This window comes from Cervus elaphus, chromosome 20 (assembly GCF_910594005.1).
Source record: "Cervus elaphus chromosome 20, mCerEla1.1, whole genome shotgun sequence".
NCBI lineage: Eukaryota > Metazoa > Chordata > Mammalia > Artiodactyla > Cervidae > Cervus > Cervus elaphus.
The window spans coordinates 29,863,326-29,935,414 of NC_057834.1; the positions used below are offsets into that span (position 1 = coordinate 29,863,326).

At 40.8% G+C, this 72,089-nt stretch overlaps 2 protein-coding genes across 4 annotated transcripts in view; one reads left to right on the forward strand and one right to left on the reverse strand.

Moving 5' to 3' along the window:
- Positions 1 to 3,334: 3,334 nt before the first annotated feature.
- On the forward strand, positions 3,335 to 20,726 carry CCDC190 (coiled-coil domain containing 190). Of its 2 annotated transcripts, XM_043876643.1 has the most exons (4): positions 3,335 to 3,481; positions 5,134 to 5,339; positions 9,832 to 9,955; positions 10,465 to 14,362. In XM_043876643.1, the coding sequence occupies exons 2-4, from the start codon at positions 5,144 to 5,146 to the stop codon at positions 11,042 to 11,044; spliced, it is 900 nt and encodes a 299-aa protein (XP_043732578.1). In that variant the 5' UTR covers positions 3,335 to 3,481; positions 5,134 to 5,143; the 3' UTR covers positions 11,045 to 14,362. The 2 variants fall into 2 exon arrangements, 1 of the variants encoding a protein (XP_043732578.1); XR_006335682.1 differs by lacking the exons at positions 3,335 to 3,481; positions 9,832 to 9,955; positions 10,465 to 14,362 and adding an exon at positions 20,107 to 20,726 and having other exon boundaries at positions 5,202 to 5,339.
- A 35,887-nt stretch (positions 20,727 to 56,613) lies between these two features.
- Positions 56,614 to 72,089, reverse strand: part of HSD17B7 (hydroxysteroid 17-beta dehydrogenase 7) — a 27,313-nt gene continuing 11,837 nt past the window's right edge. Inside the window, exons 5-9 of one of the 2 annotated variants that reach the window (XM_043876641.1) lie at positions 71,623 to 71,817; positions 68,171 to 68,275; positions 67,373 to 67,429; positions 61,693 to 61,791; positions 56,614 to 57,934 (exon numbers count right to left, since the gene is read on the reverse strand). In XM_043876641.1, coding sequence (XP_043732576.1) covers positions 57,833 to 57,934; positions 61,693 to 61,791; positions 67,373 to 67,429; positions 68,171 to 68,275; positions 71,623 to 71,817 — 558 coding nt within the window. In that variant the 3' untranslated portion in view covers positions 56,614 to 57,832. The remainder of the gene's footprint in view (positions 57,935 to 61,692; positions 61,792 to 67,372; positions 67,430 to 68,170; positions 68,276 to 71,622; positions 71,818 to 72,089) is intronic. The other variant, XM_043876642.1, reaches the window with a different exon arrangement.

The window sequence follows — 72,089 nt, forward strand, 5'->3', positions numbered from 1 at the left end:
AGCATCATCCCACTGCCTCACATCCTGTGTTAAAAATAAACCACATTATTTCATAAATTTTGTCTGATTTTTCAAATTGTTTCATATGGAAGAGTAATCTACTCCCTGTTGCTCCATCTCTGCTAGAAACTGGGACTAATGTTTATTGAACATATACTATGTACCAAACACTTTGTGTTCATTCTTTCATTAAATTCTACCAGAATCCCTATGATGAAGATATTATAACCCTTCATAGCTAAGGAGAGTAAGGGATATGGCAGAATTAATGAAAAAAGTCATATAACTTATTAAATGACAGAATGATTATTTGATCTCAGATGTATTTGACTACAAAAGAATGATGCTTCCATATAATACAGAGACAGATAAGTATATGAATGTGAATAAATAACATCCATTCTGTAAAATTCATTTTAAGGAGCAATTTAAACTTCTTTTACCTAGTAATGACATCAGGGACATGATATGGGAATTAGAGCTTTATATTTCAAATCATTATCTTTTTTATTTGTTCTTGTCCTTTAATAATATCAGAGGCAGATCCTACACTTTCCTGGCCATGTTGGTAGTAAAAAAAAAATTCCAGTCCACGTTGAAGTTCCAATCTTAAATAAAGTTCCCTTTCTTTGATCCTTTAAATCCTTTAAACCCTTTGCTCAGTGGACTCCAAGGGACTTGGAGAAGGGGAACAATATAGGTCTTGTATAACTCATACTTTTGTAGGGCTGAGGCATTACTGGTCTTTCCTCGATCAGTCATAATCCATGTGCTCCTGCTGCTCTTTGCTCTCAAGATATGTTCTTTTTGTCAACTTGAAAATATTCACAACCTAAAAGTTGACAGTTATGTTTTACTCAATGAGAACTTTTAGGACTTCAAACCCAGGAGACAGCATCTCAAGTGAGCCTGAGAGATCTGCTCCGAGGAGGCAAGGGGAAGAACCAGGTTACACAGATGTTTTGTAAGAAGGGGCAGGTGGTCTGAACATCACAAGATTATTGCTAATTAAAGAAAACCAGATATCCCAAGGTAAGGAATTCAGCACTTTCCTGTGTGGGGGAAGATGCGAGAGTCTGGGCTCACTGAACTCATTCCTTCTCGGCTCCCCTGGGCCAGGATCCTGTGTCCTTTCACGTCCTGAGTTCCCCCGGGCCTCACTGTGGGGATTGGCCGCGGTCTGACGGCTGTGAGATTGTAGTTACTTTTCTCGTTTCCCAGAGCCCCAAGGCCCCAAGGCCCACACTGGAGAGCTGCAATCACTGATGACTGCGACGTCCTTATTCACTGATATGAGCAAAACATCACCGTTAACGAGATTCCTGCTGCCGCCACTCCTCCTTGCCCTGCTCTGAGTAGAGGACTACCGTATCTGACCTAGAGTCTTCCAAGGGCAATGCCGTGGTTTCTGCTCCCTTACATAATCTCTGTGCTCCTTCACACCAAGCAAGGAAACTGCTAGAGTCCGCTTTGACACACTCGAAGGGCCAACAGGTACTAGGGTGGGTCTGGCCACCATTCCTTTCCCAGGCTCACACACTAATGTTCGTTCTTGAATTGTTTCTGCATGCCTTCCCTTTTCATCTCTTTCTCTCAAGATGACATGAAGTAACCAAGGTTTTCTAAGAATCTCTCACTATCAGCTCTGGTGGCAACAGATGGTTGGAGTGGGGGTTGACCTGTGGTTCTGCAATTCACCAAGTTTCCAGCTGGGGAAGGAGGTGTCAGTCTCTTCTTGTGTTCAGTTCAGTTCAGTCACTCAGACACGTCCAACTTTTTGCGACCCCATGGACTGCAGCACCTCAGGCCTCCCTGTCCATCACCAACTCCCGGAGCTTGCCCAAACTCATGTCCATTGAGTCGGTGATGCCATCCAACCATCTCATCCTCTGTTGTCCCCTTCTCCCACCTTCAATCTTTCCCAGCATCAGGATCTTTTCAAGTGAGTCAGTTCTTTGCATCAGGTGGCCAAAGTATTGGAGTTTCAGCTTCAGCATCAGTCCTTCCAATGAATATTCAGGATTTATCTCCTTTAGGGTGAACTGGTTGGATCTCCCTGCAGTCCAAGAGACTCTCAAGAGTCTTCTCCAACACCATAGTTCAAAAGCATCAATTCTTTAGTGCTCAGCTTTCTTTATAGCTCAACTCTCACATCCATACATGACTACTGGAAAAACCACAGCTTTGACTAGACAGACCTTTGTTGGCAAAGTAATGTCTCTGCTTTTTAATAAGCTGTCTAGGTTAGTCATAACTTTTCTTCCAAGGAGCAAGCATCTTTTAACTTCATGGCTGCAGTTACCATCTGCAGTAATTTTGGAGCCCAAAAAAATAAAATCTGTCACTATTTCCACTGTTTCCCCATCTATTTGCCATGAAGTATAGGCACAACATTTTCTGAAACCCCATCCTCTGGAACCCCATTCCCATTCATTTAAATTCTGGAGGTGAGAGAATTACCTCATGGGAAGAAATGGGAAAGGCATTACCTCCTACAGAGAGAATAATAGATTTCCCTCTCCATTTTGTCAATAATCTCCTTATAATAGCTTGTTTGCTAGGTGATGACTGTGGGTAATAGGGTCTATTTAGCTGCCTCTCAGTAAGCTCTGGGGGAATTAATAGGTCCTGGTGTTGACAGTTCTCTTTAGACTGTGGCACATTAATGCCTCTCATTTTCAGATGAAGCCTTAAGGCAACAGTAAGAATCTTAATATCAACAGTAAAACTTAATATCTTGTTCCACAATCAATAGTTCAGCTGGCCTTCTATCACAGAGTCCAATATATGATAACAAAAGTTGATTTAAGTTTCACTTTGCTTGTCTGTTGTGACAACTCTCAAAACCTTAAATAAGTACAGAGGTACATACTTGGTTAAAAGTCTGGAGAAAGTCAGTACAGAATGTGATAATACAAAACAAACAAATTACTCTCCTGCACAAAATGTGTACAATCTGACCAAAAAAAAAAAAAAAAAGAGTATCTTCTTTTAGAACCTGATCTGGTTTCCAAGAAGTAGGACTGACACTGTGAGGGAGGTGGGGAACAATACAGCCAGAGAAGAAGGACAGAGTGGAAGGGGGCGGGGAGAGAGAGAGACTCTGAGAACACAGTAAGACACTCCTTGGTTTCATTCTTGGCTCCCATGGATACTGCCGAGAAGGAGCACTGTGGGCCCATCAAGGGGAGGGCTGGAGGCTGGCAGGCTCCCTTAACTCATGGAGCTACTTCAAGCTCCGGGATTGGTGCCCGCATTCAGGGACTTAGCATTCCTGATGAGGGAGGTGGCATGGAAGAGTGCTTTCAAGTGTGTTCAACATTCTCCCCACAACCCTCTCCAAAGTTCCCACTCACCTCCCCACCTCCCCAACACCAAGCTCCTACATTTATTGAAGAAAAACAGCCTCATTTTCAAAACTCAGCCGGGCATAGCAAAAGAAGCAGACAGCATTCTCACAGGGAGAACCCTGGATCTGTAGGTAAGTACTGCTCATTGTGTTCTTTAATAGAAGTTTAGTCTACATTTTAGACTAAAACCGAGCTGTCTTAAAATTTCCCCTCCTGTGTCCTGACCTTATCTTCCCTGTTAATGCTAAGCTTTTTCCTGTGTTATTATCACCAAAGCTTTATTAAGAGTAATCCATTTGTATCCTGGGCACATATTGCGCATTTAGCTCTGAGACGCACATTGAGAAGGAAGCAAAGAGGAGGAAAGATGTGTCCCTGCCTATTAGCGCAACACAGCCAGAGGAGGAAGATAAGCTCCTTCCAGCTGCCCAGACTACTTGTTCTGGATGCCCGTACTGTTCTGTAACCAACAGATCCCACTCTCCTCACCTTTGGAAATGTTGATTGTTCAGATTTGACATGCACCGTTTGACTCCAAATGACTCAGTGGTAAAGAATCTGCCTGCCATTGCAGGAGACACAAGAGATGCAGGTTTGATCCCTGGGTCAGGAAGATCCCCTGAAATAAGGAAACGGCGACCCACCCCAGTATTCTTGCCTGGAGAATCCCATGGACAGAGGAGCCTGGCAGGTTACAGTCCATGGTGTCACAGAGTCGGACATGACTTAGCGGCTATACAACAACATTAGACTCCAGAGTTGTAAATCTAAAAGTTCTTTGAAAGCAGGAATTGTGTCTCATTCAGCACCACCCTCAGCCCTCAGCATAGCACCTGACACATGATAGTATTACAGGCCGCATGATGGCTTACATCTGTAAAGTGTTTTTATAATTTTTACCCTAAAATGTATTCATGTACTTTTCACTTGATCTTTGTAGCAACCTGATTGGGGGTTATATACAAAGCTTATAATCTATCACTCTTTTATTGGCAAGGAGACTAAGGCTCAGAGAAATGACTTTGCCCTAGATACTTCCATGTCACTCTGGCAAATCATGTTACTGTAGGGCTGATAAAGGAAATATTATCTGCCATATCAGTAAACAAAGATTGCCACAGTTATCGGAAATTGCAGTCACCGACACTAGTGAGCTGGTTAGCCCTGAGGGAACTCAGGAAGGAAAAAATATCTGCTATCTAGCAGCTATCAGATTGCAGTCACTCCACAGAGTGAGCCCTAGGGAAACTCAGAACATGAAAACACAGGATACTAGCCCCAGATAGCTGAGGTGCATAGTAAAGGAATGATTTCAGTGAGTCCAGAGTCTTGAATCTTCCCATACAAAGAAAAGCACTAAATTCTTTAACTTGAGAAATCTGGTTTTCTTTTGTTAACAGTCGCCTTTTGTTCCCACCACCTGCCCTTTGTTGCAATCTCCTGTCTACCCTAACTATATATTAGGATATATGTATATGTATATGTATATATCACCTCCTCTTCGAAGCAGTTTTCTCAGGGTTACTTGAAATGCTGCCTCCCAGGCTTGAAGTTCTAAAAATTCCCGCTGAATAAAACATAACTCTCAGCTTTAAGGCTGTGAATAATTTTTTAGTTGACAGGGAAAAGTTTTCTAATAGTGTACCTTCATCTGACTAGGCAGCTATGTATTCAGAAATACTCAAGATTCAAACACTGATCTTCCAGTTAAAAGCCAGGGTCCGGGTCCCCACTTTGCTTTATCAGGTCTGACACAGTGCCTGAGAGAATCTTGTTCTATAGCCCTCTAGATCATGAAGAGGATGGAGAGGCATATGGTCAGGGGACCCCTGCATAAGCACTTCGATCTGGAGAGGAAAAGCGCGAAGCAGGCTGAAGCCAGACTCAGCCAAAGCCTGCAGAGACTAGAAGACATCTGCCTGTACCACGTGAAGTCCCTGACCAGGGAGCAGAGACAGCTCCAGAAAGAACTGCAGAGGCTGCAGCAAGGTACGGCTTCGGGGACCAACAGGCAGAGCAGGCCACCTGGCCATCACTTGGCTGAGGCCAGAGTGGTACCCGCTACTGGGTGATGAGGGCCCTTTCAGGGACTGGACACTCAGTAAGAGAACTCTTGATCTCAGCTTGGATTTTAGGCTGCCCACCTTTCTCTCCCTCAATGATACAGCTCCCTGGAGCCGTGCACATGCAAACCTTCTTGAGCTAACCCTTCTCAGGCTCCCAGTCTTTCAAATGAGCTCTCTCTGGCTTAAAGCTTTGGTGTTCTACTTTCTTATATCTGGGTTGATTTGGTTTCACTTCTTTTCTATGCCTGGTCAGCAAACATTCACTGAATAACTATTAATGTGCAAGTCATCTTATGAAAAGGAAGTTAAAAAAAAAAAAAACTCCCTGGGGTTAGTGACCGGAGAGCAGTGTGTAACAATGGCTGACCTCTGCTAGGGCTAAGCAAAGAGCACTTGGCTATTTTCAACACACCAGTCTGACAGTCGGGTCTTCCTTTCTTCTGCAGAAAGTGAATTTCTCAACTTATCCTTCTTGTACTCCAAAGTGTATTGACACTAGAACTTGCAGATTTTGCTTAGATAAGAAAATTTTGCAAAAGTAATTGCTGTGTATTGGTACTATGATTTCATTGTCTTCTTAAGCCAAAGAGCAAGTATTTCTGTCATTTCCCCAAAGAGGTGTCTTTACCCAGAAGCTGCGAGTTCACATTCTTTATAATAATTCCCTCCCATAAAACCTTCTGTTGCCAATGAATAATCCTTTCCAAATGTACACATTACTTAGAAGACTATCCAATGAACATAGACTATACAGTTTAGTAATTATAATAAGACTAACGCTACTAACCTCAAATGCCAATTTCTGGTTAGTAAGCTATTGATCTTCACAGAAGGAAGGGCTATACAATGGAATCCAGAATCTCAGATCTTCCAAAGCTGTCTACTCCATTCAGTAAAAAAAATAAGGAAATAAAACTGCCTGCTCAGTGATTGCATCTTTGTCCATTAAACTATGGTGGCTGAGAATACAGACTTTGGACCCGGACTGTCAGGGTTGAAATCCTGACTCTATCACTTACCAGCAGTGAGGCCTTGAGAAGCTCACTGGACCTGCCTCTGCCTCAGTTTTCTCCAACATAAAATGTAATTGATGTTTGTTACCTCATGGAGTCATCTGAGGATTCAGTGAGCATTTGAAACAGTACCTAAATACAAAATAAGTGCCATGTAACTGTGTGCTGTTATCAGTCAATCAGTAAAAGATTGTTACAGGATTAAAATGCTTTGACAGTTTTGTTGAAGGTTGCCATAGTTATACAATTTATAGAAACTATTTTCATTTTTCCCATAGTAAAATAATCATATTTTAATATACAGCATAGAATGGATCTATCTATCTCAGCTCTTCAAACTATAATCCCTTCTTACTTAAGGCAGGGGCAGGAGCCCTGAAAATGATGTAGCATGTTCTACAGGAAAGTCAGTTATCACAATTCAATGTAAAATCATTTAGGTCTCCACAGCTAATATATGGACACAAGGGCCAAGAGTAATATCCAGAGGTCTAGCCTACGATTTATTTCTAGCCTCCAGCTCTGGGTTTTAAAGAGGAGTAAGTGAGCAACTAACTGAACTTCTCTAGTTTCAACTTCCCTGTCTGTAACAAATGGTTAAACCAAACCAAGAAGGAGAGCTCACAGAAGGGAAAAGAGTCTTAGAAGCCATTTGGCTGAATCCCACTTCATTTCTAAAAAAGGATCCTGCAGACCAGATACCTATTCTCAAAGTGGTGTTCAAAAGATCGTGTTTGAGAGGTGGCTGTCTTTGTTGACTAGAGAGATTGCCTGACAGACGAGGGGTATGAAAAGAGTCTAGGCAGAAGGCAGAAAGCTTTGATTCAGGGGTCTCTGTCTCTATGTACTTTAGAAAGTCACATCCTCTCTGTGCCTCAGACTCCTTGACAGTAAGACTAGAGAAGAAGGAAGAAAACAATATGAATTAAGTCTCATTATTTATCAGGCACTGTATTAGGCAATACATTCCCATGATTCACTTAATGACCTTTTTACTGAGTTTCAGCTAGATGCTAGTTGGTGGATTGCTTCAAATACATATTCCCAGTCCTCATCTAGAGAGATTTGCATCAGTAGGTTAGGAATCAGGCTCAAAGTCCACATTTTTAACTGAGTTGACACGAAGGCAGATTACTCTGGGACAGGTGATTCATGGGCCAAACGTTACAAAACACTTTCACAGCAACTCCAATAGAGGCAAGAATACAAATATGAAAAGCATGGTCTGTGCCCTCAAGATGCTCACATTTGGACTAGAAGGTAACTGCTCACAAAAAATTATAACAGAAAATGCTAATTGCTAAATTCATTGTTTACAAAGTAGAACAGAAGCGTGGGAAGGTTCCCATGTCTAGCAAAGGGGCTCAGGCGAGATGTCCCAACAGAGGCAGGGTATGAACAGAATCTTAGAGGAGTAAGAGAATGAAGATGAGTGGAGGAGGGGTGGTGGGCGGTTTGTCATGAGAACACATGGAATGTTTCTACACACGGTAAGAACAGTGTGTACAAACGTGCATACATGAGAATGACATGCTACAAGTTGCTCAGTGCTGGAGGGGTGTAAGGGGTGATAGGAAGGGACAGGTGTAATATTTAGAGGTAAAGCAGAGCAGGCAGGGTCTCCAATCATGAATAGCTTCACAGATCTTGCAAAAGAGTTTAGATTTCACCCTACGGGGTTTGGAAATGGGGAGATTACATCTCCAAGTGAGATAAGGATCACTCTGGCAGCAAACTTTAAGGTAGACCAGATAGAAGGATTCCAGAGTTCAGACCAGGGTTTAAAGGCCTAAACTAGGGCATTAGTCAGGTAGGGAAAAAAATGAGTATATTAAGATATTTGGAAAGTGAGATTGCATCTTAAGGGGGCCGGCATTTTGAGATGTTTAGAGTACAGAATTGTCAGAGATTTATGATTAATTATATGTCCAGGGTGAAGAAAACCAGAGTGAAGAATATACTCCCTGGCACAAAGTAGGCACCCAAACATCCCTGTTAAATTAGATAACTAGATGGGGACACACACACACAGACACACACACTCAAGACAATAGAAGAGAGACCCTCAAAGGACTATCTCTTGCCTTGACTACCTCACCAAGAAGTTATTAGATGAAAGAATATTAAGAGTTTAATATAAATTAGAGGCCCTTTATCTGGTCATATTTCCTTTGCCTGGTGCCTACGAACCCCAGTGTTGGTTTAGGGAACTCATTTTGCTTAGAGCAAACCAGTGCAAGACTTTCAACTCCAAGTGACCAGCTCTTGAGATGTCTTGAAAACAAACCACGTCCTCTATAGCAGCTATGACTGCAAGATTCTGAAACATTAAGTCAAAGAGAGAAAAACCCACTTACTCACGGCCAGAAGGTGCAGCTCTTGGCGCAGGTGGGTAGGAGGTCACACAATCAAGGCGGATGTAACAACAGGACCCCGGCTCTGGGTATAGCTCACACCTAGGCATTTTGTTTTGAGAACATCATGCTTGCCAAGTAAAACATTCAGACAAAACCTCCACGGTCCCAGCCAGTTTAAACCTCTGACCTCAGTGTTTCTGAATCCTCTATAACATACTCTAGGTAAACACTGGAGAGCTGCCTTAGGTTTTTCTGTTTCCATTCCTCAGGCCAGATCAGCCGAGTGTGTAATGTAATCCAGCGGTATTCACACACGGTTTCTCTGCCCAGAGAACCAGGTTCTGGCATTCTTTTCCTTCTTCTCTTACTGTGTTAGTTTTTAGGGCTACCCTACCAAGTTGCCATTAACTAGCTGGCTTAAACAACAGGCATGTCTTTGCAGAGTTCTGGAGGTCTGCAGTCCAAAATTAGGGTCCTGGCAGAGTGGTGCCTTTGAAGGTTGGAAAAGAAGGCTCTGTTCCAGGCCTCTCTCTTTGGTTTGTATGTGGCCATCTTCTCCCTGTGTCTCTTCCCTTCACCTTCCCTCAATCTGTGTCTCTATATCCTAATTTCTCCTTATTATAATGACACCAGTCATAATGGTCAACAGCTCACCTTAATGGCCTCATCTTAACTTAATCATCTCTGTAAAGGCCCTGTCTCCAAATAAGGTTTCATTCTGAGGTGCTGGGCATTCGGGCTTCTACATATGACATTTGGGAAGGATACAGTTCAACTTGTGTATGTGTGTGCTAAGTCGCTTCAGCCATGCCCGACTCTTTGCGACCCTATGGACTGTAGCCCGCCAGGCTCCTCTGTCCATGGGGTTCTCCAGGCAGGAATACTGGAGTGGGTTGCCATGCCCTTCTCCAGGGAATCTTCCTGACCTAGGGATCAAATCTGTGTCTCTTATGTCTCCTGCATTGGCAGGCAAGTTCTTTACCACTAGCACAACCTGGGAAACCCACATTTCAACTCATAGCACCTATTAATTAACTCAAAGCAGATATCATCAAGAAAAAGCTCTGCTCTTACTTTGGGAATGGAAGTCAGAAGAGACCAGAAGATGTTCTCACACTCTCATCACAGGGAGGACAGAAGCACAGAGTTCTGCAGGCTAACAAAGCTAGGTAAGAAGATGCTTACTAAGCTAATGCATATGCCATTGAGTCCTTCTTTCAGCTGACCTCTTTAAATCATCCTCCCCCTGAGAAAGTGCTGTCTTTTCCTTCTTAAGAAAAATGCTGCATTTAAAACATAACCAACAAAGACCTCCTGTATAGCACAGGGAATTCTGCTCAATGTTATATGGCAGGCTGGAAGGGAGTGGAGTTTGGGGGAGACTGGATACATGTGTATGTATGGCCAAGTGGCTTTGCTGCGCATCTGAAGCCATCACAACATTGTTAAATGGCTATACTCCAATCTCCAATACAAAAGTAAAAAGTTTACAAGAAAAAGAAAAATCATTTCCCCACATTGTTACCATCCATTCTCACCCTTCATCCTCTGTTCACCCACGTTATTACCTCAGTTAATATCTCACAAAAAGGAGCCAGGGTCTAATAATTTGAAAATGATAAATATTAGCTCTTCATCAGTTTTGAGAGAATGTTTTTCTTCTTATCTTCTTTCCCAGCGCACTGACAACAAATACAACTCAAGAAATATCCAAAACCAAGTCCCAGATGCCTCCTTTCCATCACATTGGTCCCAAGGACCCCATGAAAAGCAAAAGGCAGCCACTATCTCAAAATAACAGAACTTCCCACTTCATAGAAGAGAAGCTGCAAGCCCAAGGGAAAGATTCTATAAACCCACCAAAAGGAAAAGGCTCCAACGAGAGCATCTCTCTTCTCTGTCAAAATCAAGACGTCTCCATCCGCACTGTAGACGGAGGCCCCAGTTCCAGCCCAGCTGGTGGTAGTGAGCCAGTGCACGGTGATGAGACCAGATCAAATGATGCCAACGCAAAGCCAGACCACACCACTGCAAAGCAAATCCCCCTGGATCCCGTGGGAGGTGGAGGAGACTTCAAAGATAAGCCTCAAACATCAACCTACTTGGAGGTGTTTGAAAAGGCCAGAAAAGCTCACTACCTCCGGCACCGGATCCCCCCTGAGTCTGAGAGATTGCTCAGCATTGGGGAGATCTTCGGGCACAAGGAATCCTCACAGTCCAGAGCAGAAAAGGGATGTGAGAACAGGGTGAACACCTAAGTTACTTCATCTTTAATCATCCACTGTATCCACACAGTCACATGTGTCATAATCACTTTAGCAACTGTAGCAAACAATACAAATATATAGATATAGATTTTGTTTTAAACCTTAGTCTTTTTTCCCTTTTATGGGAGTATAATGTTTCACTAAATGAGCAATGCTAGGATGAAAAATGGAGAGATGAATCTTCTGAAGCCATTTAAAGCAATATACACATATTGCTAACGTTACCAAAAATATGAGTCTACATGGATGCCTAGACTTTTCCTGAAAGGTAAAATATTAAGGGTCCTGCTTACATTTGCCACCCTTTTCTTATAGGAGGTTCTTACGGTGCCACCTGCTGGCAAAACGGTGTGGCTCTTCTGTTTGTTTTAGTTTCACATGTAAAGGTAAGGATAGGAGCTCAACTGAAAATATGTACATAATACAGTCTATAAATCAAACTTTCTCTCCCATACAGTTCTCTGTTCTTTTTTGCAGCACTTTCCTTACTTTTTTTGTATCCAAATAGTTCCATTTTGGTTTTCTCATTCCCACTTTCAACCTGCTCTTATCAACCTTTTTGGATCCTAATTAAAAAAAAAAATTAACAACTTATAAGAAATGTGCCCCCTCTAACATTTTCTTCCAAGTAGGAAAACAATGAGGGAAGGCAGGGCCGGAGCAACAGAACTGACTGATGAATACCTGGTTTATTTACACCGGTCATGACTGGGCTGCCAGGGTTAGGAACACCAGACGTGGCGAAACTCCTGTGCAAACTTCCAAGCCCTTTATTGTGTTCTTTCTCCTTGTCTATCTCCATTACAAGCACCCTCCACAGGGGTGGAGTTCTCAAAATGATTAATCCCGCTTCTGAAAGGCTCTTTTCTCTGTGCTGACCATAACTTCAGGACAGGGCCATTACCAAGGCAGCAAGGACTTAGCCAGAGCCCAGCCCTCTCCGCCACCCCTGTTCCAAGTAAACCTCAGTCTCATGACTTTGAGAAATAAGCATTTTGCATGTTCTTCCTGGTTACCCTGCTTGTAAATCTTCATATATCTGATGGACCTAGATCTGCTGGTAGATCTACCTCCAAAATTTTTTACATTCTATTTCAATTTAGATTTCATGAATTGCAACAAAATTGTGCAATTACAAATCTTCTGCTCAGTTGCTTCGGTTGTATCCAACTCTTCGCAACCCCATGGACTGCAGCCCCCTAGGCTCCTCCGTCCATTTCCTGGGATTTCCCAGGAAAGAATACTGGAGTGGGTTGCCTTTTCCTTCTCCAAGGGATTTTTTCCTTACCCAGGGATCAAACCCACATCTTCTTCGTCTCCTGTATTGCAGGTGGACTGTTTACCACTAGCACCACCAAATCTTCTACATACATTGATTTTATTCTTATCATTTCACCGGCCTAATATATTTTCCTTCTTCAGAGTGAAGGATACAATACTTTTATTGATAAAAGTCAACACAACCACAGGGAAGCAGCTGCAGAGGACCTTGTTGTCTAACCCATTAAATTCTATGAAAGTGAAAGTGAGGTCGCTCCGTCGTGTCGGACTCTTTGCAACCCCATGGACAGTAGCCTGCACCAGGCTCCTCCGTCCATGGGATTTTCTAGGCAAGAGTACTGGAGTGGGTTGCCATTTCCTTCTCCAGGGAATCTTCCTGACCCAGGGATCGAACCCAGGTCTCCTGCATTGTAATTGTAGACAGACGCTTTACCGTCTGAGCCACTGGAGAAGTCAGAGTAAATCCTTACTCTTTTCAAACCATTCTGAGCCCCAGGATGGCTCTCACCCAATCAGCTTAAAGTCATTCATTCATTCATACCAGAGGTCTCACCTAGTGATAGATGGGCTCCCAAAAGACATCTGAAAATATCTAGAGATACTTTGGGGGTTGTCACAATCCAAATGAGGGGGTGTTCAAAGACCCCAACCCACATACCGCTGCATTAAATCTTTGTAAAACCCTCTCAGGTAGGAAGTCAATGAGATAATTTCTCCCTTTCTACAGACAAAAAAAACCTGAGGCTCACAATAACTAAAGTGACTATCTCTATACCTGAATGTGCATGAGGAACAAAGGCCAGAATACTGCTCTCCTGTACTATCCTTCTCTCTCAAAGAGAAGGGGGCATAAACACAGTGCCCAAAGGCTTACGCCCTCATTTTCAGCTGCAAAATATGCTTCAAACCTGTGAACTACAATGTTTAACAATAAAAATTAGAAAGAGATGGTAAGGAAAATTCATGCTTCCATTTTAAGGGAACATGACTTTTTTTTTTTTTACATACATTCATTTATTCAGAGATGTATTGAGGAAAGATAATGTCTTCTCCCTTTACTCCCCCATGAGGAAGTCTATCTGCTGCTGCTAAGTCACTTCGATCGTCTCCAGCTCTTCTGTGACCCCAAGGACTATATAGCCTGTCAGGCTTTTCTGTCCATGGGATTCTCCAGGCAAGAATACTGGAGTGGGTTGCCATGCCCTCCTCCAGGAGATCTTCCCAACCCAGGGGTCGAACCTGAGTCTTATGTCTCCTGCATTGACTGTCAGGCTGTTTGCCACTAGCACCACCTGGGAAGCCCAAGGAAGTCTAAAAATGGTTTATAAAATGGGCTTTCACATCGCTACCTGAATCCATCCAGTGGAGAGGGAATTCACTTTTCACCTGGGAGCTGAGGCATCCAAGAACTCTCAGAGGTGGTGTCTCAGCCTCTCATCCAGGGTCCCAAGGTTCTGAAGGCAGCTGATGGGGAGGGACTCTGAAGGTTCCCACGATCCTCAGTGTGGGGTACAATAGGGTAAGTTGCAACCAGTAACACTGGAGGGACTAGCTCCTCTGAAGGAGAGACAGCCCTGAAGGCAAAGCCCAGGGAGTCATATTTGAGAGAGTTTTGCCTCGGCACCAAAAGCACTAGGGCAATGGAAGCCGAGGTCCAGTCTAAACAGAAGCCAACAACCCTGCCTCACCAACAACAGCCAGCACAGCAAGGAACCACTGCCCTAAAGAGGGCAGTCCCAGATGTGTGGACTGTTCCCAGAGCCAACGCTTTCCCTCACCCCATCCTCACGGGGCAGAATTGAGAGAGGGGAGCCTGAGGCAAGCTGCAGTGGAGCAGGAGCTCCACAGGGGTGGAGAAGGAAGGCTTTAGACCACGCAGAGGTTATAAATAATAATACCTGAATGTGGTGGAAAGTGTGTCTACCAGAGGAATCGGGTGGAGAGGGAGGTGGGAGGGGGGATCGGGATGGGGAATACGTGTAACTCTATGGCTGATTCATATCAATGTATGACAAAACCCACTGAAATGTTGTGAAGTAATTAGCCTCCAACTAATAAAAAAAAAAAATTAAACTGAAAGGACTGGATGTAATTGGAGCAGACTGAGATGGTATTAAACAAAGTTGGTAGCAGTTACTGGGAGAAAAATAGTACCCACCCCATGTTTTATCCCTCACCAGGTTGAGAGTTCTCAGTTTTATCTGCATGGAGAGGCATTGCCCCAAGAAACATTTACAGTAAGCTCTTACGCACAAACTTTGAAGTTGCAAGCTTTCAAAGATGTAGGTGTGAATGTGCATCTCATTCCAGCAAGGAACCAGAACCTCTGCCATCAGCGTCAGGCAGGAGTGATATTACGGCTTGCCCTCCATCTCCTATTGCTGACGATCCTTCAGCTCTACCATCTCCCACCTCTTCATCCTCCTCCAGTCAGTAACTCTTCCGGCCTGTTCACTCGATGCCAGCCCCTGTATGCCAGCTATTGTACTGTACTACTGCACTTTTCAGGGTATCGGGATGTAATACTAAAAATGTTTGTTTGTGTGTGTGTGTGTGTGTGTGTGTTCATATATTATTTCTGTGAAAAGCATTATAAGCCTATTACAGGATAGCACTATATAGCTGATGTATTCATGGGTACCTAGGCTAACTCTGTTAGGCTTACAAATAAATTGGACTTACAAATGTGCTCTCAGAATGGGACTCATTCACATGTAGGGGACTTACTCTACTAGAGTCCCACCTCAGAGATATTTCAGTTTTGGTTTCAAGCTACCACAATAAATCAAATATCAAAATAAAGTGAGTCACATACATTTTTTGGTTTCCTAGTACATATAAAAGTTACATTTATACTATTTACAGTCTATTAAGAGAATCCCATGGACAGAGGAGCCTGGTGGGCTACAGTCCATGGAGTCGCAAACAGTCAGACGCAACTGAGCAACTTCATTTTCATGTTCAAGAGTACAATAGCATTCTGTCTTTAAAACAGTACATGCCTTAATCTTAAAATATTTTATTGTTAAAAAATATCAAGACTATTGCAATAGCAATGTCAAAGATCACTGATAACAGACTACCATAACCAGTACAATAATAATGGAAAAGTTTGAAATATTATGAGAGTTGACAACATTTGTCACAGACAGGAAGTAAGCAAATGACTTGCTCAACGCAGGGTTGACACAAACTTCAGTTTGTACAAGTGCAATGTCTGTAAAGCACGGTACAATGAAGCGCAATAAAATGAGGCAGTATCTGTACAAAGAACACAGGCATTCATCACATGGTCCTCATCTCAAATGTGGCTTGAGATACGGCCTACTTGAGATTTATAGAAGGAAAGATTTTACCTAATTATATGTGATATGAACTATACCCCAGTTTTCCCAGCTTCCCACTGTTTGTTGTTGTCCATGTGTTGCTGCTCTGTGTCCTAATAATAGGCATTAATCAATTAGAAACTGTAGATGATTGTTTGAAGTGTTCAATTAGGGCAATTACTTTGAAGTGTTCAAGCTTAATTCCATTAAAAAGGTACCATGAAACCGGTAATAAAGAAACATTTTTGGTAAAAGAAAACTACATAATAAATATACACAGACTTCAAACAATTTAATACATGTTGTTTGGAGTCAGAACCAATACCGGCATGAACTTGCTCAACTCAAAATTATTAGTAGTAAAATATTATTCCAAAAGTTTGTGATAAGGAGAAAATATGCAAACTATATAAGTAAAAGTCACTCACTCATGTCCGACTCTTTGCAACACCATGGACTGTAGCCTGTCAGGCTCCTCTATCCATGGGATTCTCCAGGCAAGAACAGTGGAGTGGGTTGCCATTGCCTTCTCTGGGGATCTTCCTGACCCAGGGATCAAACCCAGGTCTCCCACATTGCAGGTGGATTCTTAACCGTCTGAGCCCCCAGGGAAGCCTATTTAATTATGCAATTCATGACTGGGAGATTTTGCTCAGGACTATTTGTTCATATCAAGGCAAAAGGAATGAGACAAAGGTCATGGACAATGTGTTCAAAAGCAAAGCCCAAAACCTAGAACTGCCAAACTGACTGAAATGTCTTACAGTGGGGGGGAGAGCAGCAGAAGCGGACGAATATGTGCCTGCAGAGCCATCGTTGAGTCCTCAGCCTAGTTCCTTCTTAGCTTGAGCTCCAGCAAACAGGATAGCATAAACAGAATGATTAATGATTCCAATAATTATTTTAATCTTTTTGCATAGATAATTTTTTCTAATTGAAGTATCGTTAATGTATAGTGTTATGCTAGTTTGAAGTGTGCAACAAAGTGATTCATTTATACACACACACACATATATTTATACATACATATATTCTTTTTCAGATTCTTTGCCATCATAGATTACAAGAGATTGAGTATACTTCTCTGTGCTATAGAGTAGGTCTTTGTTATTTACCTATTTTATTTATAGTAGTAAGTTTATATTAATTCCAAACTCCTATTTTATCCCCCACTTTTCCCTTTGGTAATCATAAATTTGTTTTCTATGTGAATCTATTTCTAGTTTGTATTGGGTTGGCCAAAGAATTCGTTCGTTTTCTTGTACAATGGTACTGAACAGCCCAAACAAACTTTTTGGCCAACCCAATAAACAAGTTCCTTTGTATCATTTTATCTTTAGATTCCACAAAACAAATGATATCATATGATATTTGTCTTTCTCTGACTTATTTCACTTAGTATGATAGTCTCTAGGCCCATCTGTGTTGCTGCAAGTGGCATTATTTCATTCTTTTCTTTTCTTTAAAATTGTTGAATTGAAGGATAATTGCTTTACAGAATTTTGTGATTTTCTGTCATACATCAATAAGAATCAGCCATAGGTACATACATGTCCCCTCCCTCCCATCTCCCTCCCCCTTCACCCTTCAGCCTGTCACAGAGCCCCTGTTTGTGTTCCCTGAGTAAATTCCCATTGGTTATGTAGTTTACATATGGAAACTACTCAAAAACTGTGTGAGTTTGTACCCTCTAAAGAAAAGGAGGGAAACCCTTTAAGAAAAATATCTTTCCTATATGAATGTTTATACATATTTTATAAACGTCTATTGGATCTTTTATTTAATAATACTAAAATAATATAATCCTGCAATTCCACTCCTGGGCATATATCCAGAGAAAATGCTACTTCAAAAAGATACATGTAACATGGATATTTCATTCTTTTTTAATGGCTGAATAGTGGCTCAGCTGGTAAAGAACCTGCCTGCAATGCGGGAGACCTGGGTTCGATCCCTGGGTTGGGAAGATCCCCTGGAGAAGGGAAAAGCTACCCACTCCAGTATTCTGGTCTAGAGAATTCCATGGACTATATAGTCCATGGGGTCGTAAAGAGTCAGACACGACTGAGAGACTTTCACTTTCCACTTTCACACACTATCCCATTGTGTATATAAACTACATCTTCTTTATCCATTCATCTGTCACTGAACACAGGCTGCTTCCATGTCTTGGCTATTGTAAATAGCTGCTGCTATGAGCATTACATGTATCTATCTTTTTGAAGTAGAATTTTCTCTGGATATATGCCCAGGAGTAGAATTGCAGTAGACTTCTGTAAAATATGTATAAGCATTCATATAGGAATATTTTTCTTAAAGGGTTTCCCTCCTTTTCTTTAAAGAGTACAAACTCACACAGTTTTTGAGTAGTTTCCTCAAAAACTAGCTATGAAAGAAAGGTGCCCTTATGGTCTCTGATGGTGGCTCACCGCCAGTGCTTACATCCATAATATAGCAACTCCCAGGATGTGAGTGGGGGATGATAATGTTTCAGGGAGCTCCATTTCCAGCTTAGATTTGAATGGTTGCTGTAATACGTTTTTCAAGTTCCAGCAAATTTGGTACAATTTTTCAGCAGTGTATTCATCCAGGTCCATCTGAAAATAAAAGGAAAACTAAATATAATTTGGGTCTTAAAATTAAAGGAATATTAGATTTTTTAAATATAGGTAAAGAGGCATTTAACGTATAGAAGAAGACAAAAAGTTAATGAAGGAAAGAGACTAGCAAGATAGTGTCCGACTCTTCACAACCCTATGGACTACAGCATGCCAGGCTTTCCTATCCCTCACTATCTTCCAGAATTTGCCCAAGTTCATGTCCATTGAATCAGTGATGCCATCTAACCACCTCATCCTCTGCCACCCTCTTCTCCTTCGACCTTCAATCTTTCCCAACCTCAGGATCTTTTCCAATAAGTCTGCTCTTCACATCATGTGGCCAAAGGATTGGAGCTTCAGCTGCAGCCTCAGTCCTTCCAATGAGTGTTCAAGGTTGATTTCCTTTAAGATTGACTGGTGTGATAGCCTTGCTGTCCAAGGGACTCAAGAATCTTCTTCAGCACCACAGTTGGAAAGCATCAGTTCTTCAGTGCTCTGCCTTCTTTATGGTCCAGCTCTCACAAAAAAGTCCCTGCATTAAAAACAGAACACAGACTTCAATTCTTTTTCTTTTTGGCTGCACTGTGCCACATGTGGGATCTTAGTTCCCTGCCCAGGGATGGAACCTGTGACCCTTGTAATGAAAGTGTGGAGTCTTAACTACTGGACTGCCAGGGAAGTCCAGGAAACTCGTTCTAAAATTAAGACTTATAATTATTTCAGCAGTAATAAAACGAGTGGCTTTTTTCTTCTATTGTAACAACCAATTCCCTACCGATATTCCTTCATTATAGAAAACAAAGAATGATTATTTATCCATACCTAACCTTATTCATATTCAGGAGTAATTCATATTCAGGAGAATTTCCTCTCTGAAATCTGGTTCAGAGTATTCAGAATATCTAGGTTGAAGAGTTCTATCATGCATTCCTTCTTTACCATTTCATCCTAAATATCTCTAAAAATATATAAAAAGCCTGGTTATCTTGTTTATCTTAGTCATCTTGGAGTTTTTCTGTAGGATATTGAAGATGTAAAGGCTTTAGGGATTAACCAGTTCAACCTTAGCCAGAGTTCTTCAAAACATGAGAAAATGACTGCACTTATTTTCAGGGACTTCCCACCATTGATGCTGGTTTAGAGTTGAAAAGCTTGTTCACCCTGTTGTAAACCAATGACCCTTCCTAGTGGCCAAGATAGCAGGTCCTATCAAGTCACCTTGAGAGCAGAGATAAGTTATGCGCTTATTTCCCAAAGGGTATTCCAAGAGATGTTGCTAAGGTGCTATAGGGGAAAAAAAAAAACAAATCTGAGCTCAAAACAAATTTGGAGAAATTTGGGTTGAAAATGAAAATAAATTTCTCTACTATGGGACCTCTCTATGTCTTGAATATGCTAAGGTTATAAAGAATGTCTACAGGGAAATGGTCATGCTGAATTTTCCTAAATGAGATGATCATGAAAACTTTGTCCATAATCATCTTCAGGGAGTATGATGATTCACTAAGCACCTCTCAGAGACAATCTCTTGGAATAAAAATTAGAATAAGATGAACTTTTTATCTCATAAAGTTCAAGTAGTCAGCTAAAATCTTACAAAGTCCAGAAGGCAATATCAGGAATGTCATTTTTCTTAGAGGGCATTTTCCTCACAAGTTGCCAAAGTACTCATATACACACACTCACACATGTGCATACATAAACACACAAATGTAGCTACAGCCTTACAAAAGTTCATGGGTTAAAATGACAGACATAAGAAGTGAGGAAATATTTGTGGTTGTTCAGTTGCTTTATATGTATTGTATGTGTTATTAAAGGGTAATATTTGCTTCATTTAACACAGGAGAAATCTGAAGTTTAGAGATCTGAATGCATCTGGATCCTGCATGGAAAAGTACAAAGTGGGAGACTGAGGCTACTACTATCAAGCTCCAAAACCCCTGTTTTCCCCACTACATTATAGTACCTTCCTTACTTCCATCCAAAAGTCCAATAACAATGACAGTAATACAAGTTACTAATGCCAAGCACTATTCTAGGAGCTCCAGTACAGTCCCTGGCCTTGAGGAGTTTTTGTCTGGTGGAATTAAATAGACCCAAAGACAAATTCAATTAAAATTGATGTTGCAGTCACAATTGTTGTCTATTCCCTAACACCTATTCTACCACCACAAACCAAACAAAACCAATGAAGGCAATTTTATTCTGCTTGCCAATGACTCACTCAGGAAAGGACATGTGACTCAATGCTTGCCAATTCACATGAAGAGAAGTCAACCATGGCTTCTGGGAAAAGTATTCTTATTCTCAAGAAATCAACACAGAGAAAAGAATTGCTTTCATCCTCTATGCACTGTCATATCTGGATGTGGTTTCTTGAATTGCTTGCCATCATCTTGTTGCATGCAGAGGGAGAGATGAGCAGGAGATGGAGCTGGAGAAGTACATAGCAATCGGATTTTCATAAAGGGCTTGATAGTTATGGTGACTATATAATTTAACATCCAAATTGGAATACTTTTGAGAGTAAAAAGGGATGCTACTCATAAATAAGCCAGGATAACAGGCATAAACAAATCGACTTACATATCATGCTAAGGAGTGTGGATTTTTCTGGGTCTGGCTACTTTGTGAGTTTTAAAGAAAGACTGTAGCCATCTGTATTTTAGATATATCTTTCTGGCCACAATGGAAAGAAGGAATTCGTGGGGACAGGACTAGAATCACTGGATAAAAACAGATGGCATGGTCAATTTGAGGGATTAAATAAGGGAAGATAGTGAAGATATGCAGATGACACCACCCTTATGGCAGAAAGTGAAGAAAAACTAAAGAGCCTCTTGTTGAAAGTGAAAGAGGAGAGTGAAAATGTTGGCTTAAAGCTCAACATTCAGAAAACTAAGATCATGGCATCCAGTCCCATCACTTCACGGGAAATAGATGAGGAAACAATGGAAACAGTGGCTGATTTTATTTTGGGGACTCCAAAATCACTGCAAATGGTGATTGCAGTCATGAAATTAAAAGGTGCTTACTCCTTGGAAGGAAAACTATGACCAACCTAGACAGCATATTAAAAAGCAGAGACATTACTTTGCCAACAAAGGTCCATCTAGTCAAGGCTATGGTTTTTCCAATAGTCATGTATGGATGTGAGATTTGGTCAATAAAGAAAGCTGAGCACTGAAGAACTGATGCTTTTGAACTGTGGTGTTGGAGAATACTCTTGAGAGTCCCTTGGACTGCAAGCAGATCCAGCCAGTCCATCCTAAAGGAGATCAGTCCTGTGTGTTCATTGGAAGGACTGATGCTGAAGCTGAAACTCCAATATTTGGGCCACCTGATGTGAAGAACTGACTCACTGGAAAAGACCCTGATGCTGGGAAACGTTGAGGGCAGGAGGAGAAGGGGACGACAGAGGATGAGATGGTTGGATGGCATCACCGAGTCAATGGACATGAGTTTGGGTGGACTCTGGGAGTTGGTGATGGACAGGGAGGCCTGGCGTGCTGCAGTTCATGGGGTCGCAAAGAGTCAGACATGACTGAGTAACTGAACTGACTGACTGACTGAGTGAAGATAAAGTAAAGGGGTATATTTGAAAACTGCTAAAGAGGTAAAGAATTTTAAGAGGACCTGGTGACCGATTAGGTCTGAAGGGAGAAGGTAAGATGGGATCTGAGAGGGATTCAGGTTCCTGGGTTGCACATCTGTCAGAAAGATGGTGCCATTTCCCAGGACTGGGATGCACAGAGAGCATAGTCTTCACCTCATCCTGGGAACATTGAGGCCACTGAAAATCTAAGACTGGGGGAGGCTAGGCTTAGCAGGCTTGTGCATGAGATGCCGTCTTGATGGGGATCATGGTGAGTTGGAGGTGCAGGAGATTGTTAGCTCTCCTCTCAATCTCTAGCAAAGATTAAGAATAAGAGAAAAATTTGAGGGAGAGTCAGTTAGTGGACACAGGTCCAGTAGAGATTGTCTGTCAACAAGAAGGAAGTGAGGGCCACATATAATAATGTTTCTGAGCACAGAACCTGTTAAGAGGCAAAACCTCACCCTTGTCAGTGGGAGCCCCTTCATGCCTAGGTTCTAGATCACAGCCATGCTGTAGCTCTAGTCCAATCATTCCCTTTCTGCCAATCATTTCTCTCTCCCTCATTTTATCACCTTACTAATATTTTATCAGTTTTAATATAATTAAGGGGACTGATTTTTATTGAGCATTTCAGTTACACAGCTAAGATAATATTTGTGATGTGGTGATTGCAAGCCAGGGAATAAAACATCCACTGTCCTATTGTTTGTGAATTCATTCATCCATCCAACAAACATCTTAATTGACCACAATTAAGTGACAGGCATTGTCCTTTTTGTTCCAGAGAACAGAAAGCAAGGCATGGATGGCCAACTTCCTGGCTATTTATTCATGCCTGTGAATTGAATCCAATTAAGGGCATCTGATAGTCTAATTTGTCAAGAAAACACAGCCACTTTCTATACCCTCCCACTTGCCCTCAATGACTTCATCATATACCTCTACAAGAGCCAAAAGAACTAAAAATGAGAAAGCATACCTGAAGCAAGCTCTGTGACCAAGTTAAAATAACAATACTTTCTGTAGGTTAAAAATGAGTTTTTTCTTGTTATAAGCATTTTTTGCAGAAGAGTGTCCTTAGTCTTAGATTTTTTTCTGTGCTGCATCCTCAGTGCCTTCAAAACAGTGGTATTTATTACACACTTATAGCTTGTAATGATCTAAGTGAGTGGCTTTAGGATGAAAAATATTTAATTCTTAAAAAGTAGTTAATCTCTTAAGGGAAAGCGACTTTTGGTTAACACAGAGCTCGCCTTTATTTGGTCATTCATTCAATGCATATTTATTGTGTACTCTATCCAAAGTCCCTGTCCCAGGTGTTGGGAACATGGAAAATGTACATATAAAACTTTCCCTCTTGGAGCATTTACTCTGTCAGGGGATCCCAACAACAAGAAAGTAATTGTTCTATTAATTTGTAATCACAGCTATGACGACGTTAGAAAGAAGCAGAGGTGCCTAGAAGAGAGAGCAGGGCCTCATCTGGAGAGTCGAGGACGGCTTCTGGAGGACAGACGGGAAGGAGAAAGCATCCAGGGAAAATGAAGCGAGTGATATAGAGAGTTTCCAGAAGGAAGATGAACCTGAGCAAAGGCCCTTTGAAGAGAAGTTGCATGGGGTGATGTAGACCCTAAAGAAGAGCCGTATAGCTGGAGCTTAGAGGGGGAAAGGACAGAGCTGGGAATGAGCCAAAAAGCTTTGTAGAGAAGGAGGGACCTCGCTGCTGAAAGTTTCCAGCTAAGCAACATTAAAATAACGTACTTTGGGAGAGTTGCGTAACTATATACAAGGCTTGTGATAGCACAGATATTTGGGGAGTGGATCCGGAGACTGAGACTTTTACCGGAACAGCCATACTAGAAAGAAAGTGGGAATATGCTTGACTCACACCAACTCAAGCCAAGAAGGTTCTGGCACTGTTTACCGGCAACTTACATGGAACAAAACTTACAAATCCTGTGTTCATCTGTTATTTCTTCAGGACTATACACACCTGGAAAGTAAGCCAGAGGAAGGGACTGGGATAGACTGATGAGCAGTGTCCCTCAAATTATTTAAAGGAAAAGAACTCCATGATAGCTGTTTCCTTCCCTCAAGCTCAGTGGAGTTTAAAGTAACATATCCTGTGTCTACACAAGTAAGGATCACTAATCTCCTGGGACATTGAAAACGGAATGGTAACAAACCCCTCAACCATAACTAATTCAACAAGTATTGCAGACATCATTTGGCATAGAATTATTATTATCAGTCTAGTTTCCCACATGGAATTGAAGAACAGACACATCCAAACCCAGGGTAGGCAGACAGTGAAGGGCTAAATCTTCTGCCTGCTAGAGCAGCTCATCCTATCCAAATTACTGAATAGGACAATGAACCAAATCTCTGTTACAAACTCAAACACTGATGTGAGTACAGATATACATATGCACAAGTATGCACATTTATATATGTATGAATAGAATAGAACATAAATATGCATTTCCATGGGACTTCCCAGGCAGTGGAGTGATCAAGAACCCACCTGCCAGTGCAGGAGAGGCAGGTTTGATCCCTGGGTTGGGAATATTTCCTGGAGAAGGAAATGGCAACCCACTCCAGTATTCTTGCCTGGGAAATCCCATGGAAAGAGGAGCCCACAGTCCATGGGGTTTTAAAGAGTCAGATGCGACTTAGCAACCAAACAAAAACAACACTTTGTGCTAACTCTAGATTTTTGAAAGTACAAAACATGTTGCAGGAAGCTAAAAATTATATCCATGGGCAATACAGTTCATACTTCAGCATATTTCTTTCCAATGTTTTTCCTATGAGCTTCCCCTGGGGGAAAAAGAGTGAGTCACTCAGTTGTATCTGATGATTCTTTGTGACCCCATGGACTCTAGCCCACCAGGGTCCTCGGTCCATGGAATTCTCCAGGCAAGAATACTGGAGTGGGTTGCTAGTTCCTTCTCCAATGGATCTTCCCAATCCAGGGATCAAACCCAGGTCTCCTGCATTGTAGCCAGATTCTTTACCATCCGAACTAACTGGGAGGCCCTTGGTCTTCCCCTAAGCATGGTCAAAAAGAAGGAACATTTCAACAACAGTATGATAAAGAGAAGCCTTCATCTTCTGGTTTTTGTTAGGGATGCAGAACTGTTCCCAAAGCGTATTCATAGAGCACTTTTACCACAAGATGCTCTCAAAAAGTTGTCCAAGTTTAAATAAATTTGGGATACAGTGCAGCCTGCTCCCCATCCCAGAGTTGGGTGAGGGGCAGTGGTAACATGGTATTCGTGCAACCAAGCTGGACCCGATTGTGCCTTCCCAGGACAGACCCCACACCTCACGTCCTCTGTCTGCCTCTTATCTGTAGAAAGACTTTAGCCTCCTAGGCCTTCCCTGAGCTCCAAAGAATACGTTTAGAGAAGTGAGAAAATGTAGAAACAAAGTATAATAGGATAGCCACTAAGCAAAGTTAAGGGCTTCTAGTTCCTGCTCAAGAACTATAGATTATATTCTGAGCCACGTTTTTTGAGCTGTTCTGGAGATTCTGAAACACCCACCATGTGGAAGAAGTTAACTGTATGCTGACTTACAAGTATGAAGATCTCAGACCAGTTGAAATCAGAAGGTTGGTGATGTTGACTTCCAATGACCTCACCACCAAACAATCAGAAGAATGTCCGTGAACTGATCACATACCCCACAACCCTCTCCCTCAGCCTGTCTTTAACCAGGTCTTTTAAGGACTATCTACCTGGACTCCTTGCTCAGTTCCTTGTAGTAAATGCTGTGTTTTCCTTCACCACAACCTGGTGTCAGTAGATTGGCTTCACTGCACTCAGGTGAGCAGACCCAAGTTTGGTTCAGTAACACTAGAATAGCAAAGATTTTGAGAATTTCCACAGCAAAGAAACATATTCCCATAGAAACTTCTCTTTTTTCTTTATTTTGTTCCTTCTTTTCTCTCTCTCCCTCTCCTTTTTCCTCTCATTCCTTCCTTTCCTGCTTACGTGCTTGGGTTACCAACTAACACCTCTCAGCAGCATTACATTCGTGCAGAGTATTTTAGGAAACACTTTCTCAGTTGATGTCCCCCAGGTCCCAAATCTGTATGCTTCCCAGGGTCAAGTGACCATGGTGAGGGGAGTGGGCCTACCTCAAGCTAGATGGTAAGTGCTAGGAGGCTCACATTGTACCTGGTAGTACTTGCTGAGATATATCCCCTTGGAAAATACTGTGTGAGCCGAACAAGATTGCCAAATAAAACCCTACCAGGCTGCACCCACTGGAATTGATTGGAAAAAGTTAAAGTAAAAACTCTTAACCTTTGAAAACTCTTAAAACTTTCAGTTTACATAGAGATCTGCTATCCTCATTTCCCAAACCTAAATTGCTTTTCTATGATCCAAAGTGAATGCAGTCTTATAATTAAGACATATTTCTTATCCACCAATTGAATGATGGGCATCAGCAGCCTCCAGGTTGAAGGAGACAGAATTCCAATTGTCAGTTTGGTCATCATTGCTCCTGGGCACTCCAAAATGGAACTCAGGCCTTAAGGATACAGACAGAGGCATTGTGAGGACCTTAAGTCATCAGATTTATCCTAAGTTGTTATCATCTGCAAGATACCATCCTAAGCAAATGTTCTTTTTCAAACTGGATATCTGTTTGGTTTAATAACCATGTATATGTGTCCATTATATGAAAGGACCTTGGGGGTATAAAAGAAAGCTTCCGTTTCCAGAAACTTCTGGTATAAAACCCTGACAGCTATCCATGCCTTTACCCGAGAAATGGATGTGGGTGGGCAGTGGTCCCAGTGGTATAACATTCATCATTTCTAGCTTGATGTAGGAGCTTTCAACACCAGAGAAGCCTCAAAATAAAACACTTAGCCAGGCTTTCCTCACACTACTAAATTCTGCCCCTATAATAAAAATCTGAGTCTGTACAGAATTTGAGTTGGCTTTTAGCTATTTCATGCCATATAAAGACACAACTTGATTTTTAGTGATTTATTATCCATAGCAGAATTGCTTCATTATTTCATCTAGTTTAATTTTTGGTGATTAATTTTATTATTGATCATTTATTTTTAAAACATACCTATTATTTGTAATCTTAATTACTTAGATTATCTTAATTTATTTTAATAATAGTTTTAATAATTATATGTCACTGTTATATAATTAATGTGATATAATTCTTATAGTAATATGTTATATAATTATCCTGTATTTTAATAACAAATTATTTTAATCTTAATTCTTAATCTTATTTTTATTAATTTAAATGAGGAATAGAAAATGCCAATGTGAGACGGTCCATGTTCGGCTTTTGTCCCAAATAAAAAACATCTGTGGAGGACTTGCCCCCCAGTCAGCAGTATCGAAGTCAGCTAGCCCCTAAAGAAGATCTTCTGTTGAGTTTCTTATGTGGTTAAGTAAGAAGTTCATAATATCCACCAGAGAAAGTCAGATGAATAGCCTTAGACTCAACATCACAGCCTCTGGCAACTCATTATTTATTTATTTTTAATTTATTTTAATAAACACTAATACAGAAGTAGATACTATAGCCCGTATACTGTTCTAAGCATTTTACATATTGGCTCAGAACTTTCCCCACAAAGAGTAATGAGTCCTATCCCAAGGAGAGCTGAGAGATCTGTGCTTCTACCTTATTTTTAGAACTAACACTCTATCCTTAGTTGAGGAACTTCATGAACTAAAACTCAGAGACTCTAACATATGAATTAATATTAGACGAGAAAAGAGTAGCCAAGAAGTCACAGACTAGTGGGTTCAAACCCACCATGGGTTTAATTCAAGAAAAAAGGCAGATGATCTTGAGATTTTTTGTAAGAGGTGTGTGAACTTTTAAAATCTGCGACTCCCTTCTATGAAGCCTGACAACTAGCAATAGCATAATTCTTCAAAAGGAATTATAATATTGTATGTCACTAGAATTCAACTTTTTTAAAAAAGAAATTCTCTAGTTTAGTTCTTTCCCAGGTCCTTCCTCATCAAGAAAGCCAACAGACTCTTCAGAAAGGAATATTCTATCATTAACTTACTCTCACTTGACATGTGGGCCCAGAGGGGGAAGGGAGGATGGGACAAATTCTGAGAGTATCATTGACATATATACACTACCGTTTGTAAAAGAGATGGCTTGTGGGGAGCTGCTGGGAAGCCCAGGGAGCTCAGCTCAGCACTCTGTGATGACCTGGAGGGGTGGGAGGGAGACTCAACAGCGTCAGGATGTATGTATACATAAACCTGTATGCAGGTCAAGAAGCAAAGTTAGAACTAGACATGGAACAACAGACTGGTTCCAAATAGGGAAGGGAGTATGTCAAGGTTATATATTGTTACCCTGCTTGTTTAACTTATATGCAGAGTACATCATGAGAAATGCTGGGCTGGATGAAACACAAGCTGGAATCAAGGTTGTCAGGGAAAAATATCAGTAACCTCAGATATGCAGATGACACCACCCTTACGGCAGAAAGTGAAGAAGAACTAAAGAGCCTCTTGATGAAAGTGAAAGAGGAGAAAAAGTTGGCTTAAAACTCAAAATTCAGAAAACTAAGATCATGGCATCCAGTCCCATCACTTCATGGCAAATAGATGGGCAAACAATGGAAAGAGTGACAGACTTTATTTTCTGGGCTCCAAAATCACTGCAGATGGTGATTGCAGCCATGAAATTAAAGGATGCTTGCTCCTTGAAAGAAAAGGTATGACCAAGCTAGACAGCATATTAAAAAGCAGAGACATTACCTTGCCAGCAAAGGTCCGTCTAGTCAAGGCTATAGTTTTTCCAGTAGTCGTATGGATGTGAGAGTTGGACTATAAAGAAAGCTGAGCACTGAAAAATTGATGCTTTTGAACTGTGATGTTGGAGAAGACTCTTGAGAGTCTCTTGGACTGCAAGGAGATCGAACCAGTCCGTCCTAAAGGAAATCAGTCCTGAATATTCATTGGAAGGACTGATGCTGAAGCTGAAACTCCCAATATTTTGGCCACCTGATGTGAAGAACTAACTCATTGGGAAAAAACCTTGATGCTGGGAAAGATTGAAGGCAGGAGAGGAAGGGGATGACAGAGGTTGAGATAGTTGGATGGCATCACCGACTCTATGGACGTGAATCTGAGTAAACTCCAGGTGTTGGTGATGGACAGGGAGGCCTGGCATGCTGCGATTCATGGGGTTGCAAAGAGTCAAACTTGACTGAGCGACTGAACTGAAAGCTGATTCATGTTGTTGTATAGCAGAAACTAATACAACATTGTTTAAAAAAAAAAAAAAGTATTCCCCCTTGTAGATCACTGAATCTCAAACCTCCCTTGGCAACTGTGGCTTAAGTAATAGTCCAGATCCCCTCCAAAACAGAGTGGATAACATACTCTGATCTTGCCCAGCACCAGCCCAGTTTGTACAGGCTAAGCAAGCGTGATTTGTATACTAAAAAACTGACCAAGGAAGAGAGAGAAACTGAAATGAAAATGACACCACCACCACCCAACGTCCCTTCAAGCTATAGAGTCTATTATACATGCTTTTAGGAGAATGAAACCTTAAAGACTGTGGAGAAGCTGTGCTAGATAATTAGTAATACACAATATGGAGATAGATCTGAAAGGAAGATAGTCATAAAAAAAATTAAAGCAGCAATAGGAAAATTTTAAGGTGACAATAACTGGAGGTGGGGATACTATTACAGTGTGTACCTTGAAGGGATATGCCTAGTAAAGTACACGGAAGATGAAATGCAATGAAGAGGAAGCCAACAGATTGGTCCAGGGCTGATGAGTTTCTGGAAAGGCCCAGCTCAGAGACATGAGGGTGGAAAGATTAGTCGGAATAGGTAAGTAGCTTGTGGCAGACCCAGTACTCCTGCTTTTATATCTCTCACTGGAAGGAACATCATGAGACAAAATCTAGAGAAGCATGTTAGGAAAACAAATATCTGGGCCCGAAAGCAAACATAAAATAGGGCACTAAGATCCTACAAATAGTGTTAATTCTACAAGTGGTGAAGGAAAGGGACAAAATCAATAAATGGGCTAAAATGTTAAAAGCTCAGTAGAGCTGCCTAAGAACAATAAAACCTCAAAGTAAATATAACACTACTATCATAAGTAATTCAAAGCTGATAACATGCAAACAAGGAGAAAGGGTAAAGTTTGGGAAATTCTTGGCAGAACAAGTGTTAGTTTTCACTGGGTTCCCTGAAACCAGAGTCTGGAAGTACTAAAAGCAGTTTCAGTTCAGGTATATGTCAAGGATGGTTTTCTAGCTGACGTAAATCTCTGACAAGGGGGAGACTGTACCTAGGATGACATTTACATGTATGTTGTGTGCTCAGTCATGTCCAACTCTTTGAGATCCCATGCACTGTAGCCCACCAAGTTTCTCTGTCCATGGACTTTTGCAGACAAGGATACTGGAGTAGGTTGCCATTTCCCACTCTAGGGCATCTTCCCAACCCAGGGATCGAACCTGAGTCTTTTAAGTCTCCTGCATTGGCAGACGGATTGTTAAATATTGTGCCACCTGGAACATTTACATAGACCTAAAGAAATTCCTGAGTGAGAGACAAATTCAAAGGCCACAGTGGCATCAGGCTAAAAATGTCTTTAGCCTTTTTGAGGTGGAGAAACCCTAAGAAAGAGCAAGATATCGGGACTTGGAGAAGGCCAGACTATAAGTTGTGTGCTCGGGATACACCTGCTACAAACATGTCAGTAGACAGAGCCAAGTGTGACAATGGGGATGTAAGGTGAGTGCAGAGCAAAAGAAAGTGAGCTGGTCAGTCAGGCAAGAAAAGGGGAATCTATTAGAGGGAAGAGAGAGGGTGACTGGCCCTTAAGGAGAACCAGCATCCTCCCTTTCTGACGGAGTCCTTCTTATGCCCCATAAGTGAAATTTTCTCTGAAGGGATGGTCGTGTAGCCAGAGGTCTGGAATCTGGTGGTCTCACAGCTTTGAGAAGATAGGCACCAATGAGATAACAGGATGCCATCTGGGCAGTTTGATCAGTCTCACAGATCACTGTGATTTTATTCTTCATTTTCAAGGTCAACATAACGAGCCATCTTATCAATGAGACCCCATGTGGACCCTATCAGGGGACACAGCACTTAAAGGGGGAAAGAAGTGAAAAGGTCTTACAAAAGCACAGAAGGAAAAGAGGGAATTTCAAGCAAAGACCAGGTAGGTGCCTGGCCACTGTCGTAAACTTTTTAATTTGCAAGAAGAAATGCTTCAAATGCTACTCTCTGATAAAATGCTTAGGTGCATTTCCATCCAAAAATGGTCAAATGTCTTTAATGAACTTCATGACAGGCAATTTCTTCCGGAGTTTAAGTTCCAGATAGCTGAAAGAAAGCCCAGCATCTGGTGAAGTTGAAAACCAGATTTTCTCTCTACTTTCATTTTTTTACTGTCTCTCCTCTTCTCCCCAGTTACCATCAAGTCCTCTGCTACAGTCTTTGGTGGGAAGAGCACTGTGGGCCCTGACGTTGGTTTAGGATGCCTGCTATAGGGGCCCAGGGTTTGTTTGTAGTTTCTAAAGGGTTTCAATAGGATGGAAATGATCAACCATGTCGAAACTGCTACTGTTGGGTCCAATGAGAGGAAGATCATTGCAAGCAGCCATGAAGACCATGGTTGTCAGTGATAAGAACTGTTTTGGTAGAGTGTGAAAGTGAAAGTCTGACTGGTGTGGATTTAAGAGCGGAAGAGAGGTGAGGTACTAGAGACAGAGACTAAAAGCAGGTCCAAGTTCTGCTACAAAGAAAAGCAAACAAATGGAATAGTAAGTCACTTGGGGAAATGAGGAAACAGATTTTTTTGTCTGATAGATCTTTTTTTATAAAGAAAGAAGAAACTGAAACATTCGTTCATTCCAGGGATTCCTAATTTCCTATTCCAGCCTGAAAAATATTCCAATTTTCGTAGTGCCCTTGAGACTTTGAAACCCATTTAAACAACCATGCCTAACAGCATTTCTCATAATAGAAATTGTCTTTTTATGATATTATGGCCATACCTATTCCTACTCTTCAACATCCCCACACATTTATCACCACTATTTCATAAATCAAGGACAAAACTATGCTGAAAAATAAAGACTTTCCCTCCAGTGCATATGTCTAGAATACAGAAGTCGCTCAGTCGTGTCTGACTCTTTGCTACCCCATGGAGTGTAGTCCATCAGGCTCCTCTGTCCATGGGATTCTCCAGGCAAGAATACTGGAGTGGGTTGCCATTTCCTTCTCCAGGGGATCTTCACAACCCAGGGATCAAACCCAGGTCTCCCACATGGCAGGCAGATGCTTTAACCTCTGAGCCACCAGGGAAGCCCCTAGAATACAGAAGTTATCCTGAAAAGAGGTCAGAGAAAAATGCTTTCATGTTCATCTGAAGATTAAATATGATTCTGGCATTTAATGCACAGTCTAACCTCTGAAAACTGTAAGTGCAACATAAACACGGTATTGTTAGTTATTGCTAGAAAGTCATACAAGGTTATGACCACAAGAGGGGGGGAGCAGCATTGTGCATTTCAAAGCAAGATAGCCAAGGGAATTGAATACAATCTCATCAGATTGTAGTAGGGAAGAAGCTTTGTATTCCATCACAAGTTGATCACTAAAGGCATGTTGCCTATAAACTTAAATTATATATAATGGCCCATCTCTGGGAGCCCTGCCTCCCAGGGGATGAGCATTAAGCTAAAATAGTTTAGTTTATCTCACAGGAAGCCTCCTGGCCAGGCCCACCTGTGAAAGGTTGCAGAAGGACAAAATTAACACATCCCCTCCTGGCAGGAACCAGGATTTTAGCCTCTCCCCTTTGAGTACAAATGAAGCCTGACTTCTAATTTAGGGAAGGTGGTTCTGTGACACTAACATTCTCTCAGGCTGCAGGTTTTCCGAATAAAATCGCTCTTTTTTGCCCTGTTCATCTCTCAGTTTATTAGCCTGTTGAGCAGAGAGCAGTATGATCTTGGACTCTCTAACAAATTTGGCAAAGCCAGCCAAAGGAATCACAGCTCGTGGCTAGCCAGCCCCCATCAGGGAATTTTCAGGTAAGGCCCTAGCAGCTGTTGGGACCACTTTCTTGAGGATCTTTCTTTCAGAGTTCCCTGAAGCAGCCCTGGCTGTGCCAGCTCTTGGAGCTGGAGCAAAGATTTAACGTTTGGGAGTCGACCAGCTCCATGTAATAGGGCAAGTCGTTCTGGTGTGCAGAGCCAGAAACATTATTCCTCTCTGTTTGGAGCTTTTTTCTTTAGAATGAGCCGGCTTGTTTTGAATTTGAGTGAGGTATCCCATTGGGAGAAGAAATAATTGCTGTACTTTTACCTGATTTGTGACTAGAATTCATGTGCTCCATTTATGTTTTGTTTTGTATTTCTGTCTTTGAAAAATGAAGGTTTCAGCTACCCCAAAAGAAATCCTGCTGAGGTGCATTTGAGATAAGTGGCCTGATGACCTAGCTATGAACACATGACTGAGAGGAAAACGAAGTGTCTGGATCTCCACAAAGGGTTTAGGCAGGGTTATTCTGGGACCCCATACACCATGTTGCTATGTTAATTGTGGTCTCCTGAGTTTGGGGTATATGTAAAACTCCAAGACTAAACTTGAGGGTTCATTTACGGTTTTCTCTTTTATCCTTTGGGCATTTCATTTCATTTTGTTTTGGTACCATTTCTCCAGTTATAGCCAAGTCAGTTTTGTGATTTTTGAAACTTTTATTGATGTCAAACGGGGGAAAGGAACAGAAAAAAAAAATGTTTTTGTCTGAGAGTGGGACTTTCCCAGGGAGAAAAGTCCCACTTAGTTCCTAAAGGGACCAAAAGCCCAGCCCAGAATTCAGCACAGTTGATGCCAAGGCAGATGATTAATCAGTTTCTGCTGCTGCTGCTAAGTCACTTCAGTCGTGTCCGACTCTGTGCGACCCCATAGACGGCAGCCCACCAGGCTCCCCAGTCCCTGGGATTCTCCAGGCAAGGATAATGGAGTGGGTTGCCATTTCCTTCTCCAATGCGTGAAAGTGAAAAGTGAAAGTGAAGTCACTCAGTCGTGTCAGACTCTTAGCAACCCCATGGACTGCAGCCCACCAGGCTCCTCCGTCCATGGGATTTTCCAGGCAAGAGCACTGGAGTGGGGTGCCATTGCCTTCTCCACAATGAGTTTCTACTTAGGGTTTATAAGAAAGCACTGAGGAATGGTGTATTTTGAATGACTCTATGCAATCCTGCAGTTAGAGCTAGTTTGTGAAAAAAGAAAAAGAAAGCAGATAAGACTGATAAAAGTCCACTATGTGGAAGCATTTGTGCTGGTACATCAGGGACTTAAGAAAAGGAAGGGAACAAGGGTGAAGATACGTTGCTTCAAACATGATCTCCTAACGCTGAGCTGACGGTTAGGCCAGTATATCCACCCCTTCCACCCCCTCCAGTTCCTATTTAGCCCCAATTCCCAACACTGGGGCTCAGGAAGTGGTCACTCACCCTCCTTGTAAGGAGCAATGAGACTATCCTGTTAGATCCTGGGGCACAGCTGATCTGTATCACTATGAAGACCAAACAGGGCACCCCACTGGTGCCAGGAGCCACTCCTGGGGCAGGGCAATCTCCCTGATGCCCTTGTCCTGTAGGAAGCTTAAATGTAAGCGGCCAGCCAGCTGGAGTCTATCGATCCATACTTCTTTCTCCACCTCAGACTTATTTAGTTGGAAAGATCACAAGGCCTGCCAAGGTCCTCATCTGAGGGCCTACTCTGCCACCAGCCCCTAAGTATCAGGCCCTGCCACAGGCTCCACCAAGGAAGTAGGTGCTGGATCCCCAGTTTAATGAGATTATTGGGTCAGACTGAGGGAGCCAGCTCAATACTGAATGTAGAAAGTCAAAGGCAGCTCACGCCGCACAGCTGCCGCTGACTAATCTTCCAGCATAAGTCTGGTGAGAACTGGTCTCCAACATGGAGAAGGGCAGCCGACTCTGAACCTTGCAAACCTCTTCGATACAGCCACACACAGACCCCCCCCTGAAAATCAGGGCCAGCTGGACACGACCTGCTCTGAGGAATCGTGGGCCCAGGCGAACTCCTAGGCAGACCCAAGGCTCGTGTCCTCAGCCCAGTTGCCAGGTGGATGATGTGCTCACCATCTCCACACACAACAAACCGCCCATTAGGATTGCCTTTTTCCTGGGGGTGGCATTAGATTGCTGGAAGGCAAGTGGCATGAAGAGGGAAGCCACTGCTGAGGAGGGAATGATGTACTTACTGTAAGGAGGAAGGGCATTGGAGAAAAGAATCCCCTAGACTTCATAAGAAAGAAAACAAAAGAACGATGGGAGCCTCTCAGATGGTAGGAAAAGAGGAATGCGCTGATGATAAGTGAAGAAGCCCAGAGGCTCCCTTGGACTTAAGGCACCCAATTCCAAATTCCCCACAGGAGCCCCAGGTAAAATTGACAGTGGGAATTGAGCTGATTGGCTGATCAACATGGGTGCAGCATACTCCATGTTAGAAACCACAGTGGCCCAGGAAACATCTCAAATCATCTCCATCATGAGAATCTCTGGAGGAGTATTATACAAAATTGTTTGTTCTTAAAGAGGACCAAATAGTAGGGTTTCACTCTTTTTTTAAATTTTTAATTGAGATATAATTCACATACCATAAATTTTTCCTTTTTAAACTGTATACTTCAAAGGTTTTGAATGTACTCATAAAAGTCACTATTTAGAATATTTTTGTTACCCCACAAAGAAAACCTATACCCATTAGCAGTCATTTTCTCTTCCTCCATCCCAACAAGCTCTGGAAACCAGTATTCTACTTTCTGTCTCAATAGATTTGCCTATTTTGAACATTCCATGTAAATGGAACCATAAATATGTGGCCTTTTAAAGGCTCATCCATGTTAACAGCATGAATCAGAACTTCATTCCTTTTTTATTGAAGTATAGCTGATTTACAATGCTATGTTAGATTCCGGTGTACAGCAAAGTGATTCAGTTATATACATAAATTTTTCCACTAGAATTTATTACAAGATATTGAATATGGTTCCCTCTGCTATACAGTATATCTTTGTTGTTGTTTATTTTATATATTGTAGTATGTAACTGCTAATCTCAAGTTCCTAGTTCATCCCCACTTTCTCCCTTTGGTAACTATGAGTTGGTTTTCCATGTTTGTCTGTCTGTTTCTGTTATGTAAATAAGTTCATTTGTATCCTATTTGAGATTCCACTGTTTCCACTGTTTTTCCATCTGTTTGCCATGAAGTGATGGGACTGGATGCCATGATCTTAGTTTTCTCAATGTTGAGCTTTAAACCAACTTTTTCATTCTCCTCTTTCACTTTCATCAAGAGGCTCTTTTGTTCCTCTTCACTTTCTGCCATAAGGGTGGTGTCATCTGCATATCTGAGGTTATTGATAATTCTCCTGGCAATCTTGATTCCAGTTTGTGCTTCCTCCAGCCCAGCGTTTCTCATGATGTACTCTGCATATAAGTTAAATAAGCAGGGTGACAATATACAGCCTTGACATACTCCTTTCCCTATTTGGAACTAGTCTGTTGTTTCATGTCCAGTTTGAACTGTTGCTTCCTGACCTGCGTACAGATTTCTCAAGAGGCAGGTCAGGTGGTCTGGTATGCCCATCTCTTTCAGAATTTTCCACAGTTTATTGTGATCCACACAGTCAAAGGCTTTGACATAGTCAATAAAGCAGAAATAGATGGAACTCTCTGAAACTCTCTCGCTTTTTTGATGATCCAGTGGATATTGGCAATTTGATCTCTGGTTCCTCTGGCTTTTCTAAATCCAGCTTGAACATCTGAAAGTTTACAGTTCACATATTGTTGAAGCCTGCCGTGGAGAATTTTGAGCATTACTTTACTAGCGTGTGAGATGAGTGCAATTGTGCAGTAGTTTGAGCATTCTTTGGCATTGCCTTTCTTAGGGATTGGAATGAAAACTGACCTTTTCCAGCCCTGTAGTCACTGCTGAGTTTTCCAAATTTGCTGGCATATTGCATGCAGCACTTTTACAGCATCATCTTTTAGGATTTGAAATAGCTCAACTGGAATTCCATCACCTCCACTAGCTTTGTTCGTAGCAGTGCTTCCTAAGGCCCACCTGACTTCACATTCCAGGATGTCTGGCTCTAGGTGAACGATCACACCATCGTGATTATCTGGGTCATGAAGCTCTTTTTTGTATAGTTCTTCTGTGTATTTTTGCCTTCTCTTACCATTTCTGTCCTTTATTGAGCCCATCTTAGCATGAAATGGTCCCTTGGTATCTCTAATTTTCTTAAAGAGATCTCTAGTCTTTCCCACTCTATTGTTTTCCTCTATTTCTTTGCACTGATCACTGAGGAAGGCTTTCTTATCTCTCCTTGCTATTCTTTGGAACTCTGCATTCAAATGGGTATATCTTTCCTTTTCTCCTTTGCTTTTGGCTTCTCTTCTTTTCACAGACAGTCATTTTGCTTTTTTGCATTTCTTTTTCTTGGGAATGGTCTTGATCCCTGTCTCCTGTATAATGTCACAAACCTCCATCCATAATTCATCAGGCACTCTGTCTGCCAGATCTAGTCCCTTAAATCTATTTCTCACTTGTACTGTAAAATGTAAGGGATTTGATTTAGGTCATACCTGAATGGTCTAGTGGTTTTCCCTACTTTCTTCCATTTCAGTCTGAATTTGGCAATAAGGAGTTCATGATCTGAGCATGTCAGCTCCTGGTCTTGTTTTTGCTGACTGTATAGAGTTTCTCCATCTTTGGATGCAAAGAATATAATCAATCTGATTTCGGTGTTGACCATCTGGTGATGTCCATAGGTAGAGTCTTCTCTTGTGTTGTTGGAAGAGGGTGTTTGCTATGACAATAAACAGTGGAAACAGTGGCAGACTTTATTTTCTTGGGCTCCAAAATCACTGCAGATGGTGACTGTAGCCATGAAATAAAAAGACACTTGTTCCTTGGAAGAAAAGTTATGACCAACCTAGACAGCTGCCAACAAAGGTCCACCTAGTCAAGGCTATGGTTTTTCCAGTAGTCATGTATGGATGTGAGAGTTGGACAAAAAGAAAGCTGACCACCAAAGAATTGATGCTTTTGAACTGTGGTGTTGGAGAAGACTCTTGAGAGTCTCTTCAACTGCAAGGAGATCCAACCAGTCAATCCTAAAGGAAATCATTCCTGAATATTCATTGGGAGGACTGATGTTGAAGCTGAAACTCCAATACTTTGGCCACCTGATGTGAAGAACTGACTCACTGGAAAAGACCTGTTGCTGGGAAAGATTGAAGGCAGGAGGAGAAGGGGACGACAAAGGATGAGATGGTTGGATGGCATCACTGACTCAATGGACATGAGTTTGAGGAAACTCCGGGAGTTGGTGATAGACAGGGAGGCTGGCGTGCTGCGGTCCATGGGGTCACAAAGAGTTGGATATGACTGAGTGACTGAACTGAACTGAGATTCCACACATGAATAATATTATATGATGTTTGTCTTTCTGTGTCTGACTTGATATATAATATCTAGGACTATCCATGTTGATGTAAATGGCATTATTTCATATTTTATAGCTGAATAATACTTTGTATATATACCACATCTTTTTTACCCATTCATTTTTCAGTGGACATTCAGGTTGCTTCAATGTCTTGGCTATTGTAAATAGTGCTACTATAAAAATGGGGATGCGTGGAACTTTTCAAATTAGTGATTTTTTTCTGAATTTATGTCAGGGAGTGGGCTTGCTGGATTGTATGTAACTCTATATTTAGTTTTCTAAGGAACCTCCATACTGTTTTCCATACTGGAGTGGGTTGCCATTCCCTTTTCCATGGGATCTTCCTGACCAAGGGATAGAACCTGGGTCTCTTGCATTGCAGGCAGATTCTTTACTGTCTCAGCCACCAGGGAAGCCCGTTAAGCTCCAGTATTTTGGTTATCTGATGTAAACAGATGACTCATTGGGAAAGTTCCTGATGCTGGGAAGGATTGAGGGCAGAAGGAGAAGAGGGCGTCAGAGGATGGGATGACTGGACAGTGTCACCAATGCAATGAACATAACTTGGGCAAATTCCAGGAGATGGTGAGGGACAGGGCGACCTGGCATGCAACAGTCCGAGGGGTCGCAAAGAGTTGGATATGACTGGGCAACTGAACAACAACAAAATACTCTTTTCCATAGTGGTGGCACTGATTTACATTCCCAACAACAATGTGGGGGGTGGGGGCTCCCCTTCCTCCACACCTTCTCCAGCATTTATCTGTAGCGTTTTAATAATTGCTATTCTGATCAGTGTGAAGTGATACTTCATTGTAGTTTTAATTTACATTTCTCTAATAACCAGTGATGTTGAACATCTTTTCAAGTGCCTATTGGCCATCTATATGGCTTTGGAGAAATATCTGTTGAGCTCTTGAGCCCATTTTTAAAATTAGGTTGGCTTTTTTTGTTGTTACTGAGTTGTATGAGCTATGTGTATATTTTGGAAATTAACCCCTTGCTGGTCACATCATTTGCAAATATTTTCTTCCAATCCATAGGTCAGTTTTACACTTTGTTTATGGTTTCCTTTGCTGTGTAAAAGCTTATAAATTTGATTAGGTTCCATTTGTCTATTTTTGCTTTATTTCTATTGCCTTAAGAGACTGACCTAAGAAAACATTACTGTGATTTATGTCACAGAATGTTTTGCCCATGTTGTCTTCTAGGAGCTTATGATGTCATATATATTATTATTTCAGTCTTTAAACCATTTTGAGTTCATTTTTGTGTATGGTAAGAAGGAGTATTCTAACTTCACTGATTTACATATGGCTGTCCTGCTTTCCCAACACCACTTGTTGAAAAACCAACTCTTCTCCATTGTATATTCTTGCCTCCTTTGTCAAAGATTGATTGACCATAAGTGTCTGGGATCTATTTCTGAATTCTCTATTCTGTTCCGTCTCTGGGACGCTACCATGCTGTTTTGATTACTGTAGCTTTGTAGTATTGTCTGAAATCTGGGAGAGTCATGCCTCCCAGCTTTGTTCTTTGTCCTCAGGATTTCTTTGGCAATTCTGGGTCTTCTATAGTTCCATATAAATGTTAGAATGATTTGTTTTAGTTCTGTGAGAGATGTCATGGGTAATTTGGTACAGATTGCATTAAATCTATAGACTGCTTTGGGTAGTATGGCCATTTTAACAATATTCTTCCAGTCTAAGAGTGTGGGCTATCTTTCTATTTTTTTGACATATCTTCAATTTCCTTTATTAATATTTTATAGTTCACAGCATATAAGTCTTTCACTTGCTTATTCAGGTTTATTCCTAAGTATTTTTGATGCAATTTTAAAAGGGATTATTTTGCTTTCCCTCTCTATTGTTAATATAAAGAAATCCAACTGATTTCTGTACGGTAATCTTGTATCCTGCTGAAAAGTGAAACTGAAAGTCACTCAGTCGTGTCCAACTCTGTGACCCCATGGATATACTCCATGGAATTCTCCAGGCAAGAATACTGGAGTGGGTTGCCATGCCCTTCTCCAGAGGATCTTCCCAACCTGGGGATCAAACCCAGGTCTCCTGCATTACAGGTAGATTCTTTACCAGCTGAGCCACCATCCTACTACCTCGCTGAATTTGTTTATCAATTCTAGTAAGTTTTGTGTGGAGTCTTTAGGATGCTCTCTACATGGTGTGTCGTTTGCATATAATGACAGATTTACCTTTTCCCTATCAATTCAAATACCTTTTATTTCTTTTTATGGTCTGATTTCTGTGGCTAGAACTTCCAATACTATTTTGAATAGAAGTGGTGAGAGTGGGCGTTCTTGTGCTTTAGATTTTAGGGGAAAGGCTATCAACTTTTCACCATCAAGTATTATGCTGGCTGTGGGTTTGTCATAAATAGCTTCTTATATTGAGATGTGTTCCCTCTATATCCACTTTGGTAAGAGGTTTTTTTTTTGTTTTTTGTATCATGAATGGATATTGAATTTTATCAAATGCTTGGGGAAAAATGCTCTACATTCATCAATCAACTAGAAACCGTGACTACATGCATCAGGACCACCGACTGAGTGGAGTCAGGGACAGCTGGTTGCTCCTGCCGATCACACTTGGATCCATGTGATAAATCAATAGGATCCAGTTCCGAGAGTCTAGTTTGATTCAGATGCACATTCCCTGAGCTCCCCAGGGCTGGGCACAGTGAGGGAAGGGGAGTTGACTGTGGTGGGATCTCAGCCCTACCAGGTGATGTAACCACTGGACACAGGATCCCCCAACCTCACTGATGCACCCTTCGAGGTCCAGAAGGTGCTCACCTCCTCCCTAACGACCACAAACACCTTCCTCATTGGTGTGGTGGTTGTGAAAACTGAGCACCCAGCAGCAGGCCCACAGACCACGGTTTACTAAATAGTACTTATTTCTTCCCCCTGACTGATTCGGTGGCCCTACCCACAGCTCAGCCCTTCATCCTTCAGGTCGCACCTGAACCCACAGGGCAGGTAACATGGTCTGCAGGCTGCTCTCCTCCTGCTGCCGGTTGCATCACTTCATCCTCATGCTTACTGTGCAGCCCCTGGCCCAGCGGCTGCTCTCGCAGAGACCCCAGCTTGCTGTGAGGCAGGGCACGGCCCAGGACCTGCCATTTGTCACCCTGGACTCACGTGGCTCCACACAGCTGTCCTATCACTTCCGCACACATCCTCCATCACAGGCTTGACCTATTTCTAAAGCTTTTCCCTAATATTGAATCATTGTTCCACTTGTTCTTTGAACATAAAAATCAAGCCACTCTGTCATTTGAGTTCACATTCCAATTCTTCATCTTCTTTCCCTCTGTTGCCATTACAGTTCTAGTCACATCGTCTTAGAGAATACTCCTTATTTGTCTTGATTTCATTATTTATAGGCAAAACACAAAATCTGGATTTTGATAAGGAACTGTATGTACTATCACAATAGTAATTTCAGGGTGTGGAAGAGGTCATCCACTTCAACTGCCTACACTTAAAATTGAAACTCCATAAAATATTTCAACTGATTTCTCTTTTTATCTGCTTCTTGGGGCCATCTGGCCAAATATCCACCATCAGAAGAAGTGACATCTTCAGTGAAGAGGTCTGGAAAAAGAACTAAATATAAACAAATCATTTAATATCCTAGAGGTTTTTCTTCTGGAGCAATACATACTGGCAAATAAAATATATATTTAAACTACTAATTCAGTACAAGGGGAATGCATTCAAAATCCTATGTACCACTTTTCTTGCCTAATCTTCCCAGAACAGTCAGTTACTGTCACAAAATCCAGGTTTCCTCTAGATCGTTCCAGAGATAGTATGTGTGTGTGTGAGCAAATGAAAGCAAAATATACATATTTCACAGCATCTGTTTTTATTTACTTTAATAACATCAATCCATAAATACCAACTTATATTCTTTTTACTTCATTCTTTTCAATACTTCTATTACATTGAATACTTACTACATTTTATGGATATAATTATCTAGGACCCTGACGACTAAATAAAGTTGAGCTGAGTATAAGTTTTTTCTTCTCTTTTGCTATTACAGGTAAAGAAACATGCTGCAATGAATATTCTTGTCTAAAATCCCTCATCTGCAATCCCAAAGCCCAAACAGCTTAAAAAAAACTGAGTCTTCAAATTACTAGCACATTCATTTGGCACCTAAATTAACATGAGGCTATCTACACTCTATACTACTTAATGTGACTTCATAAATCTTTTTCAAACACATTACTAGGTTTGATTATAGGTAGATATTTCAGCTCCCACTAGAGTTGTTACAAAAACTACTGTACTGTGTTCAGCTCAGTTCAGTCGCTCAGTCGTGTCCGACTCTTTGCGACCCCATGAATCACAGCACGCCAGGCCTCCCTGTCCATCACCAACTGCTGGAGTTTACTCAAACTCACGCCCATCGAGTCAGTGATGCCATCCAGCCATCTCATCCTCTGTCGTCCCCTTCTCCTCCTGCCCTCAATCTTTCCCAGCATCAGGGTCTTTTCCAGTGAGTCAGCTCTTTGCATCAGGTGGCCAAAGTATTGGAGTTTCAGCTTCAACATCAGTCCTTCCAATGAACATCCAGGACTGATCTCCTTTAGGATGGACTGGTGTGGATCTCCTTGCAGTCCAAGGGACTCTCAAGAGTCTGCTCCAACACCACAGTTCAAAAGCATCAATTCTTCAGCGCTCAGCTTTCTTCACAGTCCAACTCTCACATCCAAACATGACTACTGGAAAAACCATAGCCTTGATTAGATGGACCTTTGTTGGCAAAGTAATGTCTCTGCTTTTTAATATGCTATCTAGGTTGGTCGTAACTTTACTTCCAAGGAGTAAGCGTCTTTTAATTTCATGGCTGCAGTCACCATCTGCAGTGATTTTGGAGCCCAAAAAAATAAAGTCTGTCACAGTTTCCACTGTCTCCCCATCTATTTCCCATGAGATGATGGGACCAGATGCCATAATCTTAGTTTTCTCAATGTTGAGCTTTAAGCCAACTTTTTCACTCTCCTCTTTCACTTTCATCAAGAGGCTTTTCAGTTCCTCTTCACTCTCTGCCATAAGGGTGCTGTCATCTGCATATCTGAGATTATTGATATTTCTGCCGGCAATCTTGATTCCAGCTTGTGCTTCCTCCAGCCCAGCATTTCTCATGATATACTCTGCATATAACTTAAATAAGCAGGGTGACAATATACAGTTTTGACATACCCCTTTCCCTATTTGGAACCAGTCTGTTGTTCCACGTCCAGTTCTAACTGTTGCTTCCTGACCTGCATACAGATTTCTCAAGAGGCAGGTCAGGTGGTCTGGTATGCCCATCTCTTTCAGAATTTTCCACAGTTTATTGTGATCCACACAGTCAAAGGCTTTGACATAGTCAATAAAACAGAAATAAATGTTTTTATGGAACTCTCTTGCTTTTTTGATGATCCAGTGGATGTTGGCAATTTGATTTCTGGTTCCTCTGCCTTTTCTAAATCCAGCTTGAACATCTGGAAGTTCACAGTTTACGTATTGCTGAAGCCTGGCTTGGAGAATTTTAAGTATTACTTTGCTAGTGTGTGAGATGAGTGCAATTGTGTGGTAGTTTGAGCATTCTTTGGCATTGCCTTTCTTTGGGATTGGAATGAAAACTGACCTTTTCCAGTCCTGTGGCTATTGCTGAGTTTTCCAAATTTGCTGGCATATTGAGTGCAGCACTTTCACGGCATTGTCTTTCAGGATTTGAAATAGCTCAACTGGAATTCCGTCACTTGCATTAGCTTTGTTCATAGTGATGCTTCCTAAGGCCCACTTGACTTCACATTCCAGGATGTCTGGCTCTAGGTGAGTGATCACACCATCGTGATTATCACATTGTGTGCACTTATTTATTTCTAAAATCCAAGCAATTTTACATACTGAAGTACATTCAGCCCTAAGGTTTTAGATAAGTTACAGTGGCCCTGCACGGATAACTCTGTACATATTTTTGAGTTGTATCTTTAGGATAAATCTTCAAAGGTGCAATTGCTAAAGATATGTGCATTTTTAATTTTGATAGATGTTGTCAATTAGTTCTTCAAAGGAGTACATAATGTATATCACAAATAATATTACATGAAAGCACCTGTTCTTTCACATGCTGAAAAAAACCTATTTATGTTTGCTAATATGATCAGTGAAAGATGACAACTCATATTCTTTCAATTAAAGCTCAAATTCATTTATATGGGTGAGATTAAGCATCTTTAAAATGTACTATTGATTTACATACTGCATTCTTTAGCAGTTAGGTTAGTTACCCCAGTGGCTTTCCATATGTGTTATAAATACTTTCCCAAATTGTTTGTGCTTTGATTTTATTTATGATAATTGTATAGAAAGTGTTAATTCTTTTGTAATTATGTTCTTCATCATTGATCTACCTGGAATTTGATGTAAGGAATTATTTGTAACAAATTGTCACAAAAATAGCAGTATAAAACAATAAAAATGCAGTATCTCCCAGTTTCGTAGGTCGGAAGTCCAGCATAGCTCATGTGGATTCTCTGCTCATAGGATCACAGGACTAAAATCGAGACATTAGCTGGATAAATCTTTCTCTGGAGGCTCTGGGTAGAATCCAAATCCAAATTCACTTAGGCCCTTGGCATAATTTAGCTCCTTGCATGGTGGATCCAAAGTCTCAGATTCCTAGTTGTCAGGTAGGGGGCCAACCTTGGCTGGTAAAGGCCACCCATCATCTCTTGTCACATGGCCCTTTCTACAATATTGTAACTTCCTCCTTCAGAGTCCACAGGAAAGCATCTCTTGCAGCTTCATATCTCCATGACTAGATGAAAAACTAAGAGCTCCAAGAAGGCCTGAAGGCTTTGGATCAAGGTCAGTTCTCTCTCCCTCCCATCATTCTTCCAACCAAACCAAGTAAGAAACCCCTAGTTGTTAATACTTGCAGAGACTTGGCACCTTTTTACTAGATAAGCTAATTTCAAGCTGCTGCAACCTTTGAACAACTGGCTGAACTGCTGAAAGTGACAGAGAAGTCAGGAGAATAGAAATTGAGATATCTAAAGAAATCATTTATTTAAGCTGTTAAGTTGTTATGTATAGGACGGTTGTTACAGTACTACTGTTTTATTCATATCTCTATGCTTTCATTAACTCCAATGTCTTCATCTTGATTTTTATTTTGTTTATGTAGATATTTTGATTTCTGAACACCCAGAAGAACAATCTGGGCATCATAGTTCTATCCCTATACGTACAATCATTGATCCATTCTCCTAATAATAATCTACCAGCAATCTCTGACTGGTTGTGCTTGCCTACCTGCAATGCAGGAGACACAAGAGACACAGGTTCGATTGCTGGGTCAGGAAGATCCACTGGAGAAGGAAATGACAACCCACTCCAGTATTCTGGTCTGGGAAATCCCATGGACAGAGGAGCCTGGTGGGCTCCAATCCATGGCGTCGCAATAGTTGGACATGACTTAGCAACTAAACCACCACCACCATCTCTGACTGGTCACTTGATATTTTCTCATCCATTTCTACCCTGAAGTTTAAAATCTAGCTTTGATGCCCTTCATGTGACTGAACTATGTTGTAGATGGCCAAAAATAAAGTGAGTTAACGTTGTGTTTTGTCACTAAAACGTGTTCGAATCTTTGCGACTCTATGGACTGTAGCTCACCAGGTTCCTCTGTCCGTGGGATTTTCCAGGCAAGAATACTGGAGTGAGTTGCCATTTCCTTCTCCATGGGATCTTGTCAACCCAGGGGTCAAACCTTTATCTCCTGTGTTATCAGGTGAATTCTTTACCACTGAGTCACCTGGCAAACCTCAAAGTTACAGTCCACCACTGGAAAGCTCGATGAGGATGGGATTCAAACTCGCATGTGCAGAGCACGATGGGTTAGCAGTCTGTCACCTTAACCACTTGGCCACCTCATCAGCCCTTTATAAAAGAGAACTTCCACATCTTGAAATCATATATTAGCCTCTGTGTCCCTGTCTTTTGAAGAAAAAGGCTTTGACTTGAGTTTCACAGGCTCCCTCTGAGTCTCAAAAGGCTGGCTCAGGAGTTAATGAGTAGGAAATGTGAAAAGGTAGAAATAAGGATAGCTGTTAGGCTGGCAAACTGGTAACAATTTAGACTATAAACCAGTCGCATAGCAGAATCACTGAACTCCCAGTTCCCTCAAAGACATAAAGTCCTGACATACATTCCTAAGTTGTTTTATGGGAAGTAGACCCCCACCAGATGAAAACTGCTGACTGTAGGCACATAATTGTGACTTCAGACCAGTTGAAGCCAGAAAGTTGATGGTGCTTGAAAATTCATCTTTTTACCAACCAATCCAAGAATTATGCACAAGCTGATTATGTGTACACTGCAGCCACGTCCCTCATACTGCCTTTAAGACTCCTTTCCTGAAAGCCTTTGGGGAGTCTGGGTGTTTTCAGCATGAGATGTCCATTCTGCTTGCTTGGTGCCCTGCAATAAATGTTGTACTGTCCTTCACCACAACCTAGTGTCAGCAGATTGGCCTTCCTGCACACAGATGGTTGGACCCAAGTTTGGTTCAGCGGTTTTTGGTGATCATGAAGGGACCTCTGTCCCAGGGGAGCACTTCACATGTGACACATCAGCCCCCAGTTGGGGGCAGCTTTCTGATTCTGTCCAGAATTTTTGTCTTAGGAGATGTCCCGAGTGCTGGCCACCGACTGGGCATCATTGGCCCAGGGCTTGCTCAGTTCTGTGGTAAAGGAAATGAGCTCCTGGTCTTGGTCTGGTCTGATCTGTAAGATATCTCTGGTAAATGGTACCTTGAGTGTGCTGATACAATGGTATACCTTCCTTCTAGTATACCACAATTGGAGATTTTCCTTTGTGGAGTGAAAGGTGTAGAATGTACTCATTTGGGTTTGAGGAGAATGCTGTGTTAACTGGATTGCCCACTCTGGGCTGAGAACTTCCTTGGCCATCTGGTACACCCTGAGCAGAGACTGGGAAAAGCTCCTTAAGACTGAGGGTCATCTGGACCCTAGGCTGGTACAGTAGGTAGGATCACTTCCCTGTCACATTAGGGAACCGCAACCCTGAGGCCACTGAACACAGTTTATCCAGCCCTGGTTTGTTACTGGTAAATAGTACATTCCTAGACAGAGAAAGGTTTTTATTTAATACTGCATGAACACAATGTTCTTTAAACTCCAAATAAAAATGGCAAACCTGGACCTCATTTCCTTCAATACTTTATTGAAGTATAGTTGATTTACAATGCTGTGTTAGTTTCTAAGGTATAGCAAAGTGAGTCAGTTAAATATAAATTATATATATATAAAACTATATATATTCTTCTTTTTTTTAGACACATAAAACAATTTTGTTTTATTTTTATTATTTTTTTTTCATTTATTTTTATTAGTTGGAGGCTAATTACTCTACAATATTGCAGTGGTTTCTGTCATACATTGACATGAATCAGCCATGGATTTACATGTATTCCCCATCTCGATCCCCCCTCCCACCTCCCTCTCTACCCAATCCCTCTGGTTCTTCCCAGTGCACCAGGCCCGAGCACTTGTCTCATGCATCCAACCTGGGCTGGTGATCTGTTTCACCATAGATAATATACATGTTTTGATGCTTTTCTCTCGAAACATCCCACCCTTGCCTTCTCCCACAGAGTCTATTCTTTTCCATTATATTACCAGATATTGAATATAGTTCCCCATGCCATACAGTAGGACCTTTTTATATATCTATTTTATATATAGTAGTTTGTATCTCTGGGTCAGGAAGGTCCCCTGGAGAGGGAAATGGCAACCCACTCCAGTATTCTTGCCTGAGAAATCCTATGGACTGAGGAGACTGGCAGGCTACAGTCCATGGGGTCGCAAAGAGCCAGACATGCCTGAATGACTAAACAACAACAAAGTTTGTGTTAGCTAACCCAAATCTCCTAATTTATCCTGTCCTGGCCCTTTCCCTTCAGTAAACAGAAATTTGTTTTCTATGTCTGTGTGGCTGTTTGTTTTATAAATAAATTCATTCGTATCAAAAGAGCTAATGGTTAGGGAGGCCAGGGTCCCCTAAGCAGGAGGAGGAAATAAACTGCAAGTGGCAGACTTTTTTTTTTTCTCTCTTCTCTGCTGCTGCTAAGTCACTTCAGTCGTGTCCAACTCTGTGCGACCCCATAGACGGCAGTCCACCAGGCTCCCTTATCCTTGGGATTCTCCAGGCAGGAACACTGGAGTGGGTTGCCATTTCCTTCTCCATCTCTCTTCTCTACACAGGATTGAAGTGGGCTCCTTTGATCCTGTGTTACCATGACAACAGCTGGGTTCACCTGAAACTATTTCACAAACCCTGAGTTGCTAGTGGCTCAGCAAACAATACATCTTACTCAGGGAAATGTTCTTAAGCTATGTTAATGAAACCATGTATTTGCTTGGGAATCTGCCTTTCTTGAAGACTCATGTCAATTGTTTTATGGCCAGAGATGACTCCCCTTCTGCCGATTCCATCTCAGAATGCATGTGGTATGAGAGGAGCCTGGTGCAACTCTCAGTCTGAGGGGTTTGTTTTTATCTATGATTCAGTTCAGTTCAGTCACTCAGTCGTGCCCGACTCTTTGTGACCCCATGAATCACAGCACGCCAGGCCTCCCTGTCCATCTCACCAACTCCCAGAGTTTACTCAAACTCATGCCCATCGAGTCGATTAGTAGCTTGCTAACAAGTACATAATGCTTTACTAAAAACTAGCAAGGGGGCACTCTTTCTGTCCCCTTCTGATGTCTATGTCAGATTTCTCTATCGCTTTACACTTTAATAAAACTTTGCTACACAAAAGTTTTATGTGTAGCATACTACTACTCAAGGCTGAGTGATCAAGCCTTGTCTCTGGTCCCAGATCAAAATCCTCTCCTCTGGAGGCCATTCACAGTTCATGGAAGTAACCTTTCAGTATCATATTTTATATTGCACATATAAGTGATATATATGATATTTGTCTTTTTCTGACTTCTATGATAACCTCTAGGTCCATATATGTCACTGAAAATGTCATTACTTTATCCTTGTTTTAATGGATAAACAGTGTGCCATTGTGTGTGTGTGTGTGTCTGTATGTATATTTGTGTGTATACGGTACCTTTATCCATTCATTTAACAATGGACATTTAGGGGGTTTCTGTATCCTGGCCTTTGTAAATAGTACTGCAGTGAAGATTAGGGTACATGTATCTTTTTAAATGAGATTTTTTGGTCTTTTCCAGATACACAGCCAGGCATGGGATTGCTGAATCATATGGTAATTGTATCATTAGTTCTTTAAGGAACCTCCATACTGTTTTCCATAGTGGCTGCACCAATTTATTGATAAATTTTCACCAACAGTATAGGAGGGTTCCCTTTTCTTCATACCCTCCCCAGCAATTATAATTTGTAGGCTTTTAATGATGGCCATTCTGACTAGGGCTTCCCTGGTAGCTCAGCTGGTAAAGAATTTGCCTGTAATGCAGGGGACCTGGTTTGATCCCTAGGTGGGGAAGATCCCCTGGAGGAGGGCATGGCAACCCACTCCAGTATTCTTGCCTGGAGAATCCCCATGGACAGAGGAGCCTGGCAGGCTCCAGTCCATGGGGTCACAAAGAGTCAGACATGACTGAGTGACTAAGCACACAATCTGACTAGCAGGAATTGGTACATCATTGTAGTTTTGATTTTCATTTCTGTAATAATTACCAATGATGATCATCTTTTCATGTGCCTATTCTTCCCTGGTGGTTCAGTGGTAAAGAATCTGCCTGCCAATTCAAGAGATGCAGGTTTGATCCCCGGGTCTGGAAGATCCCCTGGCGAAGGAAATTGCAACCCACTCCAGTATTCTTGCCTGGAAAATCCCATGGACAGAGGAACCTGGCAGGCTACAGTCCATGGGGTCACAAAGAGTTGGATAGGACTGAGCAACTAAACAACAAATTCATCATCTGTATGTTTTCTTTGGAGAAATATCTACTTGGGTCTTCTCCCCATTTTTTTTTTTTTTTAATTAGGCTGTTTGTATTTTCTTCTAACTGAGTTGTCTGAGCTTTTTATATTTTGGAAATTAAGCCTTTGTCAGATGCATCATTTACTAATATTTTCTCCCAGAGTGTAGGTTATCTTTTCATTTTGTTTATGGTTTCCTTTTCTGTGCAAAAGGTTATGTTTTACTAGGTCCCATGTGTCAATTTTTGCTTTCCACTACTTTGGGAGATGAGCGGAAGAAAATATTGCTACAATTTATGCGGAAGAAAATATTGCTACAATTTATGTCAGAAACTGTTTTGTCTATGTTCTCTTCTAGGAGTTTTATGGTGTTATGATATCTTACACACACAGTGCCACAGGGCAGTAAGTGAGTTTCATTCATTAATATGTAGAAATTTCTTTGTCGTTTAGTTTCAGATATTTTCTAATTTTCAATATTCCTTGACCAAGGAGTTTAAAAGTGGTAAAAGAGGTTTATTAATTTGTTTTCCTTTGTCTTGGTTACCTTCTTGTAAATAATCTATGGCATGGTTTGAATAATACACATTCTTTAATACCTGTTGAGACTTACTTTGACGTCTAGTTTTCTATAGGTTCATGAATTGTTATATATTAATTTGAATATATATGGTTATCCAACTAGTAAGTTATAGATGCATATTCATCAGGTCAAGCTTATTAACTCTTATCTTCCATATGCTTACTATTTTTTGCATTATTAATAAAATAAGTGATGTCTATTAAAATTATCTATTAAACTTGTGGAATTTATCAATTTATCCCTGAAATTTATACTTCTGTAAACTGCTTTTTATATTTTAAGCATTAAATGTACACATGAATTTATAGATATATAAATTCATATGTATGAATTTATATATATATATATATATATATTTATATATATAAAACCTGACAGTGTTTTAACCTTGTCATTTAGCCCTTAAAAATGCTTTTGTATTTTATCTGGTATTAATATAACTAAACAAGCTTACTAACTTTTATTAATATTTGCCAAGCATATATTTTCTCATCCTTTTACTTTTGACCTTTACATAAATCATCATGTTATAGTAGTTGGCCGTGTTAAAAAAAATACTTAGCCAGCTCTAGTAATTGCTTAATTAACTAGCTTATTTATTCCATTTATATTAATCTTGATCTATCTGAATATATGCATTTTTTTAATATTCTGGTTGTTTTTTTAAAAGTTGAGGTTATAGATGTATAGTAGTTTCTGGTGTACAACATAGTGATTCATAACCTTTAAAGGCTATATTTCATTTATAGTGATTATTAAATATTGTGATAGTCTTGTACCTTATTTTATACACAGTAAAAGCCTCTCTGAATCCCCTGGCCCTACCATGCCGCTCCCGCTTGTTTTCCCTCCTTGGTGACTACTGGCTTGTTCTCTGTATCTGTGAGCCTCTTTCACTACAGTGACTATTGATTTTAAGTCCACATAATAGTGATATCATATAGTATCTGTCTTTCTGACTTAGCAAAATACCCCCTCAGAGTCCATCCATGTTGTTACAAAGACAAAATTTCATTTTTTGAAGACAATATTATTCCATTGTATATATAACCACATCTTCTTTATCCATTCATCTATTGATGGACACAGGTTACTTCAGTATTTTGGCAACTGTAAATAATGCAGCTATGAACATTAGAGATGAATGTATCTTTTTGAATTAGTGTTATGGGTTTGTTTTTTAGATATTTACTCAGGAATAGAAACCCTGCATCATATGATAGCTCTCTCTTTAGATTTTTGAGAGCATTTGAATACATTTTAAAACTAATTTGGGATTTTCATTCATCTTGTTTTTTCTTAGTACCATAATCAGCTTCTCCCCCTTTCTAATTTATTATATTTTTGGATGGCTTGGGTATTCCCTTTCTTTGTGCCTCTGTTGGTATGGAAATTGCATATTTTATTTCTGTATAGTAACATTACCATTAAAAATGTAGTAAGTACATCAGATAGTTAACGTCTAAAGGGGCTATGATTTGTTTTCCATTTTAGGGAAACTGGATGAAATGACTTAGAAAATATGTAGAACTAACCTAGTGACATATCATAAATGACTTGAAATCAGAATTTAGTTCATGTTTAAAATCTCCCTTTGGGTACTTAGTGTGGAACAGAACTAAACAATAGGTTATATTGACAGCACATATGTTACAATACATTATGATGTGTGCACACATATATTAGGATATAATCTCACAATTTGGCAAGGTAAGCATCAAATATTTCTTAAAATTAAATTGAGGTATAAATTGAAGCAATTTGCCCAAAGTCATGAATTTGACTCAATGTCTGCCCAGTCCCAGAGCCCATGCTCCTCCCTCCAGACCCTCCCACTTGGCCTGATGTTGCTCCAATGTGATGACTCAACAATTCCGAAAACAGAGTAGGAAAAGTGGCAAAGATGGCACAGTAGAGAAGCTCCTGAGCTCACCTCCTCTCACGAGCACACCAAAATTACAACTATCAGCAGAGCAACCATCAGTGACAAAGACAGGACCCGCCAGAAAAGGTCTTCTGCAGCTAAAGACAGAGAAGGAACCACAGTGAGAGAGGTGGGAGAGGCGGATTTACAGTAAACTGAAATCACATGTAACATCTGGGTGGCTGACCCACAGTTGGAGGGTTATATTGCAGAGGTTCGCCCACAGCAGTAAGCGTTCTGAGACCCATGTCAGGCTCTCCAGCCCAGGCTTCTGGCACTGGGGAGATGAGCTCCCAGAGCATTTGGCTTTGTAGGCCACCAGGGTTTAACTGCAGAAGCCCCATGGGACTGAGGGAAATACACACATCACTTTTAGAGGGCACACACAAAATCCAGTGCACACTTCGGCCTAGGACAAAAGCAGTAACTTAACAGGAGCCTGAGCCAGACCTGCCTGCTGGTCTTGGAGAGCGCTGGTGAGGCGGGGACAGCTGCAGTTCACCCCAGGAAAAGACGCTGGTGGAAGCCATGCTGAGGCCCATGCGGCACATTAACAATCCTGGCATCTTGGACCGTTAACGCCAAGACCTGGCCCCCATCCAACAGCCTGTAGGTTCCAGTGCTGGGACACCTCCGGCAAAAGAACTAAATGGGCAGGGACACAGTCCCACCCATTAGGAGACAGGCTGTGTAAAGACTAAAGAGTCCACAGCAAAAATCAGGGGTAAAATATATATCAAAAACAGTAATCATGAGGGAAGGAGAATACAAATGCAAGGTATTTAAAATGCCTTTGAAATTAACATATCAGCAACTTAAACATATATAGAGAGACTGCTAACTAAAAACCTCGTCATAACTATAAACCTAAAATCTATAATATATATACAAATTAAAAAAGGATTCTAAACATAATACAAACACAAGAAAGAGGAAAAAAGATCTACAAAGACAAATCCAAAATAATGAACAAAATGGAAACAAGAACATTGATATTGATAATCACCTTAAATGTAAATAGACTAAATGTTCCAACCAAAAGACACAAACTGCCTGAATGTATACAAAACCAAGACCTGTAGCTATGCTGCCTACAAGAGACTCCCTTCCAATCTAGAGATACATACAGACTCAAAGTGATGGGATGGGAAAAGATATTCCATGCAAATGGAAATCAAAGGAAAGCTGGAGTGGCAATACTCATATCAGACAAAATAGATTTTAACATGAAGATTGTGATAAGAGACATAGATGGGCATTACATAATCATCAAGGGATCAATCCAAGAAGCATCAGTTCAGTTCAGTTCAGTCGCTCAGTCGTGTCCGACTCTTTGCGACCCCATGAATCGCAGCACACCAGGCCTCCCTGTCCATCACCAACTCCCGGAGTTTACTCAAACTCATGCCCATCGAGTCAGTGATGCCATCCAGCCATCTCATCCTCTGTTGTCCCCTTCTCCTCCTGCCCCCAATCCCTCCCAGCATCAGGGTCTTTGCCAATGAGTCAACTCTTTGCATGAGGTGGCCAAAGTACTGGAGTTTCAGCTTCAACATCAGTCCTTCCAATGAACACCCAGGACTGATCTCCTTTAGGATGGACTGGTTGGATCTCCTTGCAGTCCAAGGAACTCTCAAGAGTCTTCTCCAACACCACAGTTCAAAAGCATCAATTCTTCAGCGCTCAGCTTTCTTCACAGTCCAACTCTCACATCCATACTTGACCACTGGAAAAACCATAGCCTTGACCAGATGGACCTTTGTTGACAAAGTAATGTCTCTGCTTTTTAATATGCTATCTAGGTTGGTCGTAACTTTACTTCCAAGGAGTAAGCGTCTTTTAATTTCATGGCTGCAGTCACCATCTGCAGTGATTTTGGAGCCCAAAAAAATAAAGTCTGACACTGTTTCCACTGTCTCCCCATCTATTTCCCATGAGGTGATGGGACCAGATGCCATGATCTTAGTTTTCTGAATGTTCAGCTTTAAGCCAACTTTTTCACTCTCCTCTTTCACTTTCATCAAGAGGCTTTTTAGTTCCTCTTCACTTTCTGCCATAAGGGTGGTGTCGTCTGTATATCTGAGGTTATTGATATTTCTCCCAGCAATCTTGATTCCAGCTTGTGCTTCTTCCAGCCCAGCGTTTCTCATGATGTACTCTGCATATAAGTTAAATAAGCAGGGTGACAATATACAGCCTTGACGTACTCCTTTTCCTATTTGGAACCAGTCTGTTGTTCCATGTCCAGTTCTACCTGTTGCTTCCTGACCTGCATACAAGTTGGGCCTAATTAAACTTGAAAGCTTAAAAGCAAAGGAAACCATCAACCAACCTATAGAATAGAAAATATTTAAAAATTGTGATTGATAAGGGGTTAATTTCCAATATATACAAATGGCTTTTACAGTTCAATATTAAAACAAAATCAAACACCCCAATCAAAAAATGGACAGAAAACCCAAACAGGCATTTCTCCAAAGAAGACATATTGATGGCCGAAATGCATATGAAAAAAAACTCAACATGGTTACTTATTAGAGTAATGCAAATCAAAAGTACAATGAAGTATCACCTCACAGCAGTCAGAGTAGCCATCTTCAAAAATTCTGCAAATAGTAAGTGCTGGAGAGGGTGTGGAAAAAATGGAATCCTCCTGTGCTATCAGTGGGAATGTAAACTGGTACAGCCACTATGGAGAAGAGTGTGCAGGTTACTTAAAAAACTAAAAATAGTAGCCACATGATCCAGCAATCCCAGGCTTCCCTGGTGGCTCAGTGGGTAAAGAATCCACCTGCAATGCAGGAGACACAGGAGACACGGTTTGATTCCTGGGTTGGAAAGATCCTCTGGAGGAGGAAATGGCAACCCACTCCAATATTTTCACCTGAAAAATCCCACAGAGGAGCCGGTGGGTCCAGTCCACAGTGTTGCGAAGAGCTGGACCTGACTGAGAGACTGAACCCGACACCAGCAACCCCACTCCTGGGCATACATCTGGGGGAGGGACACTAGCTGGGAAAGATGCACGCACCCCTATGTCACAGCAGCACCATGAGCCAAGACATCCTCCTGAACGTCCCCGACAGAGGAGTGGATAAAGGTGTGGTGTATAAAATGCCCAGCTGACTGCCACTCAGCCGTGAAAAAGGGTGAACTAACGCCATCTACAGCAACAAGGATCTAGAGAGTGTCATGAGTGCAGTGAGTCAGACAGAGAGACAAATATCACAGGATATCACTTAGATGTGTAATCTAAAAATATGATGCAATGAACTGATTTAAAACATACACACAGATTCACAGAGACAGAAAACAAACGTGATTAAGTAAGGGGACGGTGGGGGAGGGGGATTTAAATTAGCAGTTTGAGAGTAACAGATACATGCTACAAATAAACAACAGATACAAACTACAAATAAATAAAACAATTATCTACCATATGGTACAGGGAGCTATATTCAGTAACGTGTAACTATCTATAGTGGAAAAGAATCAAAAACTGAATATAACTGAATCACTTTGCTGTACACCTAGAAACTGTAAATCAACTATAATTTTAAAAAAAATTCCAGAAACAGAGACCACTTTCAGTCAGAGGGGATGTGGTCACTCAGTGCCTCACACAGTTATCTTTCAACCATGCCACAATGGCTTATTAATCTCTAATAAATACTGTGCAGTCATCGTTCTCAAAAAATGCTCTTTATTCATTCACATATATTACCGCATTTAATTCTCACTTCATATCCATGAACAGAGAACACAGAAAGATAATTATTCCACTTCACAGACAGAAAGCTTGAGATCCACAAAAAAGTACTTCTTCCCAATTAAGTGAGTAAACACAGGAGTGAAAACCAGCTCTATGCTTTCAGCTCTCTAACTTCACCCTTCTTTCTCAAAGAGAACGGAGAGTGGTCAGCTCTCATTTTCATTTATGTTTAAAGTTATTAAAAATATCTTTAGCAACAAACTTAGAGAAAGAATAACCAAAATTCCACACTTTAAAACATACAGACATTATATTTACATGTAATTTTTCATATTAACTCATTCAAAATATTACTCTAACATCCCAAATGTTGGTTGAAACACCTAGGAATTTTAGCATTTTGTCTTGACATCATGCAAACTAGTCCTAACCACTTTCGACCACTACTGATACTGAGAGACATTCCACCAGTAATTATTCAATTGAAAAATCTGAGTAAATTCATTGAAACAATTTGAGTAAATGATTTTTGGTGCAGGATTACATTCACTAAAATATGTCATGGAAACAAGTTGGTCAGTAATAAATTTGTAAACTGTGGTGAGGGTCAGGCTCACTATTAACATGGACTATCTCAATATCAATAAAAGATACTTTTAAAATAGAGAAAATAATTCAGGTGGCCCAAATACATACACTTTTGTTACTATGATGATTAATAACATGGGCATCTGTATCAGGATTTTTAAATGTGGCATGTGGAGGAAGAAATAAGGTACAAAACCAGGGAAAACTACTTGTGAAGAACAAGGCTAAGATTGCTACTCAGAGAATGAGTAGTAGGTCCTCCTTCTGGGGCAGGTGAAAGGAGAATCAGTATGTGTCTGTGTCATAATTACTCAAGTCAACACCTCGTCCCATGAAGTAGAGCTTGTACTCTTGCTGGCTGAACAAACGGATACTCAGTTGGGTGCCTCTAGCACGACTTTGATGTGACATCATTCATAGAGACTGATAAAATATCAGATATTCTTTTCTCACATGCACACACACACATAATCACAGAGGTGATTCTGTGATGAAGAGACCATCAGAAATCAGTGTTTACCACAAATGCACATGATCCAGCTCAGGAGAAACTCACGCACTCCAGAATCCCCAAAAGGCACAGAATGTTTCAGAGAGCATCATTTTCAGTTCTGGTTATTGGTTTCCTGAATGGTGACCCTAATCTGCTTTTCAAGTTTCAGTAACTTTTGGTAAAATTTTTCAGCAGTGTCTTCATCTAGGTCCATCTGGAAAAGAAGCAAGATAGGCATGACTAGAAAGGAAAAATAAACAGGATTTGAATAAAAGGAATCCATTTAAATAACAGGTAAAAGAATCCAAAAAAGGCCTGGTGGGAAAGCTGCGGGGGAAGCCATGTGGGGAATGTTAGGAATCTTAACTTTTTTTTTTAATTACAGCTGATACTTAACCTCCTAGTAACTAACTTGTTTAGTAAAAGAGCTCTGATCTTAGCTGAACTCACTGCCCTGCAGATGAAAGACTAAGTCTCCAGCCTTCACTGAAGCTAATGGTACCATGGACTAAATTCTGGCCAATGAGATATAAGTGGAAGTGTGTGGTACTACCCAGAACTCTCTTTAAAGGGAATGGGGCACCCCTTTCTTTCTCCCATCTTCACACTGCTCTCCTGAACCATAAGGATGCGGGCCGTACCTCAGGGATGGCAGGGGGAACCTGGATACCTGACAATTTCCAAAGCTGCCAGGCCAGCCCAAAGCTGCCATCCTCCAAACTGCTTTACATGCAAGAAATCTTAGCTTTTATCTTGTTTTATCCACTTTACTTTACATTCTTCTGTTTTATGTAGAAAATTAATTTTAACTGATATAGTGTATGCAAAGCAGACTGCCAGCCCCCAAAGCTAAAAGGCTAAAAATTAAAGAAAACTTTAAAACATTTTGGAAAAACATTTACATTCAATCATGTTAGCATTTTTTTTTCATGTTGTAACTGGAAGAGGAATTACAGCTCTCTTTAATTCAACCCAACATTTAAACAGCAGAAAGCTGACTTCCCAAAATTAATCAAAGGTTAACAACATTCTGCAATGCATTTCCAAGAAATGCTAATAGACTCCTTCGGTTTATGAAATTAAACATTTTATCCCCTTGGTAAATCAGTCATTCCTTTGACATCAATATATGTAAGTTCAAAAATTCTGAGGACCTAAAAGTAAGCTTGTTAGTTTACAGTAGAGTTCCCAAGGTGACTTCCCAGGTGATGCTAGTGGTAAAGAACACATCTGCCCATGCAGAAGACACAAGAGATGCTAGTTCAATCCCTGGGTCAGGAAGGTCCCCTAGAGAAGGAAATGGCAACCCACTCCAGCATTCCTGCCTGGAGAATCCCATGGACAGAGGAGCCTGGTGGGCTACAGTCCATGGGGTCTCAAAGAGTTGAGTGAAGCATGACTAAAGCAACTTAGCACAAAGTTCCCAAAGTATTTCTTGGGATGTTGTGATGCATTCTTAAATTTTAAAAGGAAAAGAAAACGTCATACAGTCAAGAACAACTTAGAAACAGCAGGATGAAACACGTCAGGCATATCTCCTAACTGTATCAACTTCTCAAAGCCGTTGCTGGCATAATGTGCATTGTGCGGGTCTCTGAAAGGGGGGGAATATAATGTGAAGCATTTCTTAAACTTACTTGGATGACAAATTGCTTTTTGCAAATCTTCTTAAGGAACTAGTATCTCACAGAATATAGTATGGAAAACACTGGAGGTTCTTAGGTTCATTTTTAGTAAACATATACTATAGGAAGTGGAGAGCATGGTTCCCTTTAGACCTCAAGCTACTGACATATAGACAAGGTCACTGTCGAGCATGACTCTGCCTTAGCTAACTTACTTGCTTCAATCTAATTTTCCAGCAAATTTGGAAAATTCAACAGTGCCACAGGACTGGAGAAAGTCAGTTTTCATTCCAATCCCAAAGAAAGGAAATGTCAAAGAATGTTCAAACTGCCACACAATTGCACTCATCTCACACGCTAGCAAAGTAATGCTCAATAATCTCCAAGCCAGGCTTTAACGGTACGTGAACCATGAACTTCCAGATGTTCAAGCTGGATTTAGAAAAGGCAGAGGAACCAGAGACCAAATTGCCAACATCCATTGGATCATCGAAAAAGTGAGAGTTCCAGAAAAACATCTACTTCTGCTTTAGTGACTAGGCCAAAGCCTTTGACCATGTGGATCACAACAAACTGTGGAAAATTCTGAAAGAGATGGGAATACCAGACCACCTGACCTGCCTCCTGAGAAATCTGTACGCAGGTCAAGAAGCAACAGTTGGAACTAGACATGGAACAACAGATTGGTTCCAAATCTGGAAAGGAGTACATCACATTGTCACCATGCTTTTTTAACTTATATGCAGAATACATCATGAGAAATGTTGGACTGGATGAAGCATAAGCTGGAGTCAAAATTGCTGGGAGAAATATCAGTAACCTCAGATATGCAGATGACACCACCCTTATGACAGAAAGCAAAGAAGAACTAAAGAGCCTCTTGATGAAAGTGAAAGAGGAGAGTGAAAAAGTTGGCTTAAAACAACACTCAGAAAATTAAGATCATGGCATCTGGTCCCATCACTACGTGGCAAACAGATAGGGAAACAATGGAAACAGTGACAGACTTTATTTTTTTGGGCTCCAAAATCACTGCGGATGGTAACTGCAGCCATGAAATTAAAAGATGCTTGCTCCTTGAAAGAAAAGCTATGACCAACCTAGACAGTATATTAGCAGAGACATTACTTTGCCAACAAAGGTCCGTCTAGTCAAAGCTTTGGTTTTTCCAATAGGCATGTATGGATGTGAGAGTTGGACTATAAAGAAAGCTGAGTGCCAAAGAACTGATGCCTTTGAACTGTGGTATTGGAGAAGACTCTTGAGAGTCCCTTGGACTGCAAGGAGATTAAGCCAGTCTATCCTAAAGGAAATCAGTCCTGAATATTCATTGGAAGGACTGATGCTAAAGCTGAAACTCCAATACTTTGACCACCTGATGCGAAGAACTGACTCATTTGAAAAGATCCTGATGCTGGAAATGATTAAAGGCAGGAGAAGAAGGGAACAACAGAGGATAAGATGGTTGGATAGCATCACCGACTCAATGGACATGAGTTTGAGTAAGCTCTGGAAGTTGGTGATGGACAGGGAGGCCTGGCGTGCTGCAGACCATGGGGTCGCAAGGAGTTGGACACGACTGAGTGAACTGAACTGAACTGAATTTTATTTTATGCCATTGCCTCCTCACAATAAGCTAGGTAGTCAAAAATGGGAGGCTGAAATAAACCTTACTCAGGACAAAAATATAACAAAATTAATCCTTATGGGGTCAAAATAATTTTTTTCACCTTCTACTATGTAACTATGTTTAATTTCATTTTAGATAACACAGAATCTACAAAATACAGCACCCATGTTTCCAAACTCTGTACCCTGCCTCTTCAAATACCAAACTATTAAAGCTAATAATTGTCATAAGTGGAACACAAAGGGAAGCTAACTTCACTAAGAAAGATGCTTTATATTTCATTCAACTTGGGTCACATTTCTTGAGCATGTGCCATGTGCAAGGTAACCTGCAAGGAAAGAGGGTGTAATCCCCGCTTCACAAAGCTCCTTGGAGCAAGGAGCCCACTGCTGAATGAGTTCTACCCAGGACTGGCACAGGTCAAAAAAATCTAGCATGAAAGCACCTGACCCAATGTAAAAGGTCACATAAAAGCTGAGATCTTAAAAATAAATAGTAGTAATGAATCAGAAAAAAGATAGGTAAGAGCAGTTTAGGTGGAGAAAAGGTGTGCCAAGCTAAGAGGCAGGAGAGAGCAGAAGGAAATGAAAATAGGCCAGTGTGAAGGCAGAGAGGGGAGACCCGCAGAAGAGAAGCTGGGCAGCTGGTAGGGTGGTCGGGAACCCAGGGACCAGCCCACCATCAGCCTCTTCAGTGAAACAAAGGAAAGAGAGTCACCTTTTTGGACGTCACATAATTGCTTCCAAAGCCAGTGGTGGCACTCAGATATTTCACCAGAGGATTGAGAGACTCAGGCTTTTGGTGGAAAAGCCAGACCTGGAAAGGAAGAGGGTGTCAATGACTCTTCTCTTCTGCCCACAGTGAGTGAGGCTGGAGGGGATTTTTAATCAGCACTTCAGAGAGCCCCAGACAAATTCTGACAACCCCCCTGAATAGCATCAGCTGACTGTGACACTGGCATGAACCACTACTATAATTTGAAGGAAGAAAGTAGAAGAGCCCACTTAATAGTATCCTTTGAAAATTTTTAAGCAAACGTTCCCATATTTAACTGACTCTTCCCTTAATCCTCAAATTAAAGCTCAGGACATGTGAACTGGAGCTCACTCCAAGAGGATACTCAGCTGACACCACAGCAAAGTACAGGTCACTGATGTAATATTTAATTTTATTAATAGATGAGTACGTACATGTACATGTACAACAATCAAAAGATGTACATGGAAGTCAAAACTCTTCCTCCCTTTCAGTTTTCTAGCCACCCAGTTCTCTCCAGAAGCAAGCACTCATGTTAGTATTCTGTATATTCTTCCAAAGAAAATGTATTTGGTTAAAAAAACAAATACATCCATTTCTCTTAGGCAAATGGAAGCAAAGTGTACACTATTCCATGCTTTACATTTTTTACTTGAACAACAGGCCTTGGAGATACTTTCAAACCAGTACATGAAAATTTCAATCTTTTTCAAAGTAGCATCCTTCTATGGATGTGCCATAATTTACATAAAGTTTCCAACTGATATAGAAGTTTTTGCCAGTTTTTGCTATTACAAACATCACTGTGATGAATGATGACTAAATCATTCAATGTAAGTTTGAGGATATCTTACATCTTAAATAAGATAAATACCAAAGATGGAATTGCTAGGTTAAACATATGTGCATTTATTATATTGAATGATATCGCCAAACAGTCCTTGACAGAGGCTGTGTCAGACTACTCTCTCCAGCAGTGCAGCAGAGTGCTCATTTCCCTAGACCCCTGCCAATACAGTATCAATACATTAAAACTTCTAATCTTTGCTAATCAGAGGTGAAAGTTTTTCATTAATTTGCATTTCTCGAAGATTAGGCATTTCTTCACATGATTAAAAGTTTCAAAACTCTCTTCATGTCCTCTGCCCATTGTTCCAATAAGTTGTTTTCCTTGATTTGTTGATGTTCCTTAACAATTAAGAAAATTTAGTAATTTTAGTAAAATTACCAGTAAATTTAGTAAATTTTAGTAAAGTTTAGTAATTAATTTACAATTAATCAAAGTTGTAGTTTTGATTTGCACTTCTCTAATAATGAGCGATGTTGAGCATCTTTTCATTTGTTTGTTAGCCATCTGTATATCTTCTTTGGAGAAATGCCTGTTTAGGTCTTTTTCCCACTTTTCGATTGGGTTGTTTGTTTTTCTGGTATTGAGTTGTATGAACTGCTTGTTTCTTTTGTAAATTAATCCTTTGTTAGTTGTTTCATTTGCTATTATTTTCTCCCACCCTGAGGGTTGTCTTCTCACCTTGCTTATAGTTTCTTTTGCTGTGCAGAAGCTTTTAAATTTAATCAGGTCCCACTTGTTTCCTTTTGCTTTTATTTCTCTTACTCTAGGAGGTGGGTCATAGAGGATCTTGCTTTGATTTATGTCATCAAATGTTCTGCCTATGTTTCCCTCTATGAGTTTTATAGTTTCTGGTCTTACATTTAGGTCTTTAATCCATTTTGAGTTTATCTTTGTGTGTAGTGTTAGGAAATATTCTAATTTCATTCTTTTACATGTAGTTGCCCAGTTTTCCCAGCACCATGTACTGAAGACGCTGTCTGCCCGATTGTATTCTTGCCTCCTTTGTCAAAAATAAGGTACCCATAGGTGCATGGGTTTATTTCCAGGCTTCTATGTTGTTCCATTGGTCTATATTTCTGTTTCTGTGCCAGTACCATACTGTCTTGATGTCTGTAGCTTTGTAGTATAATCTGAAGTCAGGAAGGTTGATTCCTCCAGCTCCATTCTTCTTTCTCAAGACTGCTTTGGCTATTCGGGATCTTTTGTGTTTCCATATGAATTGTGAAACTTTTTGTTCTAGTTCTGTGAAAAATGCCATTGGTAATTTGATAGGGATCACGTTGAATCTGTAGGTCGCATTTGATAGTATAGTCATTTTCACAATATTGCTTCTTCCTACTCAGGAACATGGAACCTCTCTCCATCTGTTTATGTCGTCTTTGATTTCTTTCATCAGTATCTTATAATTTTCACCAGCTAGAATGGCCATCAACAAAAAGTCTACAGACAATAAATGTTGGAGAGGGTGTGGAGAAAAGGGAATGCCCTTGCACTGTTGGTGGCAATGTAAATTGATACAGCCACTATGGAAGATGGTATGGAGGTTCCTTAAAAAAACTAGGAATAAAACCACCATATGACCCAGCAATCCCACTCCTAGGCATCTACCCTGAGAAACCTGAGGAAACATGTGAAAAAGACACATGTATCCCATTGTTCATTGCAGCACTATTTACAATAGCTAGAACATGGAAGCAACCTAGATGCCCATTGACAGATGAATGGATAAAGAAGTTGTGGTACATATACACAATGGAGTATTACTCAGACATAAAAAGGAATGCATTTGAGTCAGTTCTGATGAGGTAGATGAACCTAGAACCTATTATACACAGTGAAGTTAGTCAGAAAGAGAAAGATAACTATCATATTCTAATGCACATATACAGAATCTGGGAAATGGTTCTGAAGAATTTATTTACAGGGCAGCAGTGGAGAAACAGACATAGAGAATAGACTTACGGACATGGGGAGAGGGGAGCAGAGGGTGAGAGGGATGGAGAGAGTGAGATGGAAATTTCCATTACCATATGTAAGATAGATAGCCAATGCGAATTTGCTGTGTGGCTCAGGAAAGTCAGACAGGGTCTCTGTATCAGCCTAGAGGGGTGGGGTGGGAGGGAGATGGGAGGGAGCTTCAAAGGGGAGGGGATATATGTATACCTATGGCTGATTCATGTTGAGGTTTGACAAAAAACAGCAAAATTCTGTAAAGCAACTATTCTTCAATAAAAAAATTTTTTAAAAAAGCAAGTGCTTTGTAAGCGTAGGTGAAAGAGGGCTACATCTTTTGTTCTTTGCTTACACAAGGCCTTAAAATCTTTTTTCTTATTTTTTATTGAAACATAATGGCTTTACAATAGTGTGTTAGTTTCTACTGTACAATGAAGTGAGAAGTTAATCAGCTATATGCTTATCATGTTCTAGTGCTTTAGTTAAACTCCAAAAACTTTTTTGTACTGTTTTGTTTTTAATAGGATTTTATAATGAGAGCCAAGCATTTTATGGGAATGACCAATGCATAAAATAAAATAAACTGTATAGCCTTTTCTTTGTGATTAAAAAAAGAAAGAAAATTTAACCTTTATCTATGTTATGGGTAGCAGGTATTTTTCTTCTATTTTGTGGTAAATCTTTTGAGTATCTATATAGTGAGAATTTTAGTCATGTAATTTTTTTTTACTTTTAATCAATTTTTTCAGTTTTTTAGAGTTCCTGGGAATAGTTAAGCCTCTGCACTCTTAAAATTATTTTAAAATGTCCCCATATTTTTTCCAAGTAACTATACATTCTTACATTTATACATAAATCTTTTAGTTTACCTAGAATATTATTTGACTGTAAGGTATGAAGAAAAGATCCTATTTTATTTTTTGGCACCATTTGTTGAATAAACCATCTTTACCCTCACTGATTTTCTGCATAGGTGATTTTCTGCATCACCTATATGCTTTGGGCCCATCCTAAACTTTCTATTTTATTCTACTGATCTGTCAATTCACATGCCAACACTACATTATTTTCATTAAGATGATTTTCTTTAAAATCTTAAATGCTGAAATATACAAAATCCTTTACAATAAGCCTTCTCTCATTTACTCCTGTAATTCCTATTTTACAGCTAATAATAAAAGGCTTAGGCAAGTAAAAAATGTGCCCAAGAGTTCACAGTCAGAAACTAGAGAACTGGAATTTGAACAGAATTACTATAATTCTACAGTCCACATTCTTTTTTTTTTTTTACAGTACACATTCTTAACCACTGTATTCTAAGCCACTCAAGCTCAGCCCATTTAAAGAGATAAAATTTATTCAACCAAAGGTTGAAGAGATTCTTGCTACACATATGATGTGCTCAAACCCTCATCTGTATCCCCAGCATGTATAATCATCACTAAGTGGTAATGACATCCTACTCACCCACACTGAAGGAAATTACAGCAGGTCACAGACTTTTTGAACATGACGCTGGGGACCTGCCGCTTATCTTATCAAATTCAACCTATCCTTCAGAGCCCAAATTAAGCCTGACTCAGTAAGCAGAGCCTGCTCCAACTAGTCCAGCCCCATAGTGATCCTCCTTTCTGATCATTCCTAGAGTACTTGCCACCAGATGATAGAATGTCTGATTTTCTTGTCTATTTTCTCTATTCATTCTTTTTTTAAAAAACATGACTCTAAGCTCATTAGCAACTGGAGATTCTGAATTTTAACTATTCCTACTCCTCTGACACAATATATACTTGACCTCTAGATTTGATTTTCAGTGTCGTAAATGTGTGGAAGGAGTAATCCCTAAACAATCATTCATTATTTTAAATAGCTTAACAAATATATTAAGAAATACATAAAATTAGTTTAAAAGTATTTGCTTCTATTATCAATTTGTCTCTCTACAATAAATGCATTTCTTTCTGCAATATTTACCATAAGAAGAGTGCCAACTCAATTCCCTTAGCGTTTTCCTTAGTTTCAGTTCAGCTATGATTTAAGAATCTGTTAAGTATGAACACTCTAGTGATAGGCTCTCAGGTTTCTAAAATACAGAGCAAAAACCCTGAAGGAGCTAAGTGGAGTGAGGGAAACACACACAGAGAACTGACTTTTAATATAGTGGAATTTCAACCAGATGGTATATAGCACAGAGGACGAATACATTTCATCTTGTATGACAATTCTCATCCACTGGTAGAGAATGTCTTTGGGGCCTTTAGTTGAAAAATATTCAGAGATTCATTTATGTACAACAGAACAGAGTATTATGATCCATTAGTAATGTCTGCCATTGATGCAGAAACATGTGCAGTCCATTTGCATGAGTGACTTAAGGAAACAAACTGGTTTTCTAATCAAGTTAATAACTCGGTTCTCTATTATTAATACAGGAAAAGAGAATCTTCATATTGGGAAATGGAGCTGGGCTTTGCTGCCTCTACTCTTGACCCCTGAGAGACACCTTCTCCGTGGGAATCTCACGCTGACTGCCCAGCCAGCATCTGGCTTTGCCTGCCCCTACAGCATTCCACGCTCCGCTCTCCTCTGGCTGCTCATTCTTGCTTCTACAGAAGTGCTGACCCCAAAACCACGGCACTCAGTGCCAGGAAACATACTGGACTTTCAAAGTTCACTGCTAATCATCAGCATTTCACCTTACGACTCACCTTAGTCCAATAGGACCTTGCTTATACAGAGCCTGTTCTCACCTTTTCTGTTACGACTGTTTCTAATCCAGTGGATTCACAGTCTACATCTGTGAAGTGAATACAACATATTAAAACTCTAGTGACATACCAGTGCTTCTGTTCCATTCTGAGGTGTCAGCGTGAAAGCATTTGCAAAAAAGCGTAACTGAGAAAAAGAAAACAATAGTCATTTTGCGGTGGTTTAGAGTCACAAAAGTATTACCCATTTAAATGTTAAAAAAAAGACAAACTGCATTTCTTATTACAAAGAGCACTTTTTCAGTTTCAGAAAATAAATCTAAAGAAGAAATAATTTCCATCATTTAATCTCCATTACTCCAAGTCAACCACTTTTAACATGAAGGCATATGTCCTTATCTTTTTTCCATGCCGGCCATAAACAGAAGGATATTTCTTCCTGAGCTCTACAAGGGAAGGACATTTCCTGAAAGCAGCATTTTCTAAAGAGTGCTGGAGGGATGCTCAAAATACAAACAAAACAAACAAGCAAAAACATGATACTGTGATCATACAATGCACAATCATACCCTCCTTGGTAAATTTTAATGCACTTGACTATATTAAAAGCTCAGAGAAATCCAGTTTGATATCACTTACCACAGGTTTCTCAAAATTATATAATCATAGAACTCCTGGGCTATATGGTGCGTGATCAGAGAAGCATTCCCTTGACGAAAAGTGTACACTAAGATGGTGGTGCAGTGGGAGTATCAGGTGGGATGAAGCAGAGATTACATGGTAAGTAACATCAAAACTTCTGAGTGAAACGGAATTCTGCCACCTTCAAGTTCAGTTACTTAAAGCACTTTCCAACCCTTAAACATATCTTTTTGGCTCCAACTTGAACAGCTTAAGGAAACTAAGAGAAGAAGCATTTACCACTCACCAGCCATATGATTGGCATGATTAACATCCACACAAAGGGAGGAAGGATTCCATACGTCAGACTGGTCAGCATCGTCCCTGGGCACACGACACTGGAATACAGACCCTGGGAGCAGAAAGGGGGGCAGCAGTTCATTTCAATTCAATACACGCTGAGCCTACCTCTGTGTCAGTAAATAAAGGAGAAACACAAATGAGCCAGGAAGCCAGGTGTCAAGGCTTTATGCTCTAAGTTGTCCTTGAAGCTGGGTAGACCATTTCAGTTTAAGAATCGTGTACTGAAAATGCACTATGAGAGGCACTCAATACAAATAGTAAGATAAAGTATTTTATTCTCAAGTAACTTAGAGAACAAAGAGTAACCGAGCTTGAAGCAGGATGAGAGAAGTAGGACTGGTTACCTGAGTTTTCCATGGCTTAACTGAAGATCTGTTGACCAACCAAAATGAGCAGTTAGAGATAAGAAAGCCATGCAAAGAAAGTCTTTGCCTGAAAGACGTTTCTATTCTAGTAAATACAGACAGCTAAACCTCAAGTGTATTTCTGTTTCCTGCAGGTACACAAGGCCCAGGGCTCTAGCTTGAGGCATCAGAGAGGTGGGTATGATTCCACAAAGACCTCCTCTAACTGAAGATCTCTAAATCAGGTTCTCTGCCCTGGAGTCATCATTTTAGAAAGATCTGTTCTATAAAAAGAGTCCCAGTTAACACATGGCACATATTAATAATAGACAGGGTGTTTGATGGTCTTTAGTAATCCTTGGAACACTGGGATTTGTTTTACTAGTTTAGTTGGTTTAATTTTCACCACATTTCACCTTATTTTGATATTGACTATTTTAATTCATGGGCTTCCCTGCTGGCTCAGCTGGATAAGAATCTACCTGCAATGTGGGAGACCCGGGTTCTATCCCTGGGTTGGGAAGATGCCCTGGAGAAGGGAAAGGCTACCCACTCCAGGATTTCAGCCTGGAGAATTCCATGGACTGTATAGTCCATGGAGTTGCAAACATGAAGTCAGTTGGACACGACTGACTCACTTTCGTTTTCAGTTTATTTCATATTTTTATTACTTTTAACTTAATTTTCTTTTTCCTTTTAAACAAAAATAGAAAGTGCCAGGATAGCACAGTCAGTTCAGGGGACAGAAAGCACCCTGAGGGTCAGAAGCTAGAAGGCTGGCTTCCTTTATTCACTGCTGCAGGGCCTGGTGGTGCCTGACGTGGATAATTTAGACCTGAGAATCCCCTTGATTTACCAGCAGTCCTCCGAAAACAGTCAGGAACTTTACAGACCAAAAATTCTTCCCAAATATTTTGCCCCAAAGATAGCTAAGAAGAATTTCTTATTCTGGGAACTAGCCAGGGACAGTTAGGACCTATTCAGCCCTAAACGAAGACATCTGTGAACTAAAATCCAGGGCTTTCAACACACACGACTTTCTGACATTGAGCAACAAAAGAAACAAGCAAGGAGGCCATCTTATCTAAACTGGAGTTCCTTCACACATTTGATCTGAAGGAATGAGCGTGACGACCCTGAGTATTTCTCAAGGCTGTGTAAGGGGAGGGGTCATTCATGGACAGGGATCCAACATTTCTAGTCATACAAGTCTTCGAAGGGAGGTAGTTCTTTCTTAGCTACTTCTTTCTTCATAAAAGCCAAGGGAGAAACATCATGAGCTACAAACCAATCACACAGATTTTAAAGGAGGTGGCAGCATTAGCTAAATCTTTTTTAAAAAAAGATGAAATCCCAAAACTTGACAATGGAGACAAGCAAAATTTCAGAGCTTTTTTATGAAAAAAGAAGCTAAATCCACTCTGACCTTATCCCTAAAAGGGAGTTTCCAGAGGACAAGCAGTTATGACAAGTTTTTAAACATCCTAAGAAATCTCAGGAGGAGGCTCACAAGTGCACCAACACACTGAGCCTGAATAATAATAACAACAGCCAACAAACAAACATACGTAAGCACATGGGTGAACAGCTGCAGACCGCATGACCAGACACTACACCCGTGAGCACAGAACCACAGTCACCTTCACACACATGCGCACAGACCCACAAACCCACACATGTGCGTGTGGCCAGGCACACTCACGCATGCATGCACGCACGTGAGTACACATACCTCCCACATACGTGCAGATACATACATATACACACGCACATTCTAACACAAAGCATTGTTGTGAATGCTTCTTACCACTCCAATCACTCAATCTTCCCAACAAATCTATGAGGCAAACACTATTACTAACCCTGATTCTCAGATGAGGAAACTGAAAGTACGAAGACATTAAATAATCTGTCCAAGGTGACAGAGCCAGGATTCAAAAGCAGATCTACAGAATATGCTCATAGCTTCTACTTTTATACCATCCTCTTCACTAAGAGGTTTGATCCTGAGCCTGTTCTCAGAAGTGAGAATTCCAGCTGATGAAGGTCTCCATTCCAGAATCAACCAGGTCTGGACCATTACATAAGGTTTATACTGCTGTATCTAACGGATGATCGAAAACGGTCCCTTAAGGGCAAATAGTTTCTGCATTGTCTTTTTATTTCTCCTTCCTCCTCAATTCTAAGCCTGGGTCAGTACCCTAAAAATGGTCAGTTTTTGTAAATATTGTTGGAATTAAATTTCTCCCTAGTCCCACATTCAAAAAACACAGTCAAAGCAAATAAAGGAAAATGCCCACAGGAGAGACTGGAGATTTCCAGTTAAAATTTTGGACCTTGGCAAGAGAAACATACAAAGAAGTCCTAAGTTCCAGACCTCAGAGGCCACAAGAAGCCAGCATGTCTGACAAGGGCTGCTCTCTAAACCCAGTCGTCACAAAGGCACAGCTCTGCAGCCTCACCAAAGATCCTCGTTCCCCAAGGGCTTTCTAACTACCAACTGTCCTGTAACACTGGATATATATAGCAAACGCTGGGTGGCAGCATGGCTTAATGGGAAAAGGCCAGGCAATGAAGTTAGACAGCCTTGAGCTCAGCTCTGAGCTCCAGCCTTTACTAACCGTGTGACTTCTGGGTAAATGACTTTAATAAGGACTCCAAACTTTAGTGTCCTCATACGAAAATGGAAATATTCTGACCCACCTCACTGTGATGGGAAAGGTATTAAATGACACACGGCAAATGCTTGATAGGAGCTATAGATATCGTTAGTAGTGTCATTCTGTTATATAAATTATAGCTCCAGAGGAGCTACAGACTGGTAAATGAACCCCCATATACCTACAAGTCCGGAGCTCATTATCTCTGCCCTAAACTTCCTATACATCAACTATCAGTCTTTGTCATGTCCTACCTTGTCCTCACAGCAATCCTGCTCAAGAAACAATATTTCATCTTCACACTACAATAGACAGCCAGCCATTTTACTAAGAAATCAGTGGTAGTTCAGAAAACACTGCCCTGCCATTTCCAGATCACTGAGACAGGCTACCTGCTGGTTGAAGTTCCTGTTCAAAGCCACACTCAGAAGGTCAATGGCATATTTGGAAGAGCTGTAGGGCTCCTGGCCTTTGCTGTGCTGGACATCCTCAAGGCTGAAATTAGATTTCTTTGCATTGCGAGATGATGTCCAGATGAGCTGAGATGGACTCTCACTGTGACATAGGAGAGATTCTAGTTCCTGAATCTGAATGAGGAATAAAACAAACAAACAAAAAAAAGTGTCAAAATATACTAAGGGATTACAAGATAACAATTTTGAAACCAACATAAATGTACACTAGAATTGAACATGTGTGTCATTGGTAAAGTAGGACACAAGTAAGCAAGAGAAGGGGTATAGACTGATCCATGTGGTAAGGGATTAGTCAGACATCAGTGTGAACTCATGTTTAGCTTAATAAAGATTCAGATGGTTACATACAAAATATTTATAGATATTTATATATAAATGGGTTA

Excerpts from the sequence above, each read along its gene's own strand:
- CCDC190 (XM_043876643.1), top strand. The coding sequence starts at position 5,144 with ATGAAGAGGATGGAGAGGCATATGGTCAGGGGACCCCTGCATAAGCAC. Across the intron at positions 5,340-9,831 it reads ACTGCAGAGGCTGCAGCAAG|ATATCATCAAGAAAAAGCTC; the intron begins GTACGGCTTCGG and ends AACTCAAAGCAG. Across the intron at positions 9,956-10,464 it reads CTGCAGGCTAACAAAGCTAG|CGCACTGACAACAAATACAA; the intron begins GTAAGAAGATGC and ends CTTCTTTCCCAG.